Genomic DNA, 71,755 nt, shown 5'->3' on the forward strand with positions numbered 1-71,755 from the left:
GGGTCCTTCTGTGACCCACACCTCCTTTCCAGGGCACCCAGGGCTTGGGCTTGAGGGAAAAAGAACTATCAATATCCTGATGAGTGGGTACTGCAGGCACAGTCCTTGGAATCAGTAGGTTTTCTTGATTCTAAACTGAGGTCAAATAGCAAGTGACAGGGAGCATCTGTTTGGGGAGGGGACTTTGGGGCACTGATCCCAGCACCTATGGCCCTTCCTGCATAGGGCTCCCAGCCCACTGTACACTGGGTCCTGCTGGCATAAATGCAGCTCGGCCCCAGGTCTTCGAAGGCCCCAGTCACACTGCTGCTGGCAAGGAGCACCGTTGAGCTGCGGTGATCTCTACTCAGAACCCCACCCTGCCCAGGCCTGGGGCTTTCAGACCTCCCTGCCTCCGAGGTAGTATAAGAAGGCAGGTCGGCAGCCGAGTCTGGAGGGATCCTCACGTTTGCCATCAGGCATAGGAGGGGGAGAAGAGCAAACATAAGTGCCACACAGCTGCTTGCCTGCCTTGAGATGAGTACCTAGGAGGATGAGCAGATAGGTGAGGGTGGAAGGCGGCAGATAACGTGATCACGGTAATTTCAGGCTTCAAAATAAAAGTCACTCTTAAGGAAATGCCTTCGCTCTTCCAGTCACCTGTGCGAGGCACTGCATATATGTTATATCCAAACCCAAGAACTCTGTAAGTAGGGACCGTTCCTCCCATTTGACAGAGAGGAAACTGAGGTTTGGAGAAACTAGGTAATTTTCCTTCAAACCACGTTGAGTAAGTGGAGGTATATTTTTAATGTAGAAGGTGTTAAAATCCAGGCTGGGGTCAAATTCTGACTCCCTAACCTACCTGCTAGGTGATCCTGGGTAAGAAGTACTTACTGTCTTCACATTTTACTTTCTTTACCCACGGAGTGGAGCTCATGCCCACCCCACTGGGTCTTCGTGAGGCTTATATGGGCTGGATCTTCAGGCACTTGTTACAGTGCCTGGTGCAGAACAGGCTGGCCAGTCGCCGCCCAGGAGGACCAAGAGCCTCTTGCCTTGGGAAAGGGAGTGACTTGTAAATGTTTTCCTCACCTCCAAATACTCTCTCCGCTTACTGGGCCCTCTGAAGAGCCCGCATTTTCAAGGCATTTAGAAAATGAGAACTTTTGCTGAAAAAAGTCATGGAGGAGTAAACGTCACCTGGCCTCAGGATACTTCAGGTGGTACTCTCTTCTTTTGGTTTTCCAAGCCAGGAAGGTCTTGTCCTAACAGATCCTCAGCAAAGTGCCTACAGTAGCATGTCCTACCCTTTCCTATCATTTCCTCCCAGTATCTAACCTCAATCCTGCCCTGCTGCCCTGTAGAAGAGCCGGTGTCACCTAATCTAGGACAGGTGTTCACCATCCGTGACCTGACACCTCTGCTGTGGCTTCAGGATGGTTATTAAGTTCCATCTCGGTCACATCTCTTTAGGATGGACAATCCCACTGCCCGTGGAACCAACAGACCGCCTTCTCGGAATAAGCCACGATCCTGAGGGTGGTTAGGAGGTGCAGGGGCTCCAGTCATGAGGAGAGGAGCCCCTTCTTCAACACACAAGTAGTTTCTTCCAGGCTTCCTGGGAGCCCTGTATGGTAGCATGTGTTAGAGGTGACGAGGCTAGGGCGGGTTGGCTCCGCAGCGAGACGGAGACACCAGTGTGTAAACATCTCTCTCCACCTGCGAGAGAAGGGCACTCCTCAGGTGCAGCCAGACCCTCCTCCAAAGCAGAGGGATGGCTGCTCTTGGCAGGCTCTCCGAGGCAAAGATAATAATATAATTTGGCTTTCTCCACTCTTCGGGGAAGAGGTTACATGTATAATAGCCGTTTTCATGAGCCGCGGAGGAGGAGTGCAGCCAAAGAGAGGGAGAAGGAGGGGTCTGAACTTCACATCGGAGGAGACAAGCCTGCTGGTTACGTACCCAGGCAGGCTTTTCCATTTTTAAAGCTCCCCTGAATCTCTCCAAACCCAGCAAATTTTGCAGCCTCTAATTTTCTTCTCTGTGCTCTATTTAGCACCAAGCCATCTCCCTCTGCAATTCAGTAGCCTCTTGAAGTGTGTTTGTTCGCATGATGGGACTGAGTGGGCAAGTCCCAGCCTCTCTAATGTGGCCTGTCACTTGCCTGCCACCCAGGGACCATAGGGCACCAACACAGAGTACTCCAGTGAGCCTGATCCCAGAGTGAGACTCTCAGGGCTACTGATTTCCTTCCAGTCCCACAAAGTGACAATTCTCTCTCTTGGTTTCCAAGGGCTATCACACTTGCGAAGACCCATTTGTTTGGGTGTGTTGAAAAAAATCTCTCAGGAAGAGGATTTCCTTTCTTATGTGGTCCAAAAACATCCAGTTCTGATTCCTTAAAGGACGTGTGCTTACCTTTTCCCAGCCACCTTAAATTTAACTCAGATGACATCAAAGTCAACCCCCTCAATCTCAAGATGGAGCCTAGAAATCTCTTATATTTGTGTAGCATTTTGCAGTTCCTCGTGGCTTTACCTCCAAAACTTCATTCAATCTTCACAGTAATGTTGGAGATAGGTTGGACAGGTATTACTCTAGCTTTTCCAAAAGCAGCAACCAAAGCTCAGAGAGGTTGAGTGTCTTGCCCAAAGTCCACAGCTGCCAGGCAGCAGGGTAAGTAGGACCACAGGCCTTGGGAACTTTGGTCTGGGACACTTGGCATTTACTCTACCGTGCAGGTCCCGCCTCCTACCCTAAAACAGTCAAGTGATGGTACTGAGAAGTGGAAGAGTGGTGGCACTTATTGGACTTTTTGCTTAGGGACTTGGGGTCCAAAGGAGACCCTGTCAGTTTCAGAGTGGACTGAGGGCAACTGTAAGGGAGCAGTGCCTTTCGGGGGTGGGGTGGAAGAGCAAGGTGGGTTAGAGGAATAGATTATGTCTGTATTTGTGAGAGTTCAGGACAGAAACAGATCCCCCCCTGCTCTGGCACTGGAAGCAGAAGACAATTTAAGGGAAGGGGGGGTCACAACATCCTTGCATGGGGCAGAGGAAGGCAGCGGGTGGTGCTTCCAGGACTGACTCCCCTGGACCTTACAGAACTCCCTGCTGCGGAGCCACACCCACCACTCAACCCACTGAATTCAAGACCGTGCGCCACAGCCAGGCCTGAGGAGGCTCACCATGCAGACGCCGCTGCAGCTGTGTCTTGGCACTTCAGAGCTGGAAAACAGAGGCCAAAACACCGCTCCTGAAAAACCTGACGCTTCTAGCGTGTTGCCAGCAGAAAACAGCAAGAGGGGCAGGTGCGGTGTTAGGCGGAACCTAGTTCCTATCTAGAACCGCTGCTTCCCAGAGAGTCTGGGGAAGTCTTATGACCAGTGAAACCAACAGGCGAGCACTCTGAAGATCAGTATTCAGGTCTGGAGTGGATATTCAGAAAGTCTTTATTGGCACAGGAGCAAGCCAGAGCTCACACGGACGCCACGTCTCTCAAGAATTGTCCATGTACTTCATGGTAGAGTTGAGAATCTCCATCCCGTGAAGCTCTCTCAGTACAGCAGCAAACCTGTCATAATCAGAACACAAACTCCAGGACATAAATGCCAGGGTGCAGACACCTGGCCCCCAGAGGCGTCCCCCCTCAGGCAGAAGCCGGCTGGGAAATCAGGACAGGGCAGCAGCTGTTGCCCTGGGGAGCCCTAAAGATCAAAGTGGGGAGACCCTCAGGAGGCCCACAAAACACGGCAACACTCGCCATGTGAGTGGCAGATGTGACAGGGACCTGCGGGACCTGCTCTTGGGAGCTCCCCAGCAGGTTGCCACAGCGAGCCCATCCTAGCTGATGTGCTTTGCTTTCTGTAGAAGAAAGATTTTATCCATTCCTTCCATTTGAACAATCAGACAGAACTCGAAAAGACCGTAGACGTCATCCAGGCCCACCCTCTCGTTCTCCAGAGGAGGGGTGGGAGGGGGAGCCTGTGCGAGAAGGAAGCAGGCAGGCCAGAGGCCCTCCCCACCATGGAAGGCGCCCCCTCCTGTGCCAGGGCACCACGCTCAGCCACAGGTGGGCACCTTCCAGGAACGTGAGGACCAGGCGTTCCAGCGCCTCAGATCGGGGCAGAGCGGGGCGGAAGCCTGGGCTGAGAGAGGCACGATACCCAGATCAAGCGCAGGCTCCTGTCCAAGCTTATTGGGTGGTCTTAATCATGCTGCTCCCCAACCTCGTCTGTTTTCTCCAGCGCAAGAATTTACCCTACAGGACATTCTCCCATACGCTTAGGTCCCAAGCAAAAAAAAAAAAAAAAAAAAAAATGAAGTCGGGGAGGTCTGTTTCTGGAGAACAGAGGAGAGAGAAAGGAGACAGAGAGAAGGGGAGATGGTGTGCGAGGGAGGAGGGGTGGAGAGAGGAGTGGCTGGAGGAGACTGCGGGAATGGAGCAGACAGAAGACGACGGCCGTCAGTGCCCGGAAAGATCCCTGTCCCATAACCGGGTTCCCTCTCCGGCTGCAGCCTGAGCTCTCCCCAGTGCCCTGGGGGTGGGGGGCATCCTCCACAGAAGCAGCTGGGCTCCCTGCTGCGCCGTGCACCTGGGCTCAGCCGTGCACAGCTTCCCCAGGGCGATGCCCGCGTTCAGCTGCACGGCCGTCTTCTGAGCATCGCCGCCCGCGAGCTTCAGCAAGACCAGCACGATGTCCGTGGTCAGCAGGGACGAGGCCACGTGTGGCACCTCCATGCAGTTCCCCAGGCAGAGGGTGGCGTTGCCCACCAGAATCTCATCCTTCGAGCCCAGCAGCTGCATCAGGACACCGAGCTCTACAGGGTGGAGAAGAACAAGCAGGAGGCTGGCAGTGGAACATGGGGGGCACAGGGAGGTGGCAGTGGATGGACATGTCACTTACTCGGCAAATCCCTACTGAGTGCTCTGAAGCTCTCTGGCTCCTGGCTGTGTCTCTGAGGGACCTCAGGAGCCCGGCACAGAGCCTGGCAGGACTCAGCTGTCCCGGGAATGCAGGCTATACATCAGACAGGTCTGCTCTCTCTACATCCCCAATCTGAAGCTCTCAGCTCCACCCGACAGCCCCCACCTGAGCGGGAGGCCATGGGCTGGCACCCTGTACCTGCGGGGCCAGGAACAGGTTCTACAGGAAAGGTTCCTGACCCTCACTCAGTGGGGACCCCCGTTCACGCCTGTGCGGCCCAAAGGAGGTGGGAAGGAGAGCGTTAGCAGGACCCCTGCCCCGCATGACAGGGCAGTGACTAAAGACAGGCTCAGCCTCTCCCATTCTCCTTGGTCACTAAGGTGTTTCCCCTGGGAATGAAGAGGACCCATGTTAGGTCAGTCTAAGCAGAATGCTTTACAAACAATCCCAGTTTACTTGGAGTGGGGAGGTAGCTCCCAGCTTTGATTCTGTTATCTTTGAGCTGTTTCCCAGCTGAGTCTTCCAGCAAGGATGTGGCACCTGTGTGCGGCCGAATGCTAATTAGGAGCTTTCAGAGCTGGAGGTGAGGTGACGTCATCTTCATACACACTGCCTGAGTCCGGGGAGGGCGTGACGCATCCCTCCTCAGTCTTTCCTCCCTCCTCACCGGCAGTTCCCTTTGCAGCTTCACGGCTTGATTAATCTCTGGGTTGATGTGGGCTCCACTTAAAGAAACTATCACTTACTTTTATCCAGTCTTATCAGCTCTTCTCGTGCTTCGTGATAACTATTAGTGCAGATGGCGAGGATCTTTACCGCATAACGTGACGCAGTCTGGCCTCCTGCCTAGATTTCAGAGTGAAATTAGGAAAATAAAATCAATGCCGTGGTTGCTCTCGGCCAGAAACCACAGTGAGCAGCTGTGATTGTGCTCGTGGCTTCCTAGACTTCTGAGCCAGAGCTCTGCTGACAATAGCGTGTGCTTCCTGGCGAGTGGGCCTGGTCCCTGCTGGGATGCAGTGTCACTCACATCCTCCCTAACGTGGCCCTCACCCCCGCTATGAATGTAGGCCTGTCATGTACACCTGAGTAATTACCTGTGGAAGGCTTAGGAGTGAGTGGCTGAGAACAGAATGGTGCCGTCTACTGGCAGATGTACCAAAAAGGGAGGAAAAGGCCCTCCCATGTCATTTCACCATTTGAGAATGAGGGTTGACTTGAGAAGGCTGTCAGGCTGACAGGCCTGCATGGAGAACATTACGAACCTAGATCATTTTAAGAGGTGACAACTGTCGAATCATAACCCTTAAAATCACCCTATGTGGGGTCTTTAACATGCATGTGTGTGTGAAGGCATGCATAATGCACATGTGTGTGCATGCAACCAGCAGGCTCCGGTGGGTGTGCAAGAGTTATACAGAGTGAATGACGGTCATCATCCACGTGGCTGCCTAAACTCACACCCACCACCCTGCCCCTCAATATCGCCCCTGCCCCAGAAGCAGCCCCCCGACAGAGCACACTTCCTGGTGCCACTCAGCCTGGGTTTTATGAGTAAGTCTCCCGTGGGGTCACCACAGTAACGTGGGGTAGTGAACCTCACAGGGCACATGCATCGCTGGCGGGACCCAGAGATGCGACCTAGTAACTCACCTCCCCCTTCAGGAGAATCTAGTTAACTCTCGTACTAACTCACATAGCTTCACTGCACTCATATTGCGGGGAAAATCTGAACATCCTTTTAAAAGCCACACGGTTACTCTGCAGCCTACATATCTCATAAATGGAGTTATCTCCAACCTTCTCCAGGTAACTGGATAAAGCGTCATGAGCAGGAAACCATGAACAAAACCAGGACCTGAGAAACCTTGTTGAAGCCACTCAGACCATCTTTTTCGAGGACAGAGGCCATACATTTTTAAAGTTAGGTTTAAGTGGTAAGCAGTTTTTATGGATGCATCTAATGAACAATTATTTGTTCAACAATCTTACACTGCTGGTCAGAGCAGAGTCTGGGTGGACAGGCAGAAGGGAATCTCCATTCGAGAAGGTTAGAAGCTAGCAGGGGGGAAATAGAAGAACCTTAACTGAACAAAGCCCTCCTTAGTTCTGTTCCCCAAATAAAATATGACACTCCCGGAAATTCAGGAGGTTGTAACCAAGGAAGTTATTTTACCTTCAGGAATTTAACCATTTTCTTCACCACTCCCGCTCTGAGGGCCTCCTCAACAATCTTCAGAGAGGAAACAAGGGTGCGGCTAAGAACGCCAGCAGCTCTCTGAGTGAAGCAGAAAGAAAGGCTGATTAAACGTTCCTAAGTGGGGAGGGGCAAGAAAGGGGTAGGGGGTTAAGGCCACAAACTACCTTGTATACAATAAATTAGCTACAAGGATATACTGTACAGCATAGGGAATATAGCCAATATTTTATCGTAACTATACATGGAGCATAACCTTTAAAATTTGTGAATCACTGTGTTGTACACCTGAAATATATAATATTGTACACCCACTATACCTCAATAGGAATTTTTTTCTTAAAATGCTGATGACCTTTTAAAGTCAACGAGTAGTTTGGTGAGGCAAAAACAATCATTAGTATTAGATGCAAAATAATACCTTGACTTTAAAAATACAATGGCCAAGGAATTGATAGCAAGTCAAGTACTGTCCTTTATAATAAAGCTGCTGGGTAGGCAATTCTAAGGGCCGCCAACATTGCCCCCGGGTGCACAGAGGCCCAGCTTATTCCAGCTTCACACAGGACCAGCGTTCAACCCTTGGCAAGAAAGTCCTGGCCTGTATCACCCGTGGGGCTCTGATACCTGTTCAGGGCCCTTATTAGATGGTGGACTTCCTGGATGGATCCTCTGGGACTTTTAGCTTTTCCTTTATCTTTTCTAAATCTTTGTCTTTTTATTCTATTTTCTGGGAGACTTCACTGATTTTATTTTCCAGTTCTGATTTTTTTAAAAAAATAGTTCTGTTGCTATTTTATGGCCATAACACTATCTTGAATCTTTCTGAAGACATGAGTGATAGTTATTAATTTTTTCTTCTGTTTTCTACTTCATCTCTATTTTTTGAGAGTCAAATGTTCTGCTTACCTTGCTTCGTCTATTTATCTGTATGGCTTTCCTGATATGCCTGGTGAGATCTACCCTTAGCTTTCCAGTCACATTTATGAAAAAAGCAGTATGTTTGGGTACACTATGTTTATGGGAAGTTTATCCACTGACAGGTGGAGAGGTGGCACTCCCAAATACTAGAAAGCAAAACTTTTTCCTCTGGTCTTTCAATTCCTTTAGGAAAAAATGGCTCATTTTATGCCTGAGGAATAGATACCTGGCTGCCAGATACAGTCCCCCCATCTCTTACTTCTGTCCTCTGCTGTAGCTGGCGGTTTGAATTCTCGATCTTTTCCATGGAGCTGCAAGACAGACCCGTTACCCCCCAGCTGGGCTCCCCTCATCTGTCCTCTACACGAAGGCTTCTTTAGCCCTGCCGCATTAATTACCAGTCTGGCAGCTGTTCTCCATCTTCCAGAAACTAGCTAAAATAACTTACCCTTTGGTGACCTCTTGCCTGTTCACTTTGTCAGTGTGGGTTTCTGCCTTTTTTCCCCCTAATGTCTTTAGTCTCATTTTAATGAAGTCTCCAGAGCAAGAATGGACAAACCTGTGTATTATCATATCACCTATCTTGTTTCCCTAATCTGCTTCCTACAGGGGCTAGGATGTGACTACAGTTGACAGTACAGCTCTCTTTTCAGGCCCAAGGCAGTAGAGACAGCACGGTATTAAAGGACCGGGTTCCCTGCTAAGGCTACTGCCCTGCTCAACAAGCTGGTGAGCACCCACCTAGCTGTGGCCAAGCAGAGTCCTGGGGACATCTACCCCAGAGTCCTTGAAGAGCCAGTGTGGAACTAGTGCAGGCCCAGCTTTAGACCCACCAGCCAGAAAATCCCAAGTACCCAAGAACAGTGGTGCTTACCACTTTTGGGGTCGTGTATCATTTTTGAGGATCTGATGAAAGCTGTGGTGCTCTCCAGTCCCATGAAAATGCACATACACTCAGAATTTTCTATACAATTGCTGGGGGTTCCAGGGAACCTGAAGACCTACCACATCTTCCTGGAGCCCAGGTTAAACAGCTTTGCCCTGTAAGTCTGGACTGACTTCAGAGAAGCTGTGGGCTTGCTGGCCACAAACAGGATATGCTGGATCTACTTGGAAGGTTTGTACAACCCTGGAACCAGTCCCCCGACAATGACCCTTTTTTTTTTTTCAAAAAAGAATTTTTTTAATACAGCAGGTTCTCATTAGTTATCTATTTTATACATATTAGTGTATATACGTCAATCCCAATTTCCCAATTCAGCCCACCACCATCCCCCCTTCACGTCCCCCCTTGGTGTCCATATGTTTGTTCTCTACATCTGTGTCTCAATTTCTGCCTTGCAAACCAGTTCACCTGTACCATTTTTCTAGATTCCACATATATGCATTAATATACGATATTTGTTTTTCTCTTTCTGACTTACTTCACTGTTTGACAGTCTCTAGATCCATCCACGTCTCTACAAATGACCCAATTTCGTCCCGTTTTACGGCTGAGTAATATTCCACTGTATATATGTACCACATCTTCTTTATCCATTCATCTGTCAATGGGCATTTAGGTTGCTTCCATGACCTGACTACTGTAAATACTGCTGCAATGAACATTGGGGTGCAAGTGTCTTTTTGAATTATGGTTTTCTCAGGGTATATGCCCAGTAGTGGGATTGCTGGGTCATATGGTAATTGTATTTTTAGTTTTTTAAGGAACCTCCATACTGTTCTCCCTAGTGGCTGTATCAATTTACATTCCCACCAACAGTGCAAGAGGGTCCCCTTTTCTCCACACCCTCTCCAGCATTTGTTGTTTGTAGATTTTCTGATGATGCCCATTCTAACCAGTGTGAGGTGATGCCTCGTAGTTTTGATTTGCATTTCTCTAATAATTAGTGATGTTGAGCAGCTTTTCATGTGCTTCTTGGCCATCTGTATGTCTTCTTTGGAGAGATGTCCATTTAGGTCTTCTGCCCATTTGTTGATTGGGTTGTTTGTTTAATATTGAGCTGCATGAGCTGTTGATATTTTGAGATTAATCCTTTGTCTGTTGATTCGTTTGCAAATATTTTCTCCCATTCTGAGGGCTGTCTTTTCGTTTTGTTTATAGTTTCCTTTGATGTGCAAAAGCTTTTATTAGGTCCTATTAGGTCCCATTTGTTTATTTTTGTTTTTATTTCCATGACTGTAGGAGGTGGTTCAAAAAAGATCTTGCTGTGATTTAGGTCAAAGAGTGTTCTTCCTGTGTTTTCCTCTAAGAGTTTTATAGTGTCCGGTCTTACATTTACGTCTTTAATCCATTTTGAGTTTATTTTTGTGTAGGGTGTTAGGGAGTCTTCTAATTTCCTTCTTTTACATGTTGCTGTCCAGTTTTGCCAGCACCACTTATTGAAGAGACTGTCTTTTTTCCACTGTATATTCTTGCCTCCTTTGTCATAAATTAGGTGACCATAGGTACATGGGTTTATCTCTGGACTTCCTATCCTGTTCCATTGATCTATATTTCTGTTTCTGTGCCAGTACCATATCGTCTTGACTACTGTAGCTCTGTAGTATAATCTGAAATCATGGAGTCTGATTCCTCCAGCTCCGTTTTTTTCCCTCAAGACTGCTTTGGCTACTCGGGGTCTTTTGTGTCTCCATACAAATTTTAAGATTTTTTGTTCTAGTTCTGTAAAAAATGCCACTGGTAATTTGATAGGGATTGCATTGAATCTGTAGATTGCTTTGGGTAGTATAGTCATTTTCAAAATATTGATTCTTCCAATCCAAGAATATGGTATATCTCTCCATCTGTTTGTGTCATCTTTGATTTATTTCATCAGTGTCTTATAGTGTTCTGAGTACAGGTCTTTTACCTCCTTAGGAAGGTTTATTGCTAGGTATTTTATTCTTTTTGTTGCAATGGTGAATGGGATTGTTTCCTTAATTTCTCTCTCAGATTTTTCATCATTAGTGTATAGGAATGCAAGAGATTTCTGTGCATTAATTTTGTATCCTGCAACTTTACCAAATTCATTGATTAGATCTAGTAGTTTCCTGGTGGCATCTTTAGGATTCTTTATGTATAGTATCATGTCACCTGCAAACAGTGACAGTTTTTCTTCTTGTTTTCCAATCTGTATTCCTTTTATTTCTTTTTCTTCTCTGATTGCCATGGCTAGGACTTCCAAAACTATGTTGAATAATAATGGTGAGAGTGGACATCCTTGCCTTGTTCCTGATCTTAGAGGAAATGCTTTCACTTTTTCATCATTGAGAATGATGTTTGCTGTGGGTTTGTCTTATATGGCTTTTATTGTTTTGAGGTAGGTTCCCTCTATGCCCACTTTCTGGAGAGTTTTTATCATAAATGGGTGTTGAATTTTGTCAAAAGCTTTTTCTTCATCTACTGAGATGATCATATGGTTTTTATTCTTCAGTTTGTCAATATGGTGTATCACATTGATTGATTTGCGTATATTGAAGAATCCTTACATCCCTGGGATAAATCCCTCTTGATCATGGCATTACGATCCTTTAAATGTGTTGTTAGATTCCGTTTGCCAGCATTTTGTTGAGGATTTTTGCATCTATATTCATCAGTGATACTGGTCTGTAATTTTCTTTTTATGTAGTATCTCTGTCTGGTTTTAGTATCAGGGTGATGGTGGCCTCGTAGAATGAGTTTGGGAGTGTTCCTCCCTCTACTATATTTTGGAAGAGTTTGAGAAGGATGGGTGTTAGCTCTTCTCTAAATGTTTGATAGAATTCACCTGTGAAGCCATCTGGTCCTGGACTTGTTTGTTGGAAGATTTTTAATCACAGTTTCAATTTCATTACTTGTGATTGGTCTGTTCATATTTACTGTTTCTTCCTGGTTCAGTCTTGGAAGGTTATACCTTTCTAAGAATTTGCCCATTTCTTCCAGGTTGTCCATTTTATTAGCATAGAGTGGCTTGTAGTAGTCTCTTAGGATGCTTTGTATTTCTGCGGTGTCTGCTGTAATTTCTCCTTTTTTTCATTTCTAATTTTATGGATTTGAGTCCTCTCCCTCTTTTTCTTGATGAGTCTGGCTAAAGGGTTATCAATTTTGTTTATCTTCTCAAAGAACCAGCTTTTAGTTTTATTGATCTTTGCTATTGTTTTGTTTATATTTCATTTATTTCTGCTCTGATCTTTATGATTTCTTTCCTTCTACTAACTTTGGGTTTTGTTTGTTCTTCTTTCTCTAGTTCCTTTAGGTGTAAGGTTAGATTGTTTATTTGAGACGTTTCTTGAGGTAGCATTGTATTGCTATAAACTTCCCTCTTAGAACTGCTTTTGCTGCATCCCATAGGTTTTGGATTGTTGTGTTTTCATTGTAATTTGTCTCTAGGAATTTTTTTATTTCCTCTTTGATTTCTTCAGTGATCTCTTGGTATGTAGTAACATATTTTTCAGCATCCATGTGTTTGTGTTTTTTTATGTTTCTTTCGCTGTAACTGATTTCTAATCTCATAGCATTGTGGTTGGAAAAGATGCTTGATGTGATTTCAATTTTCTTAAATTTACCAAGGCTTGATTTGTGACCCAAGATGTGATCTATCTTGGAGAATGTTCTGTGTGCACTTGAGAAGAAAGTGTAATCTCCTGTTTTTGGATGGAATGTCCTATAAATATTAATTAAACGTATCTGGTCTATTGTGTCATTTAAAACTGTGTTTCCTTATTAATTTTCTTTCTGGATGATCTGTCCATTGGTGTAAGTAGGGTGTTAATGTCCCCCACTATTACTGTGTTACTGTCGATTTCCCCTTTTATAGCTGTTAGCAGTTGCTTTATGTATTGAGGTGCTCCTAAGTTGGGTGCATATATATTTATAATTGTTATATCTTCTTCTCGGATTGATCCCTTGATCATTATGTAGTGTCCTTCCTTGTCTCTTGTAACATTCTTTATTTGAAAGTCTATTTTATCTGATATGAGTATTGCTACTGCAGCTTTCTTTTGATTTCCATCTGCATGGAATATATTTTTCCATTCCCTCACTTTCTGTCTCTGTGTGTCCCTAGGTCTGAAGTGGGTCTCTTGTAGACAGCATATATATGGCTCTTGTTTTTGTATCCATTCAGCAAGCCTGTGTCTCTTGGTTGGAGCATTTAATCCATTCACGTTTAAGGTAATTATCTATATGTATGTTCCTATTACCATTTTCTTAATTGTTATGGGTTTTTTTTTTGTAGGTCCTTTTTTTCTCTTGTGTTTCCCACTTAGAGAAGTTCCTTTAGCATTTGTTGTAGAGCTGGTTTGGCGGTGCTGAATTCTCTTAGCTTTTGCTTGTCTGTGAAGCTTTTGATTTCTCCATGAAATCTGAGTGAGATCCTTGCCAGGTAATCTTGGTTCTAGGTTCTTCCTTTTCATCACTTTAAGTATATCATGCCACTCCCTTCTGGCTGTAGAGTTTCTGCTGAGAAATCAGCTGTTAATCTTATGGGAGTTCCCTTGTATGTTATTTGTCATTTTTCCCTTGTTGCTTTCAATAGTTTCTCTTTGCCTTTAATTTTTGTCAATTTGATTACTATGTGTCTCGACGTGTTTCTCCTTGGGTTTATCTTGTATGGGACTCTCTGCGCTTCCTGGACTTGGGTGGCTATTTCCTTTCCCATGTTAGGGAAGTTTTCGACTATAATCTCTTCAAATATTTTCTCGGGTCCTTTCTCTCTCTCTTCTCCTTCTGGGACCCCTATAATGCGAATGTTGGTGCATTGAATGTTGTCCCAGAGGTCTCTTAGGATGTCTTCATTTCTTTTCATTCTTTTTCCTTTATTTTGTTCCATGGCAGTGAATTCCACCATTCTGTCTTCCAGGTCACTTATCTGTTCTTCTGCCTCAGTTATTCTGCTATTGATTCCTTCTAGTGTAGTTTTCATTTCAGTTACTGTATTGTTCATCTCTGTTTGTTCTTTAATTCTTCTGGTGTTTGTTCCTTAATTCTTCTAGGTCTTTGTTTAACATTTCTTGCATCTTCTTGATCTTTGCCTCCACTCTTTTTGCAAGGTCCTGGATCATCCTCACTATCATCATTCTGAATTCGTTTTCTGGAAGGTTGCCTATCTCCACTACATTTAGTTGTTTTTCTGGGGTTTCATTTCGTTCCTTCATCTGGTACATAGTCCTCTGACTTTTCATTTTGTTTATCTTTCTGTGAATGTGGTTTTCATTCCACAGGCTGCAGAACTGTAGTTCTTCTTGCTTCTGCTGTCTGCCCTCTGGTGGATGAGGCTATCTAAGAGGCTTGTGCCCAGGCTGTGATCCTTGAAGGGCTGGCTTCCCAGACCTGCCCTGGATGTGACACCAATTGTTTCTCTAGGTTTAGGGCCCTGACCTAATAGGCATAAAAGTTGGGGTGATTCCTAATGCAAGTGAAGAACACATCCCAGGATAATGGCAAACAGCCTCTTGAATCATATCAACATTCTCCTCCTGATACACTGTGCTAACCATAGGCCTTCTTAATTTTCTTAGCCAAATGTCAGAAACAGAAGAAAGCCATTCCAGCATATATCTCCAAGGGGGCTAAAACCATTATGCATAAACAACCTCCAGAATCACTGGCTTCAAAATATGTGTCTGGCTTTTTTGACTATGGAAGAAAGATTCCAAATAAAATCATTTGGCCTGTCCAATTTGCACAGAGATGGCTTGATATAGGACAAATCAGACAGATTACCTTGGATAAGCTGTTAAGGGCCACAGTTTACAGAAAAGGGATTCTTAACTGGGGTTCCTGGACTCTAGGGCCTCCACAGATGGGCACTGGTGGGGGGTGTCACCAAATCCCCTGAAACCATAGGCAAATTCAGTATTTATGTGCTATGGGCATCGTTTTGAGGAGTATATAATCTGCCTCATATCTCAGAGAATCAGTAGAATCTGAAATGTGTGGTGACTTCAAAACAAAACAAAACAAAACAAAACAAAAGGAGAACAACAAAGGAAGCTGTTTCTGGATTTCCCTGGGAGAAGCTTACTGTGAGGATTCCTCCATCCTGGCTGTTCAGTAAAGACAGGCACTTCCGGCTCACCTCCATGGCCCAAACCTACAACAACAAGGAGCGGGAGAAGGAGTTTGCCTATCCTGGTCGTGGTCCTCTGCCTCTTCCTTCTGAGTGCTCAAGTAGAACCGACCACTCTCCACTCCCTCCCTCTTGCCACCACCACGTCTGTCCACATTTCCTTCACATCTTCTTCTATCGCTCGCATTTCTTCCCACGTCCAACTCCCCTAACTACAGGGTGACACCTTGAGAGCAGGGACCACATTGTATTTGACTTTGTAAACGATGAAACTAGCACCATTGCTCAGCGCCCTGGATGCTCAACTGGTTTTCAGAATCAATACCTGACAGAGCGACTCATCCATCCCTCGGCAACTCAGGGACAGAGCATCCACCCAGCATTCCCCATTCCCATTGCCAGTGTAGAAGCACTGCCATGCTTCTATCCTCTTTGCAGACATGAGAACAGTTCTTTGCAACAGAACGGGTTAAGGTAGGGAGAAAAGAATGCGGTACCTCAGAAACAAAGGGGGACTGAAGACACAAGTTCATCATGAGTCCCAGGAGGGTATACATGACCTCTCTGAACAGGTCCACATCCTCCTCACACTTGGCCTTTGGAAATAAAACAAGGTGATCAATGATCTTCCTGCAGCTTGTCATGGTCATCTGTTCCCCTTGGCGATGGTCTCAGTATCACTCACACTCCCTAAAATTGTCAGTGTCATGAACCTAAGTGATGTGGGAAGGTCTGAGCCCGGTTTACAGCACAGAGTGTGTGGCGCCTCATGTCATATGTTGTATGCCCTGGGTTCAAACTGCAGATGGAGCTGCTGAAATGGGTGCTCAAGCCAGCTCCACAGAAAACCCTTCGAACATCTCCGGGGTGGAAGAGACTTGATCTGGAGGACTCTGTAAGGCCAGCTGCCCATCAAACCTACTGTTACAGAAGGGGTAAGCCACTGGCCCCAGCACCCTCAAACAGAATTTCTGGAAAAGCCAGATAATGAAGAAGAAGCCAGTGCTCTCAAAGCAGGTAAAAGACCAACTTTGACTAGAAAAGCTGAAATACCATGAGGCCCAAGCAGGCATCCCTGAATTCTTCAGAGGCAGACATCTGTCTTCGGGTGGCAGCCTCAGCGCTGAGGTTTCCCATAATGGCAATACACTGGCAGAGAGCTGAGGTGTTGGTGACCTTGGGATCTCTCTTCTAAAAGGGGATGAAGAGAAAGCGAATCTGCAGAGAGCAGACAAATGATGCCAGAATAATCTCTAGGGGCATCCCTCACTCACCAAAATGTCTGGGAACCAGATAGCGTTATGCCACATGGGGACATCGGTGGGGTCACGCTGGCAGAAAGGAAGGAGGCACACAGAGGGGGAGACCCCAAATCACCTTGGTCTGGAATAGGGAGGCCTGGGGCTTAATCCCAGTCGCTCCATCAACTAGCTGGGGGCACTGGGACAAGTCCTGTCCCTTCTCAGACCTTCCGTTTCCACATCTGTGAAATATTGGCGTGTCAGTATGCCCTCTAAGGTCCCCTGAAACTTCTATGGCTCACTGGGGACAGGTCTAGTCACAGCACGCTCTCCTGGAGGACTCCCGGCCTGGCAATTTTCTCCCTCATCAGCTCCAACCACCACACCTGCCCTCCTGACCGAGATGACTGCCTTTCAGGGGACAGGGTTGCACGTGGTACTTATGACGGGACTTGGCTCAGAAGAAGACTGATGGAGACCGACAAACTCTCCACCTTCACCTACTGCAGCCCCCAGGCAGGCTTTCCTCCCCTGTAACCAGCTCTGCCCGTATGCCATCTCCACCTGCCCCCACTGCAGCTGTTTCAACAACCAAGACTTGTATAAATTCCAGCTGTGAATAAATGATTAATCAACCTGAGAGGCAACAGGAGTTCTGGGGTGTAAACTGTGTTGAAACAGCCCTGCTCATGCTCCCAAAAGGGTCTGTCACAGGTGATAAAATGAGGGCTTACTCACCAGCACGCCCGTCAGTGCCAGGAGAACATCTGGAAGGCTGGCCTGGAACCAGACTTGGAATCTGTCGAGAGAACATCAGCCATGATTTATTTCTACCCCGTGCAAACTAAAACATAAATACAGCATCTTGGGTGATGGAGCAGACCGTCCAACCCTGGGCCCGTGTGATTTGCCCCTGCATGGATGATTCATTCGGAACCGAAAAAGGTCGTCACTGGGCAGGTAATGTGGCTTTACTTTTTCTTAGCCTGGAGACTTGCCTTTGACGTTAAACAACAGATCTCAGAGGGTGGCTCTCTCATGCAGAAGCTGCTGGAATCCCTAGGTTTCTGCCGAACTGACTTAGCGCCACCCCTGCCCTCCCCTTGCTTTGAGTCTACACGCTGTGCGCCGTGCAAACAGGAGACACGGTGTAAGCATGTTTACGTGTCACAGCTGTGAGGAGGGCCCCGAGGCACACACACCTCCACCAGCTAGAGAGGCGAGTACACCCTCCCAGCCCGTGCTGATGGCCGGCTGCCAGCACAAACAGCTCTCTCTCATTGTATGACGGTTCCTAAGTAAGACGCCCTAAAGTTGATGAAGAAATCAAAAACAAAACAAGATGCAGTTTTTAAAAAACTGAAAAGTTATGAAAATCTAAGACCTTTACTGTCTTCCCCAGCAGCAGCTAAACAAAGAAAAAAAAAAAAAAAGCACGGGGGATGGTTACCCATACTGCCACTGGCGGCCCGGGAGGGCTCTACTTTGTTACTGTGTTTCTCCTCCCTCCCCCTCCCTCTCTCCCTCTTTCCCTCTCTCCCTCTCTTTCTCTCTCATTTAATCAGCACATGTCTGCCAGGCAGTTCCTATTAGGCACTGATTAGGGGAAGAAGCCTCACCGCATAGCAGACTTGCTTGCTGGGGGAGTTACTGTTCTAAGTATGTTACGGCTTCCAAGCTCATTGAGGGCCGGGTCGCCCCCTGCACCTAGAGGGACTGGAACGGGAGTGGCTGACCACGGCCCCTGAGGACATCAGCTGTCCTACGCAGTGAATCTTGTGATGCTCAGTTGGTCTAGCCTCCCGTGTGCCTCACGTTTTAGAAGATCAGACAGTTCAACAAAGGTTGAAGAAGAAATGTCAATTTCTGGAAACAAAAATTACCTTTCTTCCAGAGCCAAGTCTGTGAACAGTCCCATGGCTGAGTTGGCCTTCTTATCTGAGAAATCAAGAAACGACACGAGGGCTTCCAACAACCTGCAAAAATCCATAACACCCTCAGGGTGGGCTGACCTCCCGCTGACAGCATCCCCAACAAGGAGGCTTCACATGGAGGCCAGGAAGGAGTCAGCACCTGAGTGAAATAAGCTGAAAGGGCCTTACCATGCCCACCAGGAAGCCCAGCCCCTGCCCACCCCAATGAGGCAGACACCCTCCCGTGGGAATGGCTCTACCACTTAACGGGAGGGCCCAGGGGAATTAACAGTTTTAACCAAAGTTCACTGATTATCAGATGCTGACTTGGAAAGAATCTCTGGTGCCTCTGCCCTGGGACTCTGGCTTGGCCAAGTTGAATCACACAAATGACATCTAAATGGCACCCTTACTAATCTACTGATGACTAAGTGGGAAGGCCCCCTAATGAAGTGGGGGATGGAATCAAGATTTAACAAGATTTTGATAGGTTGCTGAATATATCAGATGAAATTTCAGAGAGTTAAACTCAAAGTCTTTCACTTAGAGCTGGAAATTCTGTTTAAGTAACAGAATTGGGAGACCTGGTTTATACCTGACTCATGTGAAAAAAACTTACAAATTTTTAGCCAGTGGCAAACCTGGTATACGAGCAAACAGTCCGGTGCAGCTGCCGAAAAGCTAATGCAGTCTCAGGCTGCCTTAACAGACTGACCAGCGCCAGGTCAGAAGAGAGAAGAAGGCATTTGTCCATCCAGCAAACCCACACCAAGCACCCACAGCGTGCTGAGTGTCGTGCTCAGTGCTGGGACACAGTACTGAGCTCCTGTCTCGTACAGGGACGTGTGTCAGATGATAGGTTAGAAACAGACACATGTCAAGTGGGCACAGAGTCCCCCTGGCAAGAGCTGTGGGAGGATGGAGATGAGGATGACATTTCCGCATCATTGAAAGTGCAGCATTGGCTACTTGTCCCTTTGTCCGTTCAGTCAACAACACTTACGGGCATTATGTGCTAGGTGATGTGGTAGGTTCTGGAGCCACAGGGATGAAACAAGACAAGGCCCCAGCTCCAAGGAGCTTGTAGGCCAGCGTCAGACACGTGGGGACGGGAGCAGAGCATCTGAGGCTGAGCACACAGCCGTCTCAAAGACGATGAGGCATACATAGCAGAGGCACACTTGGGGACTGCTAGCGTTTCCTCACAGCTAGTGCTTAGGGAGCGGGGAGGACAGAGGGCTGCGAGGCTGGGGAGCTGGGCAGAGCCAGCCTGGGTCACGGGGGGCCTTCTGGAATGTGTGTACTTTCCCCTGTTAGCCTGTGTCCCGAGTGTGGGCAGTGGACGACTTGCTTGGTGGGGGTGTATGGGGAGGGCTGAAGGCTCTTGAACCCCTCTCAGTCTCTGAGCTAGAGGAGGCCCCAGGAAGCTGTATTCTAATAAAGCCCCCAGGTGACTCCTAAGCGCTACATTTCTCAGAAATTCAAGAACTAGTCTTAGAGACAGTAGAGTAATTACGGCATTTTAAGCAGGAAAGTAACAGGACAGATGTGCATTTGGGACAAATCCCTTTGGTGGTGTGCTGCAGGTGGATCAGAGCAGGTAGTACCGGAACCAGGGAATCCAACGGGGGGAGAACCGGGGTTTTCCAGACAATAAAGGTTAAGGGACTGAGCTGAGACGGGGCAGAGTAAGACGCACAGTTGAGAAGAAAGAGGCCTCACAATGACCTAGAAGTAATGATGGGAGACGGTGCAGGAGAGCCAGAGGAAATGAATCCAGGAGATGCGGAGGAGATAGGACTGACAAGTACCATTTTCTCAGGGATGTGGGCAGGAGCCAACCAGGGAGCTCTCAGGATTCTGGCCTAGGCAACGGGGTGGATGGAAATGCTATCTATGAAGACAGAAAATTCAGCTAGAGGCTCTGGTTTGAAGAACCGCTTTTGAAACACTAAGTTTATGATACTTGTGACATTGCGATGAAGGAGCCCAGTTGCAGAAGGATGTTTCCTTGTAACATTTGAGAGAGACTTAGACATGATAATTAGGTCCATGGACAAGAAGAGGGCCAAGGGTAGGATCTTGCGGTCCCTGACGTGGAAAGATGACAGCATAAAGGAGGCTTGCAAAGGGAGCCAAGAAGGAACAGTAGGGAGTGGGAGTAGGGCCAGGAAGAATGATATCATTAGGACCAGATGCCATTAGGCTATAACAGGAGATAAAGACAGAAAAGAGCCCATCAAACTGGGCTCTTAGATTCAGGAGTACGGCCTCCAGTCACCCACATTTATGGTACTGGGTTTATTTAGCAGCTTGTTCTGGGAGGGGTCTGGAAGTCGAACCACCTGAGGAACGGTTGAGGAAACCAGGATGCTTGACCTGGAAAACATCAATGTCTTCAGACACGTCAAACACTGGGATGCGGGAGGGTTGCGTTCTATCCTGCCTGCCTCTACCACAGAAGCTGGAACCATCTTCCCCCCCAGGGTGGCATGTGACACAATTCTGACCAAAGAGAAACAAAAGCAGTAGCTCCTCTTGATAAAAGGGACAGACCCAGTTGGTGCTAACCTGTCTTAAAGAGGGATGTGATGCTTGGAGTTGCAGCAGCCTTGTGTGACCATGAGGGAAAGGTCAAGAGAAGGACAGAGACCTTGACCCTGCCATTGTTAAACCACCAAACCAGCTGTTACCATCTTTAGTCTTTTTGTTACATGAGAAAAACAAGACCAGTTCTCTTGGCCAAGTAATCTGTCAAATGCAGCAGAAAAAATTTTACCTAGCATACGGGTATCATGTCTCTGAAGCTTCACCATAAGTCTGTGATACAGATGAGATACCAGGCACTTCAAGGCTTAGCAGCTTTCCTGGGTCACACAAGTAGAAAGGGACAAGCAGAGGACGTGGGCTCCGGACTGCTTGAATCTAAAACCCCAGAGCTTTTCACAAAGGGATACTGGCCCTCACTCGGCTCCTGTCCATGCACATTTGTCCCTTCACTTTCTCATTTGGGGAGGAATGTGAGGGTCATGGAACCTGTGTGCAGCCCTGTCCTGTTTCAGACTATCTCATTTCATTTCAGAGAACACGTTCCATCTCTTTCCGGTTTAACTGGAGATGGTCATTAACGAGAAGAGTGGGCACACAGGTAACAAACTGAGGTTTCTTTGACTGTCTAAGGAAAGTAGGCAGGACTACACAAGATGATCACAAATGCCAAGACACTGGAGAAGTTCAAATGAAACTCAAGCGATTCAAAGATAGCTGGGGAGAAAGCTTATGATAACTATAGCTACATTTACTCAAAGAGACCAAAACCAAATGAAAAAACATATGATGAAGGTATTGAGGAAATGACTGAAGAGTCATTTGAAATGTGAAATGCGCTTTTGAGGATTTAACTCTGCTAACGATTTGTCTGCCTGTGTAGGTTGAGCTTCGGGGGCTGCCAAGGCCTTTCCTGTGAGCCATGGGGCTGCTGAGCTGGGCTGAGAAGGGGAGAGTCACAGCCAAGGCTTATCCTGTCCTCAGCGCACATGGACTTCCTCACTCACACGGGACCAGCCCCAGAGGTCTCGCTGTGGTCCAAGAAGGTCTGACACAGCTTCATATTTGATTGCTTTCCTTTTGGGGAACAGAGAGTAGGAGAGAGGCTCCAAGGCCTGGGAGACAGCTGGCTGAGATGCCCCGAGTCAGTAGCTGCACTTTCTCCTGCCCCACCTGGGAAATGGGGTGATGACACTTATCTTGCCTCCCTCCCCATGACATGGTAGTGAACAGAATCGGAAGCCGACTTCTGTTTTTAGGTTACATAGGCAGCATTTATAAAGCAAAGGTAAATCATTGCTACTATTTCTTTTCGGTTGAACCACATGCAGCCTTTTGTGACATAAAAAGTGGCAATTTCACACATTTGAACGAATAATCTTTCGAAGGAAAAGCACTGGGCAGAATCACTGTGCTTCAGCCATTTTTTAAAAAGTTTACTTAGGAAAGAGGAGCATTCCATTCCTATCACCTTAAGCCTTGGAAAGACCTACATGTAACAGTATTTGAAATGTGTTTTCTTTACTTATACCCTACGTTGCTCCAGAAAGGGTTTAAGGATATGCAAAATCGGATAGTATTACCTAAAACAGGAATAAGTGAAGAAAAGTAAGGACAGGAACAGGGTAGAGCCAGGACTGAGGCTAAAAGGGCAGAAACAAATAGCCTATTTTACAGTTGGGTTCCCAATTGCTGGTTTTGGAAGTGCTTCCATATTTACAAGGTCTGCAATGTCTGTGAGATGGAAACAGGCTCAGGAGAAGTGACACTGTCCATGGTACCAAGTTCAGACAGGAGTGTCCTGAAGGTCCTCATGAGGGAGTGTTCTTCTCAAAGGCTCTTTCTGTTTCTGAACCTTAATCTGGTAGGCTGGCACCTCTCACGTCAGAGATGTGAGACAGGAGCCAGGCAGGTGTTAATGTGGCAGGTAAGGTCTGAGATGCTGCCGGGAAGCTCCCACCCACAGCGCAGAGCCTTACCCGGTCAGGTCAAGGTGGCCCATGATCAGGCTCCGTCCATTCTCTGTCTGCGCGAGCTGCAGCAGCAGGGCCAGGGTCTGCTGCCGGATGTTCGGGACCCTGGAGGCCAAGAGGGAGGGCAGCAGCTGGCCCATGTCGGGGTGCAGCACAAGCAGGCGCTGGTTCTCCTCTGCAAAACACAGGGCACGTCCATCTAGCGCAGACCATGACAGCAGTCACACCAGTTCAGTCTCCCCACATCTCAACGGGAAACCCAACTCTTCCCCATGCATTTGAGAGGCAGGATAATGAAGGGTAAGAGCACGGATTCTAGGACCAGACTGCAGGGTCTGAATGACCAAGAAACGACCTTAGCCGAGTCATCAACCCCGTGCTCCTTATCAGTGGGACGAGGAAGGTGACCAACATAACAGAGTTGTCGTGAGGATCAAGTGAGTTAATACGTGATGGTGCGGAGAACAGGGGCTGGCACACATACATTAGCTATTATCACTATTCTGGCCGGAGGCCTCTCGGCGTACGGTGTTCAGAAATGTGAGGAAAGGAAAAGAAATCAGCTAAATGGTGGAAGAGCTTTAGACCATCGATTTTCATATAATGGCCAGAGCAACTATTTGAGTTTTTTCTAGAAAACTAGAACGATCACATGAGAACATTAATTAATAAAGAATGCTCCCCTTCCTAGACCATGAGCTATTTCCAGGGCGGTGGCATCAGATTTGCCCGCACCCTGCTTTCGCCTGGTGCATTTTCTAACGAGGTACGTGAATTTGAGAGCAGGCGGAGGTACAGGCTGGGGTATGAGGCTAAGCTATGAAAGAGCAGAGTTTGTTTAGTTTACATAAAAATGAAAAGTAGCTCAGTGCAAACAATTCAAATAACACAACGTGTATACAGCTGAAAATGAAAGTCCTCTTCTCTCGTCCGTATCCCCTCCAGGTAAGCCCTTTCCCTAAGGGGGCTAGTATTCACCCTTCTTACGAACAATGTTAAAATATGATACATCCTACCCTGAAACTGGCTTTTCTCTCTCAGTCAGCACTATATCACAGACATATTTCCATGTCTTTACTTTTAAGCATTCCTTTGTCCTTTTTAAAAACAGCTCTGTATTTATTGAATTGGATATACCAAGATTTCATTGATTTGAGATACAGCATGTACGTCACAGGCTGTGTCCGACAGTATTTTTCCAGATACTAAAGAAATATGTGACCCCAAGGTTCACAGAAACCAAAGTGGGCTGCAGGGTGAGGAAGTTGGGCTGCACGGAGGGAAGCATGTCCAATTCATACTGAGGAAATGCCCGGTCACCAAGCCTGCCTCCCTAACCCTTGGGCAGTCGGAGCCGGTGCAGTGTTCTACAGGCAGCAGGGCGCCTTCATTAGGATTATTAGTCTGAACGTAATTCCCTGCAGGGAGGAGTCCCCCTGATTCTCTAGAACTTAAGAATTCTAGAATTTAACATGATTCCTCCACCCTACTAAATCAGGAAAAAAATCATATTATCTCACATTCAGCATTTAATCGTTTACAAGCTGCATTTACAAGCTCTCTCGACAGCTCCCCACAGAAGCCTGTGCATGGCATACACAGCTATCACTCTTCCCATTTTCACTGTTTCGTGTCCAAAGTCAAACATTTTCCCCTCATTAAAAAAAAAATACAATTTTTTTAACATCTTTATTGGGGTACAATTGCTTTACAATGGTGTGTTAGTTTCTGCTCTATAACAAAGTGAATCAGTTATATATATACATATGTTCCCATATGTCCTCCCTCTTGCATCTCCCTCCCTCCCACTCTCCCTATCCCACCCCTCCAGGCTGTCACAAAGCACCGAGCTAATAGCCCTGTGCCACGCGGCTGCTTCCCACTAGCTATCTACCTTACTACATTTGTTAGTGTGTGTATGTCCATGACTCTCTCTCGCCCTGTCAAAGCTCACCCTTCCCCCTCCCCATATCCTCAAGTCCGTTCTCCAGTAGGTCTGTGTCTCTATTCCCGTCCCACCCCTAGGTTCTTCATGACATCCTTTTTTTTCTTAAATTCCATATATATGTGTTAGCATATGGTATTTGTCTTTTTCTTTCTGACTTACTTCACTCTGTATGACAGACTCTAGGTCTATCCATCTCATTACAAATAACTCAATTTCGTTTCTTTTTAAGGCTGAGTAATATTCCATTGTATATATGTGCCACATCTTCTTTATCCATTCATCCGATGATGGGCACTTAGGTTGTTTCCATCTCCGGGCTATTGTAAATAGAGCTGCAATGAACATTTTGGTACATGACTCTTTTTGAATTTTGGTTTTCTCAGGGTATAAGCCCAGTAGTGGGATTGCTGGGTCATATGGTAGTTCTATTTGTAGTTTTTTAAGGAACCTCCATACTGTTCTCCATAGTGGCTGAACCAATTCACATTCCCACCAGCAGTGCAGGAGTGTTCCCTTTTCTCCACACCCTCTCCAGCATCTATTGTTTCTAGATTTTTTGATGATGGCCATTCTGACTGGTGTGAGATGATATCTCATTGTAGTTTTGATTTGCATTTCTCTAATGATTAATGATGTTGAGCATTCTTTCATGTGTTTGTTGGCATTCTGTATATCTTCTTTGGAGAAATGTCTATTTAGGTCTTCTGCCCATTTTTGGATTGGGTTGTTTTTTTCTTATTGAGCTCCATGAGCTGCTTGTAAATTTTGGAGATTAATCCTTTGTCAGTTGCTTCATTTGCAAATATTTTATCCCATTCTGAGGGTTGTCTTTTGGTCTTGTTTATGGTTTCCTTTGCTGTGCAAAAGCTTTGAAGTTTCATTAGGTCCCATTTGTTTATTTTTGTTTTTATTTCCATTACTCTAGGAAGTGGGTCAGAAAGGATCTTGCTGTGATTTATGTCATAGAGTGTTCTGCCTATGTTTTCCTCTAAGAGTTTGATAGTTTCTGGCCTTACATTTAGGTCTTTAATCCATTTTGAGCTTATTTTTGTGTATGGTGTTAGGGAGTGATCTAACCTCATACTTTTACATGTACCTGCCCAGTTTTCCCAGCACCATTTATTGAAGAGGCTGTCCTTTCTCCACTGTACATTCCTGCCACCTTTATCAAAGATAAGGTGTCCATATGTGTGTGGGTTTATCTCTGGGCTTTCTATCCTGTTCCATTGATCTATCTTTCTGTTTTTGTGCCAGTACCATACTGTCTTGATTACTGTAGCTTTGTAGTATAGTCTGAAGTCAGGGAGCCTGATTCCTCCAGCTCCTTTTTTCGTTCTCAAGATTGCTTTGGCTATTCGTGGTCTTTTGTGTTTCCATACAAATTGCGAATTTTTTTGTTCTAGTTCTGTGAAAAATGCCAGTGGTAGTTTGATAGGGATTGCATTGAATCTGTAGATTGCTTTGGGTAGTAGAGTCATTTTCACAATGTTGATTCCTCCCATCCAAGAACATGGTATATCTCTCCATCTATTTGCATCATCTTTAACTTCTTTCATCAGTGTCTTATAATTTTCTGCATACAGGTCTTTCGTCTCCTTAGGTAGGTTTATTCCTAGATATTTTATTCTTTTTGTTGCAATGGTAAATGGGAGTGTTTTCTTGATTTCACTTTCAGATTTTTCATCATTAGTATATAGGAATGCCAGAGATTTCTGTGCATTAATTTTGTATCCTGCTACTTTACCAAATTCATTGATTAGCTCTAGTAGTTTTCTGGTAGCATCTTTAGGATTCTCTATGTATAGTATCATGTCATCTGCAAACAGTGACAGCTTTACTTCTTCTTTTCCGATTTGGATTCCTTTTATTTCCTTTTCTTCTCTGATTGCTGTGGCTAAAACTTCCAAAACTATGTTGAATAAGAGTGGTGAGAGTGGGCAACCTTGTCTTGTTCCTGATCTTAGTGGAAATGCTTTCAGTTTTTCACCATTGAGGATGATGTTTGCTATGGGCTTGTCATATATGGCCTTTATTATGTTGAGGAAAGTTCCCTCTATGCCTACTTTCTGCAGGGTTTTTATCATAAACGGGTGTTGAATTTTGTCGAAAGCTTTCTCTGCATCTATTGAGATGATCATATGGTTTTTCTCCTTCAATTTGTTAATATGGTTTATCACACTGATAGATTTGCGTATATTGAAGAATCCTTGCATTCCTGGAATAAACCCCACTTGATCATGGTGTATGATCCTTTTAATGTGCTGTTGGATTCTGTTTGCTAGTATTTTGTTGAGGATTTTTGCATCTATGTTCATCAGTGATATTGGCCTGTAGTTTTCTTTCTTTGTGACATCCTTGTCTGGTTTTGGTATCAAGGTGATGGTGGCCTCGTAGAAGGAATTTGGGAGTGTTCCTCCCCTCTGCTATATTTTGGAAGAGTTTTAGAAGGACAGGTGTTAGCTCTTCTCTAAACGTTTGATAGAATTCACCTGTGAAGCCATCTGGTCCTGGGCTTTTGTTTGTTGGAAGATTTTTAATCACAGTTTCAATTTCAGTGCTTGTGATTGGTCTGTTCATATTTTCTATTTCTTCCTGATTCAGTCTTGGCAGGTTGTGCATTTCTAAGAATTTGTCCATTTCTTCCAGATTGTCCATTTTATTGGCATAGAGTTGCTTGTATAAAAAAAAATACAATTGTTTTAAAAAATGAGGGAAATACCTAAAATTTTTATTGAGGTCACTAAAGTGATAAGACTGTACAAAAACTCAGTGAACCCCGGAAGAGGCTAATATGCAAAAAAGGAAGAGTTACAGTAAATAACTCCCCATAGCATGTTACTGTCCCAATATTATGCATGAATCAATCAGTGTCACAAGAGGCCGGGAGGGATGGTTGTAAATCTCATGATGCTGAAACCGGTACTGTGGTCAGCAAAAAGGGAGCACTATTTTTCAGCAGACAGAAAAGGAAAAACTCTGCCTTCCTCACCGCCAGTGCACAAGCTGAAATCACTAGTCTGCAAAGAGCCAGGGCAAGTGCCCAGGTGATGAGACCACGCATGATGCTGACCGTGACCTTGCCCACTGCGGAGGCGGCTGCGAGGTTGCCGGAGACACGACTGCAGCGCAGGTCTCGCTTCTGATCCATATGCTTTTCCAGGGGAGTGTCTAGACCGCCATCTCCAGGGCCTGTCCTAGAGGAACAATCCTGCCTGCCCACACCCCCGCCCCGTAGCCCTCCCATTACCAGCGCATTAACGATGATCGATGGTTATTCCCTGGCTTACCATTCTCACTGCACACCGCTTGCCAGAGCCCGAGAACAGACATGCATACTGTCTCTTCCACTGCATCTTTTCCTGCTGTGGAAAAGCACCTACAATGGGCAAGGTAGAGCAATATTAAAACTGCAAATCAGTCTTGATCTTCCTTTCAATTAGTTTTATTTCACCTCCATACTCCTCAAATATGGGTTTAAGAAAGTCACTTCTTAATTCAGAGCCGCAGGTCACCAGGACCAAAAGGGACTGCTAGGACCTCAACTGAGAGCTCCAGGACAAGGATGCAGCCAAGGAAGCTGGGTCTGCACAGAGGGAGGGTGGTGAGCCAGAGGCCAGGGCATTGGCTGCAGCAGGACCAATGAACTGTGGTGGGCCAGCAGACCACTTAGGGTTCGTGAGCCTCATCACACACACAAACGTGTGCTGGTGACTCCAACCCACACCAGTGTCCTAAGCCATGGGAACTGCACCAGAACAATTGAAATACAAAATAAATTTAGCAAACTACCTCCTGCCATAGGGGTCTTCCTTCAGATACAATGATAGATGAGATCAGCCAGGAACCAGCTGATCTCATTTCCTGTTATGATCAGCAAAGTCCAAAAGAGGACAAGAACAAAGAGCAATCTTGCAAAAACTGGTGGGAAACCAGCAAGAGTGGCCATTTCTCTGACTCTGAAGTGCTTGGAGGAACCCTGGGAAGTTTTCCTAACCCAGTATTGACTGAAGGTAGTACCATCCAGTGATCACGCTGCCTGTGTGATGAGTGTCTGATTTCATGAGAACTGGTTGTCTTTCCTTGCTTTGATGCCAGGCTGTCTTTACAAACATCCCTACCTTCTTATGACCTCATTCTCACTGATGATACTGAATCCATTGTGTGTTCTGAATAAAGTTCGTTCCGTGCCTGAAACAAGGTCAGAGAAAACCGTGTCGTCAGACTCCTGAACTGTCTGGCTGATGTCTAACTGTCACAGAGCCAGATGATAACAGAAACCCAATATGGAATGTCTAGATCACCAAATCCACAGTTTGGGCAGAAACAAATACCTCCAATTCTGAAACCTAAGGCTGTCATCAGCCACCGTGAGAGGGATGCCCTGTTCAGAGGAGAGCTGAGCCTGGGGGGGGGCCCCAAGAGTGATCTGACAACTCATCATTCTGTAATCTCTAGAGAGTCTCCAGGAGCCGCTTAACCTCCTAGAAGAACTGGCATATCCATCTGTTCTTAATAAATGTTTATTTCAAAGCTGTTTCCAGGCTCTAGAGAGGAACCTATAATCTCCAAGAAACTACTGCAGGGATATTTGAGCACCCTCCACAGTACACTAGAGGAAATCAGACTCCATCCATTTGTACAAACATCATTCTGTCACTGAGTAACAACACTGGTTTCAGCCCTGGGATCAGTAATTGCAGAAACTACTAAAGCAGAGCACTGTGGCTCTCGTTAGCAGGACAGCTGATGTTTGCTCTGAAACTATTTCCACATCCTAAGCCGCCACTAAGTGTAACTGGGATGAACGTTACAGTTTATCCCACAAAACTCTGTCTTCCATTCCTCTACGGTTGGGGGGAAACCTGTGGGGCTGGTGCAGGGTGTTGGGGGTGTATACGGGGTCTGTGAGGGGTATGCAAAGGGTGTGTGGGTATGTGCAGCACGTGGGGCACACCCGTGAGGGGTGAATGTATGTGGTGTGCTTGTATGTGATATAAGCATATGTGGTATATTTGTCCCACACGCGTGGTGTGTGTGTGTGTGTGTGTGTGTGATGTATGTAAGTATACATGATAGTGAGCACATGCTGTGTGTGTGTGTGTGTGTTGTGAGTATATATGGAGTGCATGCCGTCTGTGTGTTTTGTGTCATATTGTGTAGTGTTTACAGCCTGTGTGTCATGTGTCAGCATGCTCTGAGGAGGGGATGGAGCTGGGATGGGTTGCGTCTCTTAAGCACCCTCTCTAGCACCTACATTATAGTAGACCTTCAATCAATATTGGTGGAAGGAAGGGAGGAACGGATTCTTTGCCTCATGAGGACAGACCTCTAAACTCTGTCCCCTTATACTGACAATATTCATGAGATCACACACATCGCTGGCTTACAATCCTTCATCATGTCAGTCAGGATTTCAATCCCCCCTGCATAGAACAAGGGGATCTGATCAGGCTTGGAAAGAATCTCCAGAAGATTCTTGGTCATCACGGCTGTATTCGTGCTTGAATCCAGTGCTTCCTGGGCTTCCTTCTCTTGAAGGTCTGCTTTCTCCCGAAGATCTACCTGATTCAGGTAGTCTAGCAAAACAAGAAGGAAAACACAACAAAACCCTAACAATCAACATGTCCACACACGGAGCAACCTGTTTTAAGGATGGGAGGAGGCTGAAAGGCAGAAAGCATTAAAATAATTCAGACTCATCTTCAGCAGGGAGAATTTTAGGAGGCGTGTACAGTTTCTACCAGGAATCTTAAAACATCTTGGGAATTATTCAAGGCCAACACTGTTCCTTGTCTAGAAGGCTTGGAGGGAGGATGGTGGAGAAAAGGAGGAAGGCCAAGAACAGAGGAAGAGGAGCAAGGCTGGGCTGTCATGAGAGGATGTGATTGTGAAGGGCTGGGCGTGGCTGTGCTTGCGGCCAAGTGCAGAGAAGGCATGGAGGACACCCCAGGACCGGGGCACAGAGGGGAGGTGCAATTTGAACAAGGACATCGGCAGGAAGTCTCACCTTTCACCTGTGTCTGCAGCTGGGGGTTTATTTCTAAGATCTTCTGATAACACTCTCTAGACTGGAAGAAAGAAACAAGGTCTTGAAGAGTGGTTAGGGGCGAACGGTGATTATAAGAAAGGCACAGGGTATCATTATCTCCTCCCAGCCTCCCCCGCTACCCGCGTCGGAGGCGGGCATGGGGAACGCAGCATGCATTTGACATTTTGTTTAGGCTTCTTTGGTTCTGTGGGGCAACAGGTATAATTTCAAATTTTATTTTAAAAAATAGTGTTGTCAGATACAGCCTGTGATGGAAAATATCCAGTCCTAAATTCTCGTGGCTCATGTCTGGCTGGGATAAGAATAATCATAAGGTAAATGCAAAATTCAGATATGATATTTGCACTGAGAAAGAACAGGAGGCTACCTGTCAGATATGCTCACAGGGAATAAGGAAATAAATGAAGCTAGAAACACTGTTGACAGAGACTTGGGAACAGGAAGCGAGAACTGCCTATTTAAACGTACAGGCTGCAAAGAGCTGGTAAGGGGTCTGTTCACTGGCCATGGAAGAGTCAACTAGAACACTTGAGCGTGAGAGGCTCACTGAGGACACTGTTAGATAGAAAGTTTCTGGAAAAGAAAGATTCTTGTTAATGGGGCATGATGATGGGTTTAGGGCAGTACAGTCCTCAGGGCTATCAATGCGACCAGTCACTGAAAGAAAAGGCTCAGAAAAAAAAACCCCAAAAAACAAAAAACGAAAAACAAAGAAACATTCTGAGATGTCTTAAAAGCTCAAGGCTCATCTAGAAGATTAGGATTAAGAAATGAACTGAAGAAAAAGCATCACATTAAAACAGAGAATAGTGTTGCAGGATATCAAACATGGTAACTGTAACAGACTGAATGTTTGCATCCTCCCAAAATTCAGATGTTGAAAGCTAACCCCCAATGTGATGTATCTGGAGGTGGGGCCTTTGGGAGGTGATTAAGTCATGAGGGTAGAGCCCTCATGAGTTGATTAGTGCCCTCTTAAAGAGACCCCAGAGAGCTCCCTCACCCCTGCTGGCTGTCTATGAACTAGGAAGCAGGTCCTCACCAGACACTGAATTTGCTGGCATCTTGATCTTGGATTTCCTAGCCTCCAGAACTGGGAGAAATAAACCTCTGTTGTATAAACCACCCGATCTATGGTATTATGTTATAGCAGCCCAAAAGGTCTAAGAGAGTAACCCTGTATCCAACTTCTTTTTAACCCTAGCTCTAATCTATCAGCAATTCTTGTTGGCTTCACTGTCAGTATATAAGCAGAACCCCAGGACTTCTCACCACCTTCATCATCACCAACGTGGTCCAAGCCATCATCATCTCTCACTTGGATAATTTGTTGCAATAGCCTTCTGACTGGTTCTCTCTTCTTACATGTCAAGATATATTCTCAATACAGCAGAGTGATCCTTTAAAACATGAGTCAGATCATTTCTCTCCTTTACTCAAAACCCTCTGATGGCTCCCAGCTCACTCAAAATAAAAGCCAAGGTCCTTCCAAAAACCTGTAGGGCCCTAGGGGATCAGTCCCCCACGTATCCCCCCCAACCTGCTCACCTCATCTCCTCTCACTCCCCTCCTTGCTCACTCCATTCTAGCTAGCCCTCTATCTGGACCACTCTTCCACTGTATAATATATCCACATGGCTTGCTCACTTCACTCCTTCCCTTCCTCCAGAAAAGCCCTCCCTGATCACTCTCTGTAAAACCAATCTCACCTTCACCACTTCCTGATTTAGTTTTCTCAGTAACACTTATTGCTACCTAACATACTACACATCTACTTATTTGGCTTCTATCTTGGGACAAGTCGCCCCTACCACAAGAATGTGAGTTCCCTTAAGTCAAGGATTTTGTCTTGTTTGCTACTGTATTCCTGTTGCCTAGGACAGTGCTTGGAACATAGAAGCATGCATTAAATATGTGCTGAGTGAATTAATTAACTGAATGAATGAATAAGTAAATGGAACTTGGTGTAGGGGGGAGATTAATATTTTCCTTTTTACTTCTCTATTATTTGACCTTATTACAATAAGTCTGTATTACTTTTAGAATTAAAATCCAACAAAGAATAATTTTTTAAAATGTACAACGGGGGCAATTTCTTTTTAAAAATAATATATCTTGTAAATGGAAAGATATCTCATGTTCATGGACTGGAAGCCTTAATATTGTTAAGATGGCAATAATCCCCAGGTTGATCTACAGATTCAATGCAATCTCCATCAAAATTCCATCTGGCTGAGTAATATTCCATTGTATAAATGTACCACATCTTCTTTATCCATTCATCTGTCAATGGACATTTAGGTTGCTTCCATGTGTTGGCTATGGTAAATAGTGCTGCAATGAACAATGGGGTGCATGTATCTTTTTGAATTAGAGTTTTCTCTGGATATATACCTAGGAGTGGGATTGCTGGATTATATGGTAGCTCTATGTTTAGTTTTTTTAAGGAGCCTCCATACTGTTGTCCAATTTACATCCAACAGTGTAGGACAGTTCCTTTTTTCTCCACACCCTCTCCAGCATTTATTATTTATATTACTCAGCCATAAAAAAGAATGAAATAATGCCATTTGCAGCAACATGGATGGACCTGGAGATTATCACACTAAGTGAAGTAAGTCAGACAGAGAAAGACAAGTATCATATGATATTGCTTACATGTAAAATCTTTAAAAAATGATACAAATGAACTTATATACAAAACAGAAATAGATCCAAAGACACAGAAAACAAACTTATGGTTACCAAAGGGGAAAGGGGGAAGAGGGATACATTAGGAGTTTGGGATTAACATATACTCACTACTATATATAAAATGGATAACCAACAAGGACCTACTGTATAGCACAGGGAACTATTCAATATTTTGTAACAACCTATAAGGGAAAAGAATCTGAAAAAATAGGTATATATATATATGTATAACTGAATCACTTAGCTGTACACCTGAAACTAACACAACATTGTAAATCGACTATACTTCAATTAAAAAAAATTCCACCTGGCTTCTTTGCAGAAATTGACAAAGCAGATCCTGAAATCTGTATGGTAATTCCAGTAACCCAGAATAGCTAAAACAATCTTGAAAAAGCAGAACAAAGTTAGAAGACTCACACTTCCCAATTTCAAAATTTACTACAAGCTGTAAGAATCAAGACAATGTGGCATAGGTATAAGAGTAGACATAAACAAATGGAATAAAATTGAGAGTCCAGAAATAAACCTATGCATTTACGATCAATTGATCTTTGACAAGGGTGCCAAAATCATTCAGTGGGAGGCAAGACAGTCTTCTCAACAAATGGTGCTGGGGCAACTGGATATCCACATGCAAAAGAATGAAGCAGGATCCCTTCCTCACACTATATACAAAAATTAACTCAAAGTGGATCAGAGAACTAAATGAAAGAGCTAAAGCCATAAAACTCTTAAATCTTGGATTAGGCAATGGTTTCTTAGATTTGATATCAAAAGCATAAGTGACCAAAGAAAAAAATAGGTAATTTAGACTTCATCAAAATTAAAAACTTTTGTGCTATGATGTGAAAAGACAACACAGAGAATGGCAGAGAATGGGAGAAAATATTTTCAAATCATTTATTTGATAAGGGACTTGTATCCAGAATTTATATTGAATATTATATTACTATATATAATATTTATATTACTTTATATTGAATATTTATATAAATATTCAATTTATATTATATTGAATATATTTATACTCAATATAAAAAGACAAATAACCTAATGAACAAATGGACAAAGGATCTGAAGGGACATTTCTCCTAAGAAGATACACAAATGGCCAATAAGCACATGAAAAGATGCTCAACATTATTAGCCATCAGAGAAATGCAAGTCAAAATTATGAAATACCACTTCATACTCATCAGGATGGGTATAATAGAAAAGAAAAATAAATAACCAGTATTATTCACGATGTGGAGAAACTGGAACCATACACTACTGGCAGGAATGTCAAATGGAGCAGCCACTTTGGAAAACAAGATGGAAGTTCTTCCAAAGGTTAAACATAGAGTTATCATGACTCAGGAGTTCCACTCCTAGGTGTATAGCCAAGTGGACTGTACACATGTGTCCACACAAAAACTTGTACATGGATGTTCATAATAACCAGAAGTGGAAACAACCTGAATGTTCATCAACTGACAAATGGATAAATAACATGTGGTATATCCATACAATAGAATATTGTTCAGCAATAAAAAAAAAAAGAAGTACTGTACATACTACAACATGGATGAAACTTGCAAACACTATGCTAAGTGAATGAAGCCAGTCACTAAAGGCCACATATTGTATAATTCTATTTATATGAATGGTCTAGAATAGGCGAATGTATAGAGACAGAAGTAGATCAGTAGTTGTCTAGGGTTGAGGGCGGGATGGAGGGGAGGGGAGTGACTGCTAATGGGTATAGGTGTTTTTGACGAAGTGACAAAAATGTTCTAAAGTTGATTGTGGTGACGGTTGTGCAACTCTGTGAATACACTAAAAACCACTGAATTGTATACTTTCCATAGGGGAATTGTTTGATACGTGAACTATATCTCAATAAAGCTGCTATTAACAATATCCAATATCTTAGTGTGTATATCTCTCTGCATGGTTACTTTCAGGAGATGAGATTACAAGTGAATTTTGTTTTTTCATCTTTTTGCTTATGTCTTTTCTCTCCAGAGATGCTCATCCCGGGACTGGACGGACACTGGTAGAAGATACTGCAGAAGAGATTCCTACAGCAGGTGGGGCTATTATCAGATGACAGTCAACATCCTTCCCAGCTCTAAGATCTTAAGATTTACCCTGGAAAATACTAAGAAGTGGATTAATATCTCATCAACTTGGAGGAATGTGGTTCTTCTCTGAGACAATCTGAAGCACTGCTCCGAGATCAAACATGCCACTTAAGGTTCCTCTAGCACTTACCACACTGTAGTTCTTTAGGGCCAGGTGGGCTTTTCCCATGTGGAAATATGCTTTTGTGCATTTTTCATCACACTGCATAACAGAGAATCACTGATCAGATGTTCCGGAAGATTTGAAGTTATCAGCCCCTCCCCCAACTGCCCAGCTAATAGGGATAGGGCAGTGCTTTGATTCTCAGGACAGCCACCAGAGTTGACAATTCAGACTTTTCTGTGCATCTGTAACCAAACTAATTGATGCCTGCAAGGAGCCTGGATGCACAAGTAAGCTCTCTATTAAATTAATTACGATACTTGCCAGTTTTCATTTCCATTTAATGAGGCAACCAGGAAACAAACCAGAAACCTTTAGTTTGGAAGAGCTCTTGACCTTGGCTGAACATTAGAATCACCCAGGTGCTTGTAAAAGTCCTGATGGCCCAGCTGAAACTCACATCAATTAAATTATACTAGTGGGTAGGACCCGACGCATCAATAATTTTTTAAACTCTCCAGGTGATATAAATGTGCAACCAAGTTTGAGAACCACTGGTTTATTAAAAGGGAGGAAAATTTACGCTGGGTAAACAGCTGAGGTTACTATTGTATATTTATGTTCCTTCCTTCAAATAAACCACGACATATATACTAAGAACTTGCGTTCCTATCACTTACGATCAGGAGGGATGCCCCCTTCAAAACTTACGAAACTTATGGCTGAAACGATACTGCTTGCACAGGGGGCCCTGCACCTGCCTGCTTCGAATTATTATAACTCCAGAGGGAATAATGTGGCACAAAGACATAAACTATAATTTAAAGCATCCAGTTAATTCATTGAATCCCTTTTATGTGCCAGGCATTGTGCCTGGTTGGATGCCATCAGGGGTATAGATGTAAAGAGGTTAAGGGTCCAAGCTCAGGCGTCTAGAAAGTCCTGGGTGAAGCCCTGTCTGCCTCTCACCAGAAGTGGCACGCTGGCCAGGCCACCCAGCTTTTCTGAGGCTCATTTTCTTCATCTGCAAAGCGGGCTATTGTGAGGAGGGAACGTGTGTAAAACACTGTGGTACCAGGTAATAGAGGATTAGCTGCTGCTGTTGCAGTTACAGCAAAAGCAATCCATTTCAGGGCAAAAAGGAAAATTTAAAGAAAAGCTAAAGAATAATAGAAGGGGTAACAATAATTGTTATATTTGGAGAGGCCTTTATAGATGCATTTTCATGAATATCGTTTCCTGATTCGTTGCTAAGTGAATGACAGTAATAATATTAGTGCGTTATTGTTCAGTCCTGACCATATGGTTCATATGAATTATCTCATGTAAACTTTATAACAACTCCATGAAGTAGAGATAATTATTAACCCCATTTCACATATGAGGAAACTAGGGGTTGGAGAGGTTCAAGGTCACATAGATAACTAAGTGGAAGAGCTGGGATTAAAATCTAGCCATTTGACTCCAGGACCCAAAGGCTTAAAAATTACACCAGATCTCCCTCAGAAAAGTGCTATAGCAGTTGAGTAGAAGGAAATCCACTCTGAAGACATACAGTCTAACAAAGACATACTGTGTTTCAGAGGATGCAAAGACAATCACATGGAAACCTGCGGGGTGGGGGGCAGCTGAAATACAGATGTGAGAGCCATTTGCAAGAATGACAGTTGACAGAGGAGACGAGAGCTTTGAGGGAGAAACTGTAGGAGGAAGAAAGGCAGGGAGCTGTGCAGTGAACCCTGGAGAACTCACAGAGGATGGAACTGAGGAAGCAGGAAGGGAACTGTCAAAGGGAACGGAAACTCTGGCACCGCAGCTCGCAGAAGCCACCTGTTCACAGCACCTTCACCGGAAGGGCGGCAGGGTTCCAACAGGGGAAAAGGAGCCCCAGATCGCGTCCATGTCCCACTGTGCCTTCGCGAGGGGTGCATCGTGACCACATTTACTCAGACACTAACACATAGGGCCACTAATGGATTTTCTCACTAATAGGCCCTTTCTCCTTCGATGAGGTACCAACCCTCACCAGGATTCTCAGTTGAACCCCAGGTCCCCTCAAAAGGAATCCTGCCTTCAGAGGAAGGTGCAGGAAGAGTTCTGCCGAGAAAGAAATGATTCTTATCCTAATTAAAACCAGCTTCGCTGCCTTATCTTCCCTGACTAGGAAGATCAGTCTTGAAATGTCATCACATGGGCTTGTCTCTGCCAATTCACAAGTGTCAAAAATATTAAACCGGCGTGAAAGTACTAATACTACGAATAATGGAGTGCCACTGACATTCACTGCTAATATTTAAAAGGAGTGAAACTTTTTCTTTTAATTCACAGCTTCCACGTAGAGCCAATGATTGTTAGTTTTTAGAATTCCTTATACATTTTTTTCCCATCCCTCCAAGTGTTTACCCAATCGTCTTCAACGGGAGCCTTGCTGGACGTTTAACAAGGCTGGCTGCTGGGTGTCAGCATTTTTTAATGTCAGCTGTGCTGGGCCTGCTTTGCCTCGGTTTCACCGTTAATAACATCGTGTTTCAGTGAACATTTGGGAATGGGCCAGTGTGTCGTCCTGAATCAGCACGAGGCTGTGACTACCTCTTTGGTCCTTTTCAGATCAGAAAAGATGCTCCTGGAAGCCCCACAAGGAGATCTTGTTTCTGCCACAGAAGGAATGAAAGCCACACCCAGGGATGATGGGGTTTCCTGGATTCTGTGGAGAAGCTGTTTATAGTCAACAATTCAGGGCACCAGCCTACAGTTAGGCCAACGTTAGCTATGTGATCCCACACAGTTTACTTAGTTAATCTCTGAGGCTCTGTTTCCTTGTCAGAAAGATAAGGATAACTGTGGAATTGACCAGAACAGAAAAGAAGGCTGTGAGGCTCCAATGAGACAGCTCACGGCCAGCGTGCAGTGAACGGCAGCTTTTGCCGTTGTTGCTGGAACACCAGAGGAAAACGCCCTTGCCTCTTTCTTCTCTTACAGATGATAGTAGAAAAAAGTCATGATCATATAAGGTGACAAAGCAGGCTAATGGATCTCCACCGGAGCTGTGGAGAACCTAATGGCGCCAGTCTGGGGCAGCTCTCATCACTTAAAGACTGTCACGATGCAATGGGACAAGGTGTCCCCCACACCGTATCTTCTAGGGGGTGAAGAAATCAGGCACTCCAGATATCCATTTTGGTGGGATGCTCGTGTTTTATAAACCATTGTTAGTAAAGGTGAGTTTCGAATTCCCGTTTTCTTGCATACCCTTTCAACAAAATGTAGGGAAGCAGGTGTGGCCAGTGTGCTGCTGTTGCGATGTGCTCTTGTCTGGGGGCCACGCTCATTAAGCTGGGGTAGGCAGTGCTGGACCAGGGGAAGCTATGCCATAGGATAAACCTGGCACGTTCTCCCGGCACTTCAACTTTACTTGATTATAAATTATTTAAAATAACATGGCTATATTAAGACAAATAGATAACATTTTATGGCATGCAATGCAAAATTTGCAAGGATTTTTAAGATAAAACATGTGTCTAAAAAGAAATTTCATGCTCTCTGCTTCTAGACCCTCCAGGGGCTCATGTTTATTCTGTTAGCACTTCAGCAAGGAAGGCTGAGAAGCACTGTTTTTGGTTATTTAGTTAAGCCCCTGCGACAGAGTAACTTGGGGGAATGTGGATTAAGGGTTATTTAAATATTTAGTCATCTGAAATAATGTTCCTATGAAGTGATCATGACATTTCTCTTTTAAAACCCTTCTAATATTTCTACGAACAGTCCTTCCTCCTCTCCACCTTTGATTATCTATTCTGTCAGGTTTCAGAGGAAATACCAGGCACAGTATTAGGCTATCAGCCTGAGGCCTGACTAGTATCCAAGCTGAACGGCAGGAACTCTTTCTTCTGATTATTCCTCTACAAAGAGGGGGTGCTATGATACATTTCCAAATTATCAGAACCGGAGAGGAAAAGCCCAGACTGATGAGGAAGAATGGCAACACTGTGGAAAGAAGCCCCCGAGGTCAGCTCTGGAAAGAGAAGGCGGCGCCTCCGCCACCACGTGGAGCACAGCACCTGTTAACACAGCAGTGAAGGGTGCGCCCTTGTGATCAAGCCCTGAGAGACCCATATTAACAGCGGCTTCTCCAGAGCACTTCCCACGGGCAAGGCACCGAGTGCATTACCACAACCCTCACGACAATTCTACTCGTTCCCATTTTACAGATGAGGAAACTGAGACTCTCACTGCAGAGCCTACACCCTTTCCTGCCATGATACACTGGCAGCTCCCCTCTCTTCACTTCAGGACTGAGACATCTGGCCCCAGCGAGCCCAGCTCCATCACGTGGAAGAGGAAACAATCTTCTTACCTTTAGAGCCCAGTCACAATCCACCAGTGCCTTCTGGTAGTCCCCAAGTTTGATATAAGCCTGTAAGGACACAAACAGCTGCTATTCATACACAGCTCTGTAGCCGGCAGTCTTCTGTCAACACAGAAAGAGTAGTCGGGCAGGAGAGTGGTGATGAGAAGTAACTCGTCCCTACCTGTACCAGTCAGGGTCCCAGCGGGAAACAGGTGCCACTCACACGGGGTAACCGGGGAGAGTTTAATAAAGGGACTATTCACAGCGTGAGGGCAGGGTGGAGGGAGACCAGCAGTGGATAGCCATCACCACTGCCAGACCTGAAGAAGCAGAGGGAGGAGCAATGAACAAAACGGGAGAGGGTCGCTTTGTGAAGAGCGCCGCTCAGCAGGAGCTGAGGCCTTTGGTAGAGCAGAAGCTGGGAGAATAAAGCCGCAGTTCACTTTCCTCCTTCCTTCTCAGCTCGTTGGCTGAACCCAAATGGCAGTTAGAAAGCTGGGAAGCCAAGAGGGCAGTCCACAGAGGTCAGTCCCCCAGGGCACAGAGCAGGGCAGAGAAGGAGCTGGAGGGGCAAACAGACAGTACCCAGCACACTGACCACCCCTACAAAGGAAGAGCTAGCTTCTGGAGGCTACCCTGCTGTGAATGTTCCAGAAGGAAGCCAGATGAGAAAGGGAATCAAAGAGACAGGTAATAACAAGTGTTGGTGAGAATGCAGGAAATCAGAACACTCATACACTGCTGGTGGGAATGTGAAATGGTGCAGCGATTTGGAAAGACAGTCTGACATTTCCTGGAAAGGTAAAACACAGAGGTACCATAGGATCCAGCAATTTCACTCCTGGGTAGATAGCCAAGAGGGCTATAAACATATGTCCACGCAAAAAGTTACACACCAGTGTTCATAGCAGAATTATTTATGAGAGCCAAAAAGCAGGAACGACTCAAATGTCCGTCAATTTTTGAAGGGATAGCCAAAATGTGGTAGATCTAGGCAATGAAATATCATTTGGCAATAAACAGGAATGAAGTGCTGATGTATCTGCAACATGGATGGACCCCGGAAACACTGTTAAGTGGAAGAAGCCAGACACATAAGGATAAACATCATATGATGTCATGTATATGAAAAGTCCTGAATAGACAGATGTATAGAGACAGAAAGTAGATTAGTGGTGGCCTGGGGCTGGGGTGGGGGAGGGGAGGAGGACTGGGGAGTGACTGCTTAAAGGGTACAGGCTTCTCTGGGGGATGATGAAACTGTTCTAAAATTGGCTGTGGCGAGGGGTCCACAACCCTGTAAATACACCAAAAACCACTGAGTTGTACATTTTCAATGGGTGATTGTAGGTTATATCAATTGTATCTCAATAAAGCTGTTATGGAAATATGCTTAAGAAAAAGTTCCCCTTCTTTCCTCATGAGTGCAGCAAGAAGGAAGAGAAATAGGAAATGAGCTGACATTTAAGAGTCAGACCACCCCCAGGAGCCCTCGGTTTCAAATGCCTTGGGGCTCTCTTCCGGGATCTCCTAGAATTGGGGAAAATCTTGAAAATCAAGAATTAACTCAGAATTCTGTGATCCACTCAAACTAAACCGAATTAAGAATCTAGTTCATTTATAGTTTCAGAGACGTGTGATCTATAAACAAATGAAGTCATTTAACAGCAAGCACCATGGCTACTATACCCTCTGTATTTAATTACTGGACATGAAAGGTGCTTAATAAATTCTTATCAAGTTGCACAAAGTAGACTTTAAGGGCTCTTCTTTTTGAAAGTTCCCTAAGAAGCAGCAATGATCACCCTGTTGGAAGAAAGGAAAACCAGGCACCAGGGTCCCTTCAGTCACCAATAATAGACCCAATACTCCATGGAGGTTTGCCCACGATCAAAACTGTACCAGGGCACTGTGACACTCTGAACAATAAATCTGATGAGATATTTACATGGACAGGCCAAATATGAGGTTAGTGTTATAATTCATGAGAAATCTAAGCATTCAACCAAAGTGAGGAGTGAGCAGGCAACAGCCAGCTAATGGGATTTCTGCCGGGCAGCTCTTCGCACCAATACATAGGAAGCTGCTATGCAGTGCTTTCATTAACAGGGCTTCAGTACTAATTGAAGGCAACGCCTCTTTGAGCCCTCTGTTCTATAAAGCACCACCCTTTCCTCCGGGTGTGGGGTTTCATTAGAAAGTCAGAGGATGTGAGGAAGAAACGAACATCCTTCTAGACAACCGTAGTCATAATTTCACGACACTGTTATTCAGGATACAGACTCTGAAAAATTCTATATGGGCTTCAACAATTTTTCTACAGAGCCTTTCACTTTTCTTTCTTTTTCTTTTTTTAAAGCTTGGACCCAACACCCTATAAATTCCCTGTTCTCTTTTGTTCTTCCACATTTTAAAAAGAATGACTTTTCCAAATGGCAATTAAACTCCTGATTTATCTAAATTACACCAGCAATTTATTGATCATAACATTAGCTCCAGGAGAAAAACACGGCGATGAAAGGGTAGGTTTTCTCTCCAGCAAGCAGCGACTCTCAGTTCACAGGGTCCTTATTTAGTGTTTTCTAACACTGTGTGCAAACAGGGAGGCATTTTAAAAATAGTCAACGGTTCAAATGATTCTCAACACCAGGCAGCACATTTTGCATTTATTTGTCTCTGAATAAGCTTTCTCTTTGGGAAAAGTGGGAGGAATTGCCTTCCCAAAGCTTTTCATTGCATTTACTTATTTTTATCCACAGTCATTCTTAATGTGATTCTCCAGAACTAATCAAAGTGCTGCTTCAACTTGAGGACAGTAAAAATGTAACTAATTTAGATGAATCAGGGTATAGACCATCTGAATTAGTGTAAGTCTGAATTACATAACATTTTAAAGGCAACTCAATTTTACAGCTTTCAAATAACGTCAGAGTAACAAGACTGAAGAAGCATCAGTAGGTAAATGTTCTGGAGACCAAATTTGGTGATAAATAAAAAGGAACTATGATTATTCTATTAATTGTTTGCATTTAAATGTTCCTTTTGATGTGTCAACAGAAACGCCATTCCCTTAAATGGACTTATTGTGCCTCCACCCAGTGTTATGTAACTTAACAAGGATTTATTGAACATCTGTTATAAGTAAAGCATTAGGGGGAAAAGTATATGGCAGTTTTTACCTTCAAAAAGTTTATAATCTTGTTAGGGGGATAAGAAGTACATGGCGAAATCAACCTCTGGCCATTTTATTTACTGATTCTCTTCTTTATTACAATTTTTCTCCACAAATGGGGCTAGGTAAATGACACCTCAGCTCGAGTCCGATTTATCCAAACTGCTGAACTAATGAGCTTATGTTGTGCTTGGATTTATTTATCATTAAGTCACTGTCACTGCCCAGCCTTTCTAGACTGCTAACGTCCTGTTTCTTGCACTCTCCCTCAACATGCCACAGCAGGATCTTCTTAATCTTGAGTTATAGAAATTGGAGCCGATGAATCTCTCCCTCTGGTAAATGACATGGTGTCAAGTTCATCTCACCCAGGTCCTGCTGACATATCCTGATCATTGGATAATCATGTCCACGAATCTGCCAATTTTTCAGGCCTGAGCGGCAGAGAGCTCTTCCATACACAAACTCAAGTACTTTTCAAAGATAAGGTCACAGGTGACATTTTTGCTTCAACTGAGAACTATTAATTTTGCCCTTCATTAAGTAGTAGATAATAAACATCTGGGTGATGGTTTTTACCTGGTGTTCCAGGAATCTGAGCTCGTCTGTGATATGAAGCGGAGGTATGAGGGATTTCAGAAACTCAAAATTTCTGAGAAATTGGCTCTAGGCCCATTAGCTCTCCAGTATACCCCAGTCACAGAAGCTTAATCAAGGAGGGATTGAAACGATGGGTGAGAAATTAACAGGAGAGTAACCCTTAGGAGTGTAGACTGGCATCAAAAAAAGAAGCTGAACAACTTCAGTGGTGGCAGAATTCCAAGGTCTTAAAGACTGTCTCATTCCACTAGATTTCTTGTCTATACACGAGGGAAAGTGCCTGGGTACCATCAGTGATGTGCTGGAGCTGACTTCTACTATGGAGAGAACTGGTTATGTGTAGCTGTTCCCAAGTTCTCCTTCAATGATTCCAAGTTGGTAGCTTGAAATTGAACCACAGTGTAAGTATCTACACCATGGAAATTGGTAAATGCTCCATACAAGTCAGCTCCCACCCCCAACCCGACCAGAGCCAGCCATTACACAGTTACGAGCACAACACTGGCGCCGTCTGGTCTCATCTTTCTCTGTTTTCACAAGGTTAGTGGCCACTGTTCCCTGAGGAAAGCCCGTGGACACATCCTTGGATCACTCACCTGGGCTCGGTTGGTGTACAGTACTTTCATGTCCTTCAGCTTCTCCAAACCCTCACTGTAGCACAGGATGGCTGTTTCATAATCACCTTTGACAAATGCTTCATTCCCCTTTTCTTTTAGGGCTGTGAGAATAGAAGTTATACGGGTGAGCTCTCCCCACACACTGGAAAATTCTTTCAGACTTCACTGTCCTGATTTTCCAACTCTACTTTGAAGGTCAGAGCTTCCATGCATCCAAAGGGGGCCTGTCACTTACTTCTCTCTGCAGATAATTCCAGGTCGGTTTCTGTCCTCTCAATCTACCCGAAGTCTTCTAAGCAGCTTCTCAGAACAAGTAAATGTTTCTGCCTCAAGGCTCAGAACACCCCAAACTTGCCACAAAGGGCAAGTCTACACATTCAAACGTCTCATAAAGAGATTCAAACAACTAATTTTCTAGCAAATACGGAATCGTTCAGATCTGCAGCACACATACCACTGAGTGGTATAAAATAAGTGCTGAAAGCATTCTTCTGTCATGTGTATCTTCCTCACCACACACACAACCCCAGTTCTTTCTTTTCCTTTATTTCCCCTCTCCCTTCTCCCAGCTTTGTTTGTTTCATTTTTCTTTTTCATTCCTTCATCTGTGCCTCAGGCTGGACAGTAGTACCTCACTCCCATCCCTCCCTACGTTCCAAGCATCACTTAGTGCAGCTAAATCCATCCATGTGCTTTAGAAAGGTCTGACTGTGGAGGCTGACTCACGGCTGTGTCTGACTCCCTGCTTGCTCCTGTGGGAACAAGAGACAGACTAGTTTCTGCCTGGCCACGTCCCACTGCCTCAGACCCATCATGAACCCACCCACTGGGAATCTTGATGTCCTCAGACATTAGCATAGAGACTTCCTTGCTCTTTCTAGCACAAATCACCCTGGCTATTGAAAAGTGAAAAGACTGACAATTACCATCTGCTAAGACTTTGTTTTCCCTTCTTCTTTTGGCACGTTCTTTTGCATCCTTCTCCACAGATGCCAAGAAGGCCTCTGACAACAGTGTAATTTCAAATATTAAAAAGAAAAATCCAAATACTATAATCAGTTCTTTAGCTCAAATTCAGAAAAAAGCTACTTTAGAGTTTTAGAGCCACACTTTTCATGCATTCACATGTAGGCACATGTACGCGTGCACGCACACACACACAGATTTGGAGACAACTAAAATGACATTTTCTTAATTTGACAGTAAATGGTAATCTGTGTGATGTATTATTATACATGGTGACTATGTCTGTGCTTCAAATTTGAATTATGCCTTTTAAAAGAGTTTTTCTTTGAAGACAGACTTTTTTGTTCCACTTAGCATAATGAGCTTCTGAGCTGAGCAACTGAGAAACTCTCTGGATCCCTTTAAGCAGCTAAGAGTAAATTGGATGAAACAGAATAACTGAATTCAGTTTCCAAAAAGACTGGCCAGGAGAAGGTAGGAAAAACCCTCTGAGTACTGTCCCCTCTGACTACTAGTAACAGAGTTGAATGATCAGTAGGTTTTTGTTCGTGGGTTGTTTGTAAGCCCAGAGGCTATAATTTAAGTGTCTGGAAGCTAAAATCAATAAACACTGATCCTAAAGGAATAATACACATTGGAAAGAGAGATGCTGTCCTTACCTGTGTTTATTTCATCTGTATTCTGCAGGGCACAGGTTATCATAAAAACAAAGACACAAATTTCAAAAACCACTCCCTCATTTATACATATACAAAGCAAGAAGGCAGATCAATTACAAGTGGGGAGTAGGGTCATTTCCTTTAACCATCGATACTGAAAGGCTCAAAATTCAGGGGGCTTGCTGTAAATCAGGAGATCTAGTTATGGGCACAATTGTTATGGGGCTACATCTGCAGAAACAAGGGCGAGCAGGTCAAGGGACCGCCGCTGTGGCTGTATGAGCTGGAAATATGAATTAGTAGAATATATTACCTTAGTGGCTTAAAAATGGTCACAAGTTCAGTGGGTAGAGAGGCCAAATTAAAACAAACCCAAAGGGTTGTTTAAGGATGGCCCAGAAAGATCGAGAAAAGAAATCAGAGTTTATACTTCCTTGTGGAAAATAAATGTAAGTGAATCTAAAAATCAAAAGGCTATTTCAGCCTCACCAGGCAGTTGAGATTAAACCACTACTTCCTCTGCTTTATGCAGACCTTCTCACTCTGTCTACTTAGATAACTCCACCATAGGGAAAGGGCACCTTTGTGTGAGCTCGTGGAGGACTGATCATGGTCTTGTTCACGGTGGTCCTGCACTCATCCTCCTCTTGGTCTTCCTCTGTAAACTTCAGTCTCTTTTCTGTCTCGAGAACAGCTTTCTCTTGTACGACTGGGTCATCAGAATTCATCTCCTGAATTAAACTGGCTAGAGGAGAAATCAGGTGAATCATTCAAGCAAGGTCTTCAAAAAGAAAGACTCCATTCACTTAAAAGGTGGTGTAGAAAATTTCATGGGGAAGGACTTTTATTTTTCCAGCTTTACCGAGATATAATTGACACATGACATTGTGTAAGTTTAAGATGTACAACATGATGATTTGATACACGTATACACTGAGAAATGATTCCCACACCAAGGTTAGTTAACACACCCATATCCTCATATAATTTCATTTTTTCTGTGTGGTGAGCACATTTAAGATCTACTTTCTCAGCAACTTTAAAGTGTATAGTACAGTACTGTTAACAATAGTCACCATGCTGTATATTAGATCCCCAGAACCTATTCACCTACTAGAGAATTTGTGTATATGTGTGTATTTAAACATCTTAAATGAATGGTTTTTACAAAACGTGCGTTCTTTTGCAACCTAGCTTTTTCTCCTAATATGCTTTAGAGATTTGTTCTTGATACTAATGGTTGCAGTTGATTTATTTTAATCACTATATATACGATAGGTAATCCATTCCCTTATTGATGGACATCCAGGTGTTTTAAAATTTTTTGCTAGTGAATAAATGACGAATCGAATATCTGTGTACATATTTCCCCATGCACACATGTGACATATTCCTCAGGTTACGGCTGTATCAAGGTTTATTCCTATAAGCTGTGACAAGAGTTCCCATGCCTCCACATCCTAGTTAACACTTGTTGTCAAACTTCTAAGTTGTTGCCACTATAATGCATTTATCTCCTCAATGTTTTCATTTGCATTTTCCTGAACATGATTGGGATCGGGCATCTTTTCATTGGTTTGTAGGCCATTTGGATTTCCTTTTATGTCAACTGCCTGCTCCTATCCTTGGCCGATTTTCTGTTGGGTTGTTTGTCTTTTTCTTATGATTTCTGTATATATTCTGGACTGATATGTATTTGTGAACATCTCCTTGTGTATGGTTTGTCTTTTTATCTGTTTTTATGGAAGCTTTTGTTGAAGAAATTTTCTATGTGTTAAATGTACCAATATTTCCCGTTATGCTTTATGCCTTTTGTGTATATTAGGTTTACAAATATACTCTTATATGTCTTCTGTATGTTTTAACGTTCTGTTTTTCTCATTAGGGTATTTAATCCACCTGGAGCTGACTTTTTTTTTTTTGCCGCACAGCCTGGCATGGGGGATCTTAATACCCAGACCAGGGATTGCAACCGTGCCCCCTGCAGTGGAAGTGCAGAGTCTTAACCACTGGACCACCAGGGAAGATCCCTGGAGCTGACTTTGCATAGGGCACGAGCACCATTTGTTGACGAGTCCCTGCCTTCCCACCGATGTGTTGTGCCATCCCTGTTACATGCGTGAACCTTCTCTAGGCTCTTTATTCCATTCTACTGGATGAAATCTTTTTCAGCACCAAACCTTCCATGCATAATTACTACAGCTTTATAATGAGTCTTGAACATCTGATAGGGAGATCCCACCTTCTTATTTTCCTGCAAAATTTTCTGGATTAATTCTTGGCCCTTTGCTCTTCTGTGTGAACTCTGGAATCAGCTTGTTGAACTCTAAACAAAACATTTTTGGGATTTTGATCTAAATTGTGTTGAATGTAGAGGATAATTTGAGAAGAAAAGATTTCCTTACCAAATGTGTCTTCCCATCCATGATAAAATACGTCTCCACTTATTTAGATATTTTACGTCTTTCAATTAAAATTTTTATTCACTAAACTCTGAACTTTATTCTAATTTCATTAATATCTCTGTAATATCCTTTTTCCACTCCAGGATACCATCTAGGATATCACATTACATTTAGTCATGTCTCCTTATAATTCTCTGAGCCATGACAATTTCTCAGACCTTCCTTGTTTTCCTTGACAGTTTTGAGAATTACTGGTCAGGTATTTTTTGTAGAATAGTTTTCAGTTTGGGTTTACCTGATGTTACTGTCACAGTCAGACTGAGGTTCTCAAGATTTTGGGAGGAAGACCATAGCACATATTAAGGGTACACGTTATCAATATGATTTATCATGCTGTTAACCTTGACCACCTAAGGAAGAGTTTGTCAGCTTTTTCTATCTTAAAGTTACCTTTTCCCCTCTTTTCCTGTACGGTACTCTTTGGAAGCAAGTCAGTGAATGTATCTCACTTTCAGGGGCGGAGAGTTATGCTCTACCTTCTAGAGGCAGGAATATCTACATAAATTGTTTGAAATTCTTCTGTATGGGAGATTTGCCTTACATATTTATTTACTTATTTATCTATTCATCGTTTATTTATATCCATATAGACTCATGGATATTTATTTTATACTTTGGGCTATAATCCAATACTGTTTGCTTTCTTGCTCAAATTGTTCTAGTTTTGACCACTGGGAGCTCTTTCAATTAAATTTTATAACCTTCCCCATAAAGGTCTTGCATATATTTTGAGGGATTTATTTTGGTATTGTAAATGAAGTGTTGCTGGTATATAGGAAGTATATAAGAATGCAACTGAATTTTATACATTAATCTCGTATCCAAAAACCTTGCTCGATTTCCTTCTTTACTTTAATAATTTATTTATAGATTTTTTTGAATTTTTCTCTGTAGACTCTCTGCCCGAGTCCTCTTCTCTTTTTCTACACCTTTCCCAGGAATTCCTGTTCCCTCCTACGGCTCCAAATACCATGCAGATGCCACTGCCTCCTAAGTTGACCTCCCCAGCCACTCTCTCTCTCTCTTAGGCTCAGACTTACAAAGCCAACTGCCTTCTGAACATCTTCACTGGGATGCCTTACTCATCTGCCTATCCTCTTTCTCCCCAGACTGTTCCTCCTTCAAATGCCCCTATCTCAGCAGATGGTCCAACCATCCACTTGTCATTCAATCAAGACTCTCAGGCTCATCCTTAAGCCTTCGTTCTCCCTCCACCTTCACAGCCATCAACACTAAAGCCTGTCAAGTAAGCTCTGAATTATGTCTCCAATCTGTCTACTTGTGTCCATTCCAGCCACAGTCTCTTCTCCCTGGAGCACTGTAACAGCCTCCTAGCTGGCTCTCAGCACCTGTTTGCTTCTCCCCTCCAGTGTACCACTGCCAGAGTGACTTTTCTAAGGTGTAAATCTGACCATGTTTCTGCTCTGAGTAAACCCTCCAAAGGATTCCCATTGCTCTCAGGATAAACACGAATTCCTTACCGTGGCTTCCAAGGTCTTTCCTGATCTGGCCTTTCTGGACTCAGATGGGACCCTTCTCTCCTTGATCTATTCTCTCCAGCTATACTGAGCTTTTTAATCTTTCCGTTTCTCAAAAGTACCACACTTGCTCTTAACTTCCATCTTTCCTACGTACTTTCTCCCCATTTAGAATACTCCCCTACCCTCTCTCCAGTGGCCAACTCCTACTCAGACTTCAGATTTGTGCTTAAATCTCATCCTTTAGGGAAGCCTTTATTTGTGGGCTGAATTGTGCCCCTCTTCCCCAATTCATATGTTGGAGCCCTAATCCCTTCAGTGTGACTGTATTTGGAGACAGAGCTTTTAAAGAGGTCATGAAGGATAAATGAGGTCATAAGGGTGGGGCCCTAAACCAATTGGATTGATGTCCGTATAAGAGGAGGAAGAAACACCAGGGATGTGCACACACAGAAAAAAGACCATGTGAGGACACAGTAAGAAGGGGGTTGTCTGCAAGCCAGGGAGAGAGGGCTCAGGAGAAACTAAACCTAATACCTTGATCTTGGACTTCTGATCTCCAGAACTGTGACAAAAATTAATTTCTGTTGCCTAAGCCCCCCAGTCTGTGATATTTTGTTACAGCAGCCCATCAGACAACTCCCTAATCTGAGTTAGAGTCTCTTGCATTTTACCAATCTCTCTTTGTAGCATACATCACCCTTGAAATCACTTGTTTAATATCTGTTTTCCCCACCGGACTGTAGGTACCATGAAGGAAAGTAATTCTTATTCATTGTTACTGTATTCTCCAGGGTCTAGCAATGCTCAGTACACAGCAAGAGCCCAAGAAATGAATGTATAGAATCTATACACATGTGGCTATATAAATTTAAATTACTTATAAATGAAATAGAGAAATTCACTTCTTTAGTAGCACTAGCCACATTTCAAACCCTCGATAGCCACTTGTGGTCACTGGTTACCACAGTGGACAGTGCAGATTATAGAACATTTCTATCATCACAGAAAGCTCTATCAGACGGCACTGATATAAATGATATGGAAATGAACTTGGGGTACGAATGAATGTTAGCCAGGTAAAGAAAGACCGGGAGGCAGAGGGAAGGACAAAGGCAGCAGGCAGAGGAAGAAGGGTCAGGGGGTGTGTGGGGAACCGGAAGCAGTCTGTAGCTCAAGTGTGAGGTAGGGGGAGGTGAGAGGTAAGGCCTAGGTCACGGGAGGACTTAGGTCCTGATGAGAGCATGAAATTTATTGGGACTGCGGGGAGAATGCAAGCAGAGAAGTGGCTGGGTCAGATTTGCATTTTAGATACATTACCCTGTGGGGAGTGTAAGCCTGAAGGCCGGGGAAAAACAATCAGGGGGTTGTTGAAGTGGGAGCTGGAGGGAGAAGGCAAACCTGAGGGTTGATTAAATTAAGGGCTGAGAGGTGAGAGGAGGCCAATGTGACTTGTAAATCTGGGGACAGCAGTGCCACCAAGTGAGACTAGAACGAATGGGAGAGTAGGAGAAGAAGGTTTTATTTGGCACTGGGAGGGGACAGAGAAAGAGATGATCAACTAACCTTTGGACATATTAAGTTCATGGTGCTTGAGGGATACAATGGGTGTGACAGTTGGCATAGAGGCTGAGGCTCAAAAAAAGTGGCTGGTGGGCTTCCCTGGTGGCGCAGTGGTTGGGAGTCTGCCTGCCGATGCAGGGGACACGGGTTTGTGCCCTGGTCCGGGAGGATCCCACATGCCGCGGAGCGGCTGGGCCCGTGAGCCATGGCCGCTGAGCCTGCGAGTCCGGAGCCTGTGCTCCGCAGCGGGAGAGGCCACAGCAGTGGGAGGCCCACGTACCGCAAAAAAAAAAAAAAAAAGTGGCTGGTAGCAATTGAGATGTGGGGTCATCATAAGGGTGGTAGCTAAAACCACGTGCTTGGGCTCGATCACCTGAAGAGAAAGGCGAGCAGTGGGCCAGGCCAGAACAACATTTGGGGGATGGGCCAAGGAGAAGAAGCCCATGACAAACCCAAAGAACACCCTAAGGATGTACCATCTATGAAGTTGCCTGAACTATTTTTAAAACCATTTTATTCTTTGGACCCATACAGCCTGTGAGAAGCAGCAACTTCAATATATTTCTATTTGATATGTAAGGTTTGTTTCACTGCTGATATTCTTGTCTCTATCCTCAAACAAGCTCCCTGAAGTCTGAGCAGGGACTGAGTGCTTTGGAATCTCCTGTGTGTGATCTGTGTGGTCAGAGTATGTCCTTTGAGATTCCACCTGTCTAAGTTGAAGAAGGGTCTTCCTGCCTAGAGGAAGAGAGACAGGAGTATGACAACCAGCAGCCATCTATGTAATATGATGGACCCTGAGGGAAAGCCTTCTGACTTTGCCTCTGCAGCTCAAAACCAGGAACGGCTCTCCCCTAAAACAAGAGGGATTTCAGACCGATCAGTGGGGCTCCTGAGTGATCTTCTCCAAGGGAACAGTAGGCTCATTGGTGATGGGGAAATAGAAGCTCCTTTTGACCTGATTCTACACAGAAGGGGAGAAAATACAAGGAAGAGCTGTCAGCCTGAATTCAATCAGAATGTTAGCAGCTTCTCTGATACCAATTAACAGCCAAAAAATATTACCCCCAGGCTCCAATATTACTTGCTTCTCAATACCCCTTCTGTTTAATCTCAAGAACATTTTTTTCCTTAAGAGTCATAAACCTGTCAGGCAACCCATGAACGAACTTAGAGTAATCATCTCTCTTTAACAACTCCACCTCCCTAAAGTAAAATTTAATTAGTATATGATTTACTGGTACTTACTGATTTCATCTACATTTTTAAGAAATTTCTGCAAGTCTTCCTCTTGATAGTCAGCCATTGTGAGCCAGAATCCCTGAGGGAGGCAGCATAAATGATGAAAATTAATAATAATAAAACTCTAAACAGAATTTGTCAGGCTGATTAGCCTTCTAAAACTAAGAGCCAGGTAATTATTTTCAAGATGGATTTGTGTTTATAAAAGTCATGAATAACAAGCAGGGTGATCTATTACACTCTGACTGCTGTTAAGGCCAAGGGACCCTCATTATGTGCGGCGATATTTCTGGAAAGCTGCCAGCCTCCCTCAATGGGGAAAGTGCTCTGCAAAATGTCCCTACGAAGCCAACGTCAGCTGCTGTGAGTCAGGGGCCCGTCTTGAAGGCGGCCAGGTGGAGAGCAGTTGACAGGCCACCAGAGATGGAGAAGGACACTAACACTTGACTTCGATCATGACAGGCTGGCCCAGCCAGAAGCTTTGGACCTGGCTGTGTTACAGGTAACCAAAAATGGGACAATTTACATCTAAATGTCCAAACTATTTAAAATATAAGCCTCTGGCTTATTTCTGAGGAGTGAAGAGAAGCTACAAATTGCATGGAGGGATTCGAACTTGACAGCCCTGCACGCCAGCCTCTCTTCTCCTCTCCAAGTACTTTAGCTGGATCACCACTCTGTTGTTTTTGAGTGAAAGGCCTCATGCTACAGCCAGTGGTTCTCAAAGGTCCACCCACAGACCACAAGAATCATCCAAAAACTGGTTTAGCATAAGATTCTTCAGCCTTAGCCCAGAGCCCCTCAGTTAGTAAGCCTGAGAGAGTACCCTGGAATGTATAGTTTTAAACACCCTCCAGGTGATTCTGATTTACAGCTAGGTTTAATAACAGTGTAGCCAAATAAGGCACCTTTAACTGGAAATTTGAAATCTGCCAGGAACAAGCTGTGAGTTATTTGATCTCTCTGAGATTCCACCAGTTATAAGCTGTGCTACCTCAGCTAAAGTCACAGCCTCTCTGACCCTCAGAGGCCTCATTCGTCCTATGGAAACTATAATACAAACAGAGGGCTGGGGCTTCCCTGGTGGTGCAGTGGTTGAGAATCTGCCTGCGAATGCAGGGGACGCGGGTTTGAGGCCTGGTCTGGGAGGATCCCACGTGCCGCGGAGCAACTGGGCCCCTGAGCCACAATTACTGAGCCTGCACGTCTGGAGCCTGTGCTCCGCAACAAGAGAGGCCGCGATAGTAAGAGGCCCGCGCACCGCGATGAAGAGTGGCCCCCGCTTGCCACAACTGGAGAAAGCCCTCGCACAGTAACGAAGACCCAACACAGCCAAAAATAAATAAATAAATAAATTTAAAAAAACAGAGGGCTATCTGGGGATTAATTTAAAGCACCAGGTTGGCAATGAGTGGTTACTGCAAGACATCCTTATCTATAAAACAGGGCTGGGGACCTCTGGCTTAACTAAATGATCGCTAGGTTTCTTGCCAGCTCTTAACAATTCAGGCTCCCGTGGAACTGAGGCCTAGTCAAGTGAGTTGACTTGCCCAAGGTTAGGAGAGGCAGAAGGCAGGCTCAGAACTCCCGCGGGCAGGCGCCAAGCCCTGTGCTCCCAGGCCAGGGTCTAAGGGCGCGCCATGCCCAGGCAGCGAACCCACGACGGGACGAGAAGGCCAGGGCACGGTGATGCCCAAGGCGTCCGACGGTATCCACTTTCACCGGGAAGGAGCCTGCGCCCCGCCTGGCGCCAGAAGACCCGCTCGCCCCAAATGCCCCCTCCCCGGCCGGCGCAGAGGGGCGGGGCCGGCGGCACCGTTGCCCGGGCAACCGCTCCAGAGCGTCCACCGGCTGAGTGCCCGCCGTGGAGGTCCCCGCGGCCCTCAGCTGATACCGTCCCATCCGCCGGGGCCCAAACCAGCGTCCTCTGCTTGGCTCTGACGGCCAGATCAGGACCAGCACCAGGGCAGACCCCGAGCCACCCCGCTGCACTGACCTGATGCGCCCAGAGCTGGACAGGAAATGGCGGTTGTGGGCGGGCGGTGACCGACCTAGGCTGAGGAGGGGCGGCGCCAAAGGGCCAGGGGCGGACTTGGCCCCGTGCTCTGACGCGCCCTGCGTTCTAGTTCCGGAGCGCGCAGCCAAGTTCAAGGCCGAGCTGGGGCGTGGGAAGCCCGCTGGGGACCGGGGAAGCTGGGGGGAGCAAAAGAAGCACGAGTGACCTGCGCTGATCCCTAAATCAGCGCCAGATTTTGGCTTCTTTGTTTTCTGGGGTTGGAGGGTGTGTCACTTGCATTAGCTTAATATCCCTGGCCCGGAAGAGGGAAGGTCTGCAGCGTACTTGGGAGAGGCAGGCTTGGGTGTGAATCCGATTTTACTTATTAGTGTACGCGAGACCTTCGGAGAGGAGAGTTATGTGATCTCTCTGATCTTCAGAGTTCTCCCTTATATAAAAAATGGAGAAATGGCACTTTCTCATAAGATTTACGGTTAAGGTTCCAGGCACCTAGTCAGTAGGGGTAAGTGATGGTTATTATCCAGGGAATCATAGCATTTAGAGCAGAATGAGACAATGGACACATAGAGAGAGAGAGAGAGAGAGAGAGAGATTGATTTATTGTAAGGAGTTGGCTCACATGTTTATGGAGGCTGAGAAGTGCACCAGCTGCAGTTGGCAAGCTGGAGACCCAAGGAGCCAATAGTGTGAGTTCTAGTCCAAGTCCAAGGGCCTGAGAACCAGGAGAGCTGATGATGGTGTAAGTTCCAGTCCAAGTCTGAGTGCAAAAGCAGGAGACCAATGTTCCTGCTACTACAGTCAGGCAGAGAGAAAGAATTCTATTCAGGCCTTCACCTGATTGGATGAGGCCCACCCACAGTGGGGAGAGATATCTGCTTTACTCAGGCTATGGATTCAAATGTTAATCTCATCCAGACACACAGACAAACCCAGAATAATATTTAAACAAATATCTGAGCACGCTTTGGGCCAGTGATCCATAAAATTAACCATCACGAGTATCCAGTCACCAGACCCAAAGAGCTTGTCACGTAAGGGGATTAAAGGTCAATAAACAAATAATCACTTAAATTCTCACTGTGGTAAGTGCTCTAAGAAGTAAAGGGTGAAAAACAAAAGTAGCAAAGGGTACCATGAAAGCTGAGTCTCAAACCTTGGAGATATTCCCTGAGGACATGACGTTTACACTGAGACTTAAGGGATGAGTGGGCATTGACCAGCTGGAGAGGGAAGTGGAAGCAGAGGGGGCAGGATGGGCAGTCAGGAAGGAGCCTGGCAAGGACAAGGAACCAACAGGAAGCCAAGCTCGGCTGCGGCTTAGAGAGCAAAAGTAAGTAGTGCAAGATGAAACCAGGCCCAGATCACACAGGGCCTTTGAAAAGTTCTGGGTCTCTCTCCTAAGTGCCACAGGCAGCTTTTGAGGGGTTCTAGGAGAGGGGTGACATGCTCAGAGTTTTCTTTTTAGAAAATCATTTTGGCTGCAATGTGGAGAATGATCTGGAACGAGGCCAGGGGGACACTGGGAGAGAAGTTAGAGATTGTCAACAGCGTGTATTGGTAGAGGGAATAGAGAGGATTAGATGAATGTGCCATGTATTTTGGAGAGGGATTTGACAGCAGGGAAATATTAACAATGACATTAGGTTTCTGGCTTGAGCCAGAATAGGGCTCTCTGTTGGCTGAGATGGAGAATATTGGAGGAGAATCAGGTGTGGAGAAAGGTGATGAGTTCAGATTTATATTCAGTTCAAGATGCCTGTGAGTTATTCAAGTGGAGATGTTGAATATATTAATTGTTCTTTAATAGTTACTCTCCTCTTCTTCAGATTTTCCAAGTTTTAGCAAAGCACAGGCACCTAGCATAGACTGTATTTCCCAGCTTTCCTTACATATGACTATTTCCTTACACATGACAGTCCAATTAAATATAAGCAGAAGTGGTGGGTGCTACTTCTAGGACGTGTCCTAAAAAAGGATTCCCTTTATTTCTTGTTGGTTGGAATGTGGACACAATGGCTGGAGCTGGCTCAGCCATTTTGGACCATGAAGTAGAAGCAGTATATTGAGGATGGAAAGCCACAGGTAGAAGGAGCCTGTGTTCTAATGATCATGGAGTTACCATACTGGATTTTGGACTACCTAACTCCATATTTCTGTATAGGAAAGCTGTTTAACCCCAACAATACATCAGGTTCTGGGAATCTAAAGACTTCTATCTTGTTAGAATCACTGCTATGTTGGGTTTTCGGTCACTCCCAGCCAAACCTAACGTTAACTGATATGGAAGACGCTATTCATTTATTCAACTAACTGTTTTAAAGTTGATATCAATTTTTTTTGGTGATAAGTCCTTCCAAATAGTCCAAATGATGTTATGCATAAAAATAGAAATATTGATATTTTAAAATAAACATGTCAATTGTAAATAACTTTTGTCCGAAGGACTCTAAACACCAGAGAAATTTGACACTGAGATCACACAATTAAAAAGCACATGAATAATGTTTTATGTCAGAAGTTATTTTTGTAGTTAGAAGTTATTTTTTTCTCTTCAGTCATATTTCCATTTTATAGCCCCCCCACACCCACACCCACACGCAGAATACTATCCTAATATAGGATGTTTTTATGCCTGAATGTCTTTCGCTGATCATCTCACCATAATTCTCTGCCACAGTAATATCAACAAATATTGTTGGAGTATTTGCTTTAACCAGATACCATACTATAAGTCAGGGGCCCAGCTCCAGTCCTCACACAGCCCAGTGAGGAAGATAGATGCATAAACAAATTCTTCTTTTTTCAATATTTTTTAATTGAAGTATAGTTGATTTACGATGTTGTGTTAATTTCTGCTGCACAGCAAAGTCATTCAGTTATACATATATACATTCTTTTTTTTTTTTTTTTTTTGCGTTACGCGGGCCTCTCACTGTTGTGGCCTCTCCCGTTGCGGAGCACAGGCTCCGGACGCGCAGGCTCAGCGGCCATGGCTCACGGGCCCAGCCGCTCCTGGGATCTTCCCGGACCGGGGCACAAACCCGTGCCCCCTGCATCGGCAGGCGGACTCTCAACCACTGCGCCACCAGGGAAGCCCTATATTCTTTTTTTTATATACTCTTTTCCATTATGGTTTATCATAGGATATTGAATGTAGTTCTCTGTGATATGCAGTAGGACCTTGTTGTTTACCCATAAACAAATTCTTATAGAACCACGTGATAAGGACAGTGACAGTCTAGCACTTAAGGAAGAAGTAAGGAGGAGGAAGTGGTGTCAGGCAAGTTCCCTTAGAAATAGGAATTGGCACAGTTAATGTGGAAGCTGGGAGTCTGCACAGTGCCCCAGGCACAGGCAACAGACTGAGCAGAAGTTTGGAGTCAGGAAACACTGTGCTGTGTGTGAGAAAATAGAAAAGTTCAAGGCGGGAGTGGTAAGAGATGAGCCCAGAGGTGTGGGCAGGGCACAGGGTATCAAGGAGGGAAGCCACAGGAAGAGTGTGAAGCAGGGAAGAGACAAGGGAAGAGCCCAGGAAGAGCCCAGGCTCAGGGCAAGATACCTGAGCAGGAGGGATACAAGAGAGGGGGCAGATGTGTGTGCTCTAAGGTCAGGCTGGAATAACAGGGCTCAGCAGGCACAGACACTCGTGGCATCTTCGAAGTCATTTCCATCCTAATGACTCCTACATGGATGTCTGTCAAGCCCACACTTCACTCTAAGCCCCATCCTGATAAATCCAACAGGATAACTAGACTATGAATCTCTTGAGAGAAGGGATTTTTTTTTTATCTTGTCTTAATTTCCCCAGCACCTGGCACTTAGTTGGAGCCTAAAAGAAAAGATGTGTTGTGGAAGTGAGTTAATCTCTTGCTCTGCATGGAGGAAGGTTCAAATCTAAGTTATTCTAGATGGAAAAGGATTACAAGTGCTTATAGTTTCCCTACCCCAGGCTTCCCGGAGAAGTCCATCCAGAGGACAAACATTGCGGCAGTCACAAAATACATCTTAGGGTAAACTTCATACTTGACAGATTGATCACTTTAAAGTCAGAAGTCCTAGTAAGGCTGGGTGGTGATAAACTGTCCACGAAGATGCCAGTTTTCCTCCTTTCAGGCACACAGTAGGATCTCACCTCCCTGTGGCCAGGTGACTTGCTTTGTTCAGTGCCATGGTGGGAAGAAATGAAATGGGCAGAAGCCTTTAGGGGCCAGAGTGTGACTCACCATACATAGCCAGCCCTTTCCCCTGCCCCGCAACTAGAGGGTGGAGTCTGTCTGGTGGAGTCTGTGTCTGCCTGAGTCCCTGAGTGAAAGGACATGGACCATAGTTGCCCATCTACCTTTGATGGACATGCAGCTCAAGTGAGCAATAGACTTTTCTTGTGATTGGCAAACATCTTGGACCTGCTTGTTACACAGCATAACATAGCCCTTCATGTCTAATAGGCCCACTCAGACCATTGTTCTTCACTTGCTACAATGACAAAATCTAGGGACCTTGTGCATGAACATACATAGATTATGATCACTGTGATTTATATTTTAAGTGTCAATGTCTGCCAATATTCAGGAAAACAGACTTAAAATGTGTGTGACACATTTCAAATATATTCCCCCTAGAGAACCTGCTATTTTCATCCTACCTAAATCCCTCGCGTGGTACTTAAATTTTACTTTTTCTTTATGTCCTCAGTAAAAAGTTGGAGAACATTTAGTCACTTTCCACTGTGTAATAAACCTGGACTTGGAGATCATTTAAGCTGGTTCTCCTCTCTTTTACTCTGCTCTCCTTTTGTGTAAATAATTCTAGCTGTTTGCCTTTTCTCATCAATCATAATTTATAAACTTAGGAGAAATAAGGAAGAAAAAAAATTCTTTTCCTGAGGACAAATGCGTGAGGAATAAAAGGAATTGTACATTTGCCCACTGGATAGAAAAGTTGCAGACAAGGTCAGCCTGGAGCCAGCAACCAGACAGACCACAAAGATGTCTGTTGGGCAACCCCAACACCATGTGTGCTGGGACTACAATTCACTTGGTTACTTTGGCTTCAAGTAACCAATTCACTTGGTTTCTTTGTCTCTTCCCTCCCTAAAGAGAATTCAAAAATCACATTTGATTTTTTTCCCTCAAACTTATGCCCTTTATTTGAAAAACAGCTAAAATTCTTGCCTCTTGGACACGCTTTGCTCTCTCAGTTCCCACCTTATTATAGATGAAGAAATCATTTCAGGATCTAGTCACAGATTTAGTCTGTGTGCCCATAGGGAGCAAGAGTCTTCTTTGGGATTTCTATGCACAATTAATGACATCACAGTTACTAACAACAGCAATTACAACAGTGACGATAGTAACTAACTCGCTGAGCTGCAATGTGCCAGGCATCTCACTCAATCCTTTGTAGGCATTATCGAACTTCAATCTCTCAATAGCCATACAATTCCTATTTCCATTTCACAGACAAGAAATGCAGCCAGGGAGGTTGTGTGGTTTGCCAGAGGCTGAGCCAAGATGTGAAACCTGGTCTGAGTGGCCCCCAACTCATACTATCCTGTCTCACTACACTCCCAGGTATCAGCCTCCCCTGGAGAGCTGTTTTTTGGGGGGTTTTTTGGCAGCGCTTTGCTGCTTGCAGGCTCTTAGTTCCCTGACCAGAGACTGAACCCATACCCCCAGCAGTGGAAGCACAGAGTCCTAACCACTGGACCCCCAGGGAAGTCCCTGGAGAGCTGTTTTAAACTTGTATCACAAGGACCACCCCGGAAGCCTCAGGCCCTAGCTCTGTCTCATGGATGTATAAACCTCGGGACAGGGTACTCCAGGTGCTTCACAGCCTGGTCCAACCCTCCACAGGTGATGGATGCATGTTTTCTGTAGCCAGAGGGCCATGTCTCCCACTCCGTTAAGAAAGAGAGGGTGACTCCAACAGTGTCCTTCTTTGGAGCCTTTTCTGTGGCTCGTGGGACATCTCTGCCTGAAAAGGGAAGGGGAGTTGAGTGCCAGATGGAAAGTGTGTCGGCCCGTCTCTACCTAGTGTGGAGCGGCACTGCCACCGTGTGGACAGACTGGCTGCTCCTGGACAAATGCGGTGGTGGAGAAAGCAGAGGAACTCCTGAGCAGTCAGCCCCTGTTCAGACATTTATTTGATGTTTGTTGAGCACCTAATATTGCCACGTATTCGGCTAGGCTCCTTCTATTGCTGCTACCGCTCCTGCCGTGGGGAGGTTCCTTCTCTGGGTAGGAAATTAAATGATGTCAACGATTTAGGCTGTAGTGAATGTTTAACATTTATTCGTCATTTATTTGGGGTACTTTCACCTAGGGCTGATTTGCACCACTTAGAAATTATAGATACACCCAATCTGTGCAGGGCGATTTTCTTTGCCTCCAAGGTTTTGGAGACAAGAGGATGCAGAGAAATATAGGGCTCCAGAGTGACTTACTCTATGTTGATTGTTATGAAAGGCGAATATGTATTTCTAGCAAACACCTTTGCTTCTTTTTGTCTTAACAATTTAATAGCATATTAAAAGCACACCATAGAAACAGAAAGTAGAGAAAAACAGAAAATCATTCATGATCTCTTTATCCTGACACCATCACTATTAACATTTTGATATATTTCCTTTTTAATTTTTTTCTGCATTTTTGGGCATCGATGTAACCATGCTTGCATATGATTATGTATTTCACTTTATTGATATAGCACAATATCACCATAATAATAGCTGATACATTCTGATCACCCACGATGTCCTAAGCCCTTTATTAGGGGCTTTAAGTGTCATCTCATGAACCCATATAACAATCTTACGAGATGGTATTATTATCCCCCTCTTAATAGAAAAGACAACTGAGGCTCAGAGGGGATCGATATAGCTCTTGCCTCTCATAAGGCTGTCCCGTGTTATGCATCGTTTTAGTAACGATCATTTAATCTCTGCAGTGCGTTCCACTTATCCATGCACTGCACTTCGCCTACCTACTTGCCATCATTTTAGATCTTTACTTGCTGCTAATATTGTTTGCTGATGTAAACTTTGCTGCAACACGCATCTCTAAATCATCTTTTTACATAGCTAGGATGAATTTCTTAGGGTAGCTTCTCAGAAGTGGGTTCCTCAATCAAGATGTTGAATCTTTTCATGGCTGTTGGTATTTACAAATTGCTTCTCAGTGGGGTTGGGCAAATTTGTGCACATTAGCCCTACCATCGGTAATGTAGGAGAGTGCCAGTTTTGCAACATCCTCACCAGCACTGAGTGTTAATTTTTTCCAATCTAAAAGATGGTAAATGGTTTGATAAATAAACCTGTGACAAATGGATTGTTTTGCCTGTCATTTATTACCAGAGAAGGTGAAGTCACTTTTACTTTTTACCACCTGCACAGGTACTTTCCACCTCATTTTGCACAGTCCAAGAAATCTCTGAGGTCTGGGACCCTCCTAATCCAGGAGTTTTAAACCTAGGGTCCGGGGTCCATGGATAGAATTCTGGGGCCTGTGAACTTGTTTGGGAAATAATTATACCTTTGTTTTTACACACCTGTCACTGAAGTAGTACCCCTTTCATTGTTAATATAGGCAGCAAATCTCAGTGGTATTAGCAGTAGTGTGTCATCATTTATGCTCAGCAACAATTTGAAATTAGTTATTAGACATGCTGCTAGAACTTGTGTTTTGGTGTGTTAATAAACAAACACATGTATTAACATACCACACATTCATTTACAAAATATTTTGATAGTTGTATTTCAGTATAATTCTTTTCCTTTGTAATGTTGTATGTTGTATTTTATTTTTATTTATTATTTATTTATTTTTTTGCGGTACGCGGGCCTCTCACCGCCGTGGCCTCTCCCGCTGCGGAGCACAGGCTCCGGACGCGCAGGCTCAGCAGACATGGCCCACGGGCCCAGCCGCTCTGCGGCACGCGGGACCCTCCCGGACGAGCCCGTGTCCCCTGCATCGGCCGGCGGACTCCCAACCACTGCGCCACCAGGGCAGCCCTGTATGTTTTATTTTTAAAATAAAAAAGTTAAATTTAAAAATGCTATTCTGAGAAGGAGTCTGTAGGCTTCACTTGACTAACAGTGGTGTCATAGCAAAAATAAAGTTTCAAATTCCTGTCCTACAAATCTTCATTATAGAAGAATTCCAAATAATAAATGTAAATACTACCCCTCCAGGGATAGAACTCAATTCCTTTCCCCTTGAGTATCCACTGGACTAAGTGATTCACTTCTAAAGAACAGCACCAGGAAAGGGAAAATAGTGACTCCACAGTGGAGAAGCCTGTAGACACCACCTTACCCAACTGACAAATGTCAACACGACCAGTAGATAAGTCAGATGTTGTGCACTCCTGATGCGATGAGAAAGTCACTTTACCTCTGTGACATTCTTCGCCCCAAATCCATAACCCTGGTCTAACCATGAGGAAACAACAGACAACCCAAATTCAGGGACATTCTACAAAATAACCAAAAGGTACTTTTCAAATGTCAAGGTTATGAAAAATAAGGAAAGACTGAGAAACTGCCCAGACTGGAGGAGACTACAGAGATATAATGGCTAAGTGTAAGATGGTCCCTGGATGAGATCCTAGTGCTGAAAAAGGATGTTGGTAGAAAAACCGGTGTAATCTAAATGAAGCCTGTTTCTGTCTTGGCATGACAAAGAATGTTTCAATGTACATCCTCATTTGTGGGCCTTTATATGAGAATTCTTTGGGATTAAGAACCAGGAGTGGAACTGATATCTATATTTATAATTTGACTAAATTTCCTGTCCAAAAAAACTAAACAAAACAAAACAAAAACCAAACAAACAAAAATGAAGCCTGTAGTTTAGTTAGTAGCATCGTACCGATGCTAATTCTCTAGTTTTGGTAAACCTATTCTGTTTTACAGGAATTCTCTGTACTATCTTTGCAATTGTTCTGTAAATCTAATTTATAGAACTAGCCCAAACCAGTCTCTCCTCCCAATTTCCAGCTCACCCATCCATTCATTCATCCATTCAACAAACGCACACTGAACAGCCTCTCTGGCATGGGGATCGGGCAGCGGTGTGAAGACAGTGATGAGAGGACAGGAGCTTGTATTCTTTTGCACAAACCTCCGAGACCTGCAGGCAGTTAAGGTGCAGTGGGACGGATGATTCAGTGGAGATTTGCACAGTGTGCAACACAAGCGCAGGGGAGGAAAGAGAAGCAGAAATGTGCCAGGTGAACCAGGCCCTGTGGGCAGAGTGGAGAGCAGGTGTGAAGGGCGGACGTGTGAGAGTGTGGCATCGCCCGGAAACCACGAGCACTTCAGTCTTGCAGGAGCGTGCAGTGCAAGGGTGGGTTGTTCTCTGTGAAGGCAGAGAGGGAGGCCAGATGCAACCAGTCTAAGGACTTAGCTTTTATCCTGTAGGTGGAGGGGAACAACTGGCCTCTTCTGAGCAAGTCAGTCCCAGGTCTGCGCTGGAGAAAGATAGTTGTTACTGTGCAGGAAGGATCGGACCGAGGTGCGGCTCCCTCACTGTGGGCAGAGAAATGACCCAGGCTCTTCAGCCCTGGGTTCTTCCTCCTGAGTCTATCCTCCGGCTGGCTCTGGGCCTCGTGGCCTGCACACCCTCACTGTCCTTCTCTGCCTTGCTACCTCAGAGCATATCCAGAGCCTCGGATTGGGCGCTTTCCCGTGGAGATGACTCCGTAGACACACACTCATGTCCTTTACTCAACTCTCACCTCCCGACTTAGTCCTGCAGCCGGTGCTGAGCCTTCAGGCCTTTGCTTGTGGGGAAGGAAGTACATACAATTGCAGAAGCATATTCGGGAGGTGACGAGGGCCTAACTAGGTCTATGGTTGTATGGACGGAGAGGAGGAAATGCATACAAGAGATGTTTAGTAGGGCAAATCAGTAGAGAACATTGACTCATTGGAAGTAGGAAGGGAGAGGAGGAAGGATTGGGGGATGATGCCAGCTATGGAATTTAGGGAAGCGAGTGGATGACCATGTCCTCCTCTGCAAGTGGGGACAGAGGAAGAGGAAGAGGAGGAGATATGAAGGAAGGGATAACAAGGAGCTTTGATGGGTTGAGTTCAGGGTGCTGGGGAAAAGAGCTGTCTATTCACATGTGGGCTCTGGAAGAAAAGTTTGGGATGGAGATAAAGATGTGAGATTATTAGCATACTTTCAGCATCCTGTATCAATAGGTTACATGTAGGTATCCATATACATATGTATGACTGTTTTTATTTTTTTTAATTTTATTTTTAAATTTTTTATACAGCAGTTTCTTATTAGTTACGTATTTTATACATATCAGTGTATACATGTCAATCCCAATCTCCCAATTCATCACACCACCCGCTCCCACCACTTTCCCCTCTTGGTGTCCATATGTTTGTTCTCTACATCTGTGTCTCTATTTCTGCCCTGCAAACCGGTTCACCTGTACCATTTTTCTAGATTCTACATATATGCGTTAATAGACGATATCTGTTCTTCTCTTTCTGACTTACTTCACTCTGTATGACAGTCTCTAGATCCATCCACATCTCTACAAATGACCCAATTTCGTTCCTTTTTATGGCCGAGTAATATTCCATTGTATATATGTACCACATCTCCTTTATCCATTCATCTGTCGATGGGCGTTTAGGTTGCTTCCATGACCTGGCTAATGTAAATAGAGCTGCAATGAACATTGGGGTGCATGTGTCTTTTTGAATTATGGTTTTCTCAGGGTATATGCCCAGTAGTGGGATTGCTGGGTCATATGGTAGTTCTATTTTTAGTTTTTTAAGGAACCTCCATACTGTTCTCCATAGTGGCTGTATCAATCTACATTCCCACATGACTGTTTCTCTTAAGCAGCTTTAATCGTGAGAAGTAAAGAGCACTAGAATTAGAGTCAAATGGATCTGGATTCAAGTTCCAGTTCTGCCACTTACCATCTGTATCAGGGCTCTCCAGAGAAATAGAACCAATAGGAGGTAGATATAGATATAAATATAGATATGATTACAGATTAGATAGATAGATAGATAGGTATTGCTTTAAGGAATTGGTTCACACAACTGGGGGTTTGCAAGTTCACGTCCAGGCCGGCAGGCTGCAAATTCATGTAGAAGTGGATGTTGCCATTTGGGGGCAGAAATTTTTCTTCTTCAGGAAACTTCTATTTTTGCTCAAAGGCCTTTCAACTGATGGGATGAAGGGACTCTCCTTTACTAAAAGCCAACTGAATATAGATGTTAACCGCATCTACAAAATACCTTCACAGCCACACCTAGATTAGCATTAGGTTAACCGGGCACTGTGGCCCAGCCAAGTTGACACATAAGACTAACCATCACGTCATCTATGTGACCTGTGGCAAATACTCAGCTTCTCTGGGTCTCAGTTTCCTCATCTGTAAAATACTGTAAAAATTGCTCCCCAAAGAATTTGCCTTAGGACTCTTTTAACGAAAGTAACAGAAATCCATTTAGAACTCAAATTAAATAAGGAATTTACTGCCTCATAAATGAAAACTCTGTCTTTGGTCATGATAAGATTCTAGGTCTCAAATGACATCATTAAGGCTTAGGTTATGTTCCCATTTTGGCCCTGCTTTTCTCTGTTGGCATCATTCCAGAAAAACAAAACAAAACCCAAAATTGTCTCTCAGTGGCTTGATTGGGTAACTTGTCCACACCTGAATAATCATGAGGTCAGGAATGGAACATGCTGACTGGCCAGGCCAGGGTTACATGGCCGTCCCCAGAGCCACGGTCCACTACCCAATCCATACAGACAGAAAGTGAGGAAGGGTGAATTCCCCCAAAAGAAACCAGGGTGTTGTTATGATAAGAAAGGGAAACAGATGCTGAGCAGGAGAAACAAGTCCACTAGAGTTCATCATTTGTCTACCCAGCACTCTACACGTCTTTCTTCCCAAGTAGTAATTTTAAAAATGCTCCCCCTTATACCACTAGACACCAACTCATTCACTTCTGCCCAAAGGAAGATGGTCCAAAGCCAACTACTTCTGGGTTTAGCCCCAGGTCAGGGCTCTCTGAGTGATGTATGCACCCTTTGTTCAGGTCCAGGTGTGAGTCCTCATGGTCACACAACCTGTAGCTAAATAATAAATGTCATCAGCCCTGTGTGCCTGGTGTGTCACAATGATCGGAAAGTCATCGGGTAACTGCAACTGAAAATCCTCATTGATAACGTGTGACCCCACTGTGGTCACTGGTCCACACACTATATCCCACCCTGCAGTTCGGGAATGTGACGTCATCCCTTCCTGGGGAATGCAGTACGTTCCTCAACAAGCCCCCAGTCACACCCCGTGGAAAACTATCCCTTGTCAACTCTGCACCTTGACCTCATCTGGGAAGGGCATCAGAGGACTTTTCCTTCCTGGGGTCTGTGCACATTAGTAGCTCATTTGCCATTGGTACGGTGGGGCAGGGCTGGGGCTGGGGCTGGGAAATCTAGAATTGGCCTAGGGCTTCAGCAATCACAAGCCTTTATTTTTTCTGGACTTGAAATTTCTCTAGCAAAGCAACATTCTGGAAACTTCCAAAGGGCTTTTACCCTTTACCCTCCCTTCCTGAACACTTCATTGCTGAAGCCATTAGAGGTAGACCCATTGCAGTGGCTCAGAGAAAGGTGTCTGAGCCCCAGCAGTTGTGAGGAAGGCATTCCTGGGAAGAAGCAGCCAGAAGTAGGGAATCAGCCTTCGAATGAAGAAGGTATGGCACCAGTGGCACGCAAAGGGCATCCACCCCAGGTTGGGGGATCACCTGACAGTGTGAGAGCAGAAGTCGGATGGAGAAGTAGGGTCCCTGCTGCTTGCGGGAAGTGGCCTGGCCTGGGGTGTCAGAGCCTAAGTGAGGTCAAGGGCATCTGGCAGAGGAATGGGCCAGTGCAGGGTATCAGAGCTTGTGCTGAGTGAAGAGGGTGTGGTGGGGATCGGTGTGGCCTGGTGAGGGACGTTACATTCCAAGCAGGGTAAGGAGGACGTCCACATGCGGAGGTGGCGCTGGAGAAGTGAGAGGAAGGCATCTGTGTGCGTGTGTGTACGCGAGCATGCGCGTGTGTCTGCTGAGAAGGCCTGGGAACAGCAGCACCTCTTGCCTACAGACCTTGGAACCAGGGTTCCTTGGAGAAATGGCTGCTTCCCATTCTCAGGTGGAGAAAGTACAAGATGATCCAGGAACGTTTTTTTCCAGAAAGCAATGAGGTACTCAAAAAATGATGGGATCTTGTAAAAACTGATACAGAAGCTAGCTTGAATGCCCTCCCAGACAAGGAAGCATCAGAATAAATAATGAGAGCAACAATTTGCTGAAAAAAAAAAGAAAACCATTAGTCTACATGGATACAGATAAAGGATAAACCTATAGAAAGTTTGATGGGGCATGGGATATTTACAACTGTTTAAAGTACCTCTCCACATATTAAGCCCTCAATTAATGATATTAACCACCAGGATGAGTGGATGCTTGTCAATTACAAAGGCGAGAAGAGGAACTTTGCAGTGGAGGATCCTGGCAGACATCCTCTTAACCCAGTGATCAAAGTGGATACCATCAGATACAGGAGAATGGAAATCGTGTGTCACCTTATAGTGTACAACGAGAAAACCAATTACCTCCTCTGTGATGTTCCTGTCAGAGGGACTGCCTGAATTTAATTGTGAGAAAATTTCAGACAAACCAAAATCAGGAGACATTCTGCAAGAGAAACGGACTGTACTCTTCAAAAATGTCAAGATCAGACTTCCCTGGTGGTGCAGTGGTTAAGAATCCACCTGCCAATGCAGGGGACACGGGTTCGAGCCCTGGTCCAGGAAGATTCCACATGCCACAGAGCAATTAAGCCCGTGCGCCACAACTACTGAGCCTGCACTCTAAAGCCCGCGTGCCACAACTACTGAGCCTGCGTGCTGAAACTACTGAAGCCCGTGTGCCTAGAGCCCATGCTCCGCAACAAGAGAAGCCACCGCAATGAGAAGCCCACGCACTGCAACAAAGAGTAGCCCCCGCTTGCTGCAGCTAGAGAAAGCCCGCGTACAGCAACGAGGTCCCAACGCAGCCATCAATCAATCAATAAATTTATAGTTTAAAAAATGTCAAGATCATGGCAAACAATAAAGGTTGAATATTCCGGATTGAAGGAGACTAGAGAAGCAGGAAACTAAATGAGATGTGTGTTTCTGGAGTGAATGGTAGACACACCAAAATTATTATTATTTTTTTGCCATAAAGATCATTATTGAGACAACTGGGGAAATTTGAATAAAGACTGCAGATTAAATAGTAGTATTGTATCAATATTCGTCTCTTGATTTCTGTTTTGATTGTGGCAAGGTAAGGGAGGGAAAGTCCTTGATTGTAGGAAGTAGTAAAATATGTGAGGATAGTGGGGCACGGGTCAGAAGCTTACCTTCAAATGCTGCAGTAAAGAGAAAGTTCTTCGTAACTTCTGTGTAAGTTTGTGATTATGACTGGGAGAATCTGCAGCCATTTTTTTCAATCAAATAAAATATCATGGCTGTTTTTTTTTCAGTGTACCACAATGTCCAAAATAGAACTCTTATTTCCTTAGATATGCTCCCTCCTATCTCAGAAAATGGCCACAAACATCCACCCTCTTGCTTAAGGCAAAAGCCTAGGAGTCATCCCGATTCCTCTCTTTCTCTCCGCCAGAAAGTCCTAGCAAGTCCACCTCCGGAGCAGATGTTAAACCCGTTCGCTTTCCATTACTGCTACCACCTCTCTAATACAAGCCACCACGTCTGTGGGTCTGTGAAGGAGGTGTTCATAGAGAGGTCAAAGGGAGGCTATTACCTTTGTGTATTCTACAGCCAAGTGTCAGGCAATGGGCTTGAGGCTGTGGTTGATCAGAAGGACACCGAAGGTCAGCTGGACTTGACTGGAGAAGAGCAAAGACGTGATGAACTCGCCCAGCCTCTCTGCATTTGCCCATCCCTGCAGCTGATGGCAAAAAGTCCTCAACAAAGCAATGAACACTGCATCACTTCTGCCTTCAAATCTCATACAAGTTCTTCTTTTGGCCAACTCTCATTGGAACTATATATAGAAGGGAGTTCTGCGAAACAGTAACCAAGTGGACAGAAAGCATTTCCATCACGACATCCTCTGACCATCCAATCTAAAGTTCTCACCTGGTCCTACTCTGTCATATCACCCCATTATAGTTCTCTGGGTGGCATGTATTACCAGCTGCTGTTGTCTAATTTGTTTATTGTGGAGTTCCCCACTAGAAAGTTGGCTCAGGAGAGCATGGATCTTATCTGTCCCGGTGCCTACTTGATATCCAGGACCTAGAACAGAGTAGCACATGGAGTTGAATAAATGTCCCTCACTACCTTGCCTTTGACAATTCCTTATTTTGGGATCTGTTACAACACCCTACTTCCACATGCTGATTTCTTTTATTAAATAGGAATTAATAGAATTCTTTTGGTTTAGAGTAAAAAAAAATGTTTACTTAGACTTAAGTACAGGGGAATATATTGGTTCGTGGAATGGAAAAGTCCAGGACTCTTTCAGGTACGGCTGGATCCAGGGTGCTCACATGTCACTGAGATTCGCTGTGCTTCTTGTGCTTTGGTTTCCATCTCGGGCAAGCTTTCTCCTCAGGTGGCATCTTTTCTCATGGGTTCAGTGAGAACAGAGTTTCTTTTTGCCAGTAGTTTCAATGAAAGTTCTGAGAGCAGGAGGGGAACCCTCCCTCTGACTCCGGCCCCCATCCCAAAAAAGGTGCCGTTGAGAGAAGGAAGGAAAATGAAAGCCAGCTGGGCAGATACATTTGTTTGCTACAGATTTGTTGTGAGGATCAAGAGATGATATTTTAAAGTTTATGACATATAGTAAGCCCTCAGTTATGATGGCTATTACAACAATAATATTGTCTTGTAATTATTATTGCTGCATGAAAGCATGTTGTACACTTCAGGGTACCAAACCAATGTTGGATGTCATTATCTCCTTCGGAGTTCGTGGGTTTAGACAGTTCAGGAGCGGAGGGGAGGAGAAGGGCTCCTTTCCCATGCCCCAAGGGAGGTGGGGTTTTCTGTCTGGGCAGCGGGGTTGGAGGGAAGGCTGGTCCTCCTGTGGTTCTCAGGATGGCCACTTGGTGGCAGCCTTAGCCCATACTGCTCCCGTCCCAGCACCTTCCCAGTTTGACCAGCCTGCTCATCTGGGCATTCCCGGGAACCTCAGGGTCCCCAGCCCTTCTCAAACCTCCTGCTTGAGACTCTCCCTTGTGCTGGAGATGGGGGCCACGTGTACATAGATGCGATGCACACAAAGGATCTCCATGGTTCCTTGGTGTGTCAGGGTTGCAGTGTGAGGCAGGGAAGCTTTGGGAGTTGGGGGCATCTCCACCAGGAGTTCCCAGGACTGGCAAGAGGCTGGGTGTGGGGCTTCCCTGGTGGCGCAGTGGTTGAGAGTCCGCCTGCTGATGCAGGGGACACGGGTTCGTGCCCAGGTCCGGGAAGATCCCACGTGCCGCGGAGCGGCTGGGCCCGTGAGCCATGGCGGCTGACCCTGCGTGTCTGGAGCCTGTGCTCCGCAGCGGGAGAGGCCACAGCGGTGAGAGGACCGGGTACCGAAAAAAAAAAAAAAAAAAAAAGAGGCTGGGTGTGTATTTGGTGAATAGCCTGGGTAAGGGACTCCAGTGGACATTTGTCATGTTCAGGTTGCCAAGCACTTGTCGAGCATCCTTGCTCTATTGGAGGAAGGTCTAGCCTTCTGAGTCCTAACCCGCCCAAAAGTTGAAGCCTGAGAACTCATCCCCCAGGCTTCTTTGTGGCTACCAACTGGTCGTAGGTGAGACCCAGAGCCCTGTGACCAGACTCACGGATGTGAGACCCAGTCTGGAGATAAGAACAGCATGAGGAGAGAAGTTCTGCCATTTTTCTTGCAGAGAGTACAGAGGCGTTGGCTTTCTCTAGGAGGTGGG

At 44.8% G+C, this 71,755-nt stretch overlaps 1 protein-coding gene across 7 annotated transcripts; it reads right to left on the reverse strand.

Annotated features, from left to right (window-relative positions):
• Window positions 1-3,415: 3,415 nt before the first annotated feature.
• TTC12 (tetratricopeptide repeat domain 12) lies at window positions 3,416-54,828 on the reverse strand. 7 transcript variants are annotated; one of them, XM_029208955.1, is made up of 22 exons: window positions 54,759-54,828; window positions 52,769-52,841; window positions 46,596-46,759; window positions 46,015-46,036; window positions 45,316-45,393; window positions 44,369-44,490; window positions 40,007-40,066; window positions 35,680-35,751; window positions 30,685-30,745; window positions 30,065-30,253; window positions 28,796-28,865; window positions 27,965-28,053; window positions 22,736-22,904; window positions 18,180-18,272; window positions 17,035-17,095; window positions 16,109-16,246; window positions 15,553-15,651; window positions 15,011-15,079; window positions 7,083-7,184; window positions 5,653-5,752; window positions 4,574-4,799; window positions 3,416-3,552 (listed from the first exon to the last, which is right to left on the reverse strand). In XM_029208955.1, exons 2-22 carry the CDS (start codon window positions 52,824-52,826, stop codon window positions 3,477-3,479), a joined length of 2,118 nt encoding a protein of 705 aa, XP_029064788.1. In that variant the 5' UTR covers window positions 52,827-52,841; window positions 54,759-54,828; the 3' UTR covers window positions 3,416-3,476. The 7 variants fall into 7 exon arrangements, with proteins under 7 accessions (XP_029064788.1, XP_029064787.1, XP_029064792.1 ...); XM_029208954.1 differs by having other exon boundaries at window positions 3,416-4,799; XM_029208959.1 differs by lacking the exon at window positions 45,316-45,393 and having other exon boundaries at window positions 3,416-4,799.
• Between the last annotated feature and the right edge of the window lie 16,927 nt (window positions 54,829-71,755).

This window comes from Monodon monoceros, unplaced genomic scaffold (genome assembly GCF_005190385.1).
Source record: "Monodon monoceros isolate NGI ecotype Baffin Bay Population unplaced genomic scaffold, NGI_Narwhal_1 Super_Scaffold_7, whole genome shotgun sequence".
In the NCBI taxonomy this organism is placed as follows: Eukaryota; Metazoa; Chordata; class Mammalia; order Artiodactyla; family Monodontidae; genus Monodon; species Monodon monoceros.

What these genes read in the sequence shown, in the direction of transcription:
- TTC12 (XM_029208954.1), bottom strand. Translation starts at nt 52,826, where the DNA reads ATGGCTGACTATCAAGAGGAAGACTTGCAGAAATTTCTTAAAAATGTA. An exon ending in TGGCACTGACGGGCGTGCTG is followed by an intron (nt 16,247 to 17,034) that starts GTGAGTAAGCCC and finishes ATCCCCTTTTAG; the next exon opens with AAGAGAGATCCCAAGGTCAC. An exon ending in AAATGGTTAAATTCCTGAAG is followed by an intron (nt 5,753 to 7,082) that starts GTAAAATAACTT and finishes TCTGAAATCTAG; the next exon opens with GCAGGAGGCCAGACTGCGTC.